Source organism: Heteronotia binoei, chromosome 21 (assembly GCF_032191835.1).
Source record: "Heteronotia binoei isolate CCM8104 ecotype False Entrance Well chromosome 21, APGP_CSIRO_Hbin_v1, whole genome shotgun sequence".
In the NCBI taxonomy this organism is placed as follows: domain Eukaryota; kingdom Metazoa; phylum Chordata; class Lepidosauria; order Squamata; family Gekkonidae; genus Heteronotia; species Heteronotia binoei.
In genome coordinates this window covers 52,759,531-52,831,619 of record NC_083243.1, presented here as the reverse complement: position 1 = coordinate 52,831,619, position 72,089 = coordinate 52,759,531, and the positions used below count along the sequence as shown (strand labels likewise).

General features: G+C 44.2%; 1 protein-coding gene and 1 long non-coding RNA gene across 2 annotated transcripts; one reads left to right on the top strand and one right to left on the bottom strand.

Moving 5' to 3' along the window:
• Positions 1-42,726: 42,726 nt before the first annotated feature.
• LOC132589479 (uncharacterized) lies at positions 42,727-45,253 on the bottom strand. The gene is made up of 2 exons (XR_009556619.1): positions 45,097-45,253; positions 42,727-43,413 (listed from the first exon to the last, which is right to left on the bottom strand). It is a non-coding gene; the product is annotated as an uncharacterized LOC132589479 (long non-coding RNA).
• An 8,396-nt stretch (positions 45,254-53,649) lies between these two features.
• On the top strand, positions 53,650-70,949 carry JDP2 (Jun dimerization protein 2). The gene is made up of 4 exons (XM_060262214.1): positions 53,650-54,146; positions 64,887-65,110; positions 68,865-68,969; positions 69,824-70,949. Exons 2-4 carry the CDS (start codon positions 64,910-64,912, stop codon positions 70,007-70,009), a joined length of 492 nt encoding a protein of 163 aa, XP_060118197.1. The 5' UTR covers positions 53,650-54,146; positions 64,887-64,909; the 3' UTR covers positions 70,010-70,949.
• The last annotated feature ends 1,140 nt before the right edge of the window (positions 70,950-72,089 follow it).

Below are 72,089 nucleotides of genomic sequence, written 5' to 3'. Positions count from 1 at the left end.
TGCTGTAGCATTTTGATCAATTTCCATTATACTGATGTATTTTTCTGATTACTGGAAATACAACTTCCTAACACTGTAAAGGCCCTCAAAATTGTGCAGTGATTAATGTTGGCCAGTAGATGGTGCAATGGCTCAAACGAGTTTATAAAAAGTCAGGGAGCCTTGATAAATGTCTCTATATAAAGGTTGCAAAGTATTTGGTTAGGGGGAAGTGGTCCTGCCAAAATTGGGTTCTAATGAGCCTGAAGTTTTGCATATTTCAGCTGTATCTTACACAATCTTGTTAGTGCCAGGCCTGATGTTTTCAGTAACAAGGATTGACTATGGAACAGTACAATTCCTCCTAGCAGCTCTCTCTCTCTCAATTTATTGGCCACCCTTCTATAAGAAAATAGGGCTCAGAGCAGCTTACATCATATGCCTTTTGAAGGGCCATCTGCTTGGAGCTTAACAGGTGCAAGTTTGGAGATGGTTCCTGTGGAGAAGGAAATCTGGGGAAGGATTTTGTCACAAATCTGTATACCATAGTTTGATCTCTAAAGCTGCCATTTTCTCCAACTGAACTGAACTGATCTGTGTAATGTGGGGTTGCAGTTCTGGGAAAACTTCAGGCTCCACTTGGAGGTTGGCAACTTTGGCTCCAAACTGGGGGACGTTGTAGGCCTTGTAATAATCTATCCTTAATGGAAAAGAGGTGAGGAATTCTAATTCTTGTGGATCTTCTGACAAAAATATGTAATCTTTCATTGAAATCAGCCTCCGTTCCTGAGGACTGGAAGGTAGCGAATGTCACCCCCATCTTTAAAAAGGGTTCCAGAGGAGATCTGGGAAACTACAGACCAGTCAGTCTGACTTCAATACCGGGAAAGTTGGTAGAAACAATTATCAAGGACAGAATGAGTAGGCACTTTGATGAACATGAGTTATTGAGGAAGACTCAGCATGGGTTGTGTAAGGGAAGATCTTGCCTCACTAACCTGTTACATTTCTTTGAGGGGTGAACAAACATGTGGACAAAGGAGACCCAATACATATTGTTTACCTTGACTTGCAGAAAGCTTTTGATAAAGTTCCTCATCAAAGGCTCCTTAGTAAGCTCGAGAGTCATGGAGTAAAAGGACAGGTCCTCTTGTGGATCAAAAACTGGCTAATTAATAGGAAGCAGAGAGTGAGTATAAATGGGCGGTCTTCACAGTGGAGGACAGTAAGCAGTGGAGTGCCGCAGGGCTCAGTACTGGGTCCCATGCTCTTTAACTTGTTCATAAATGATTTGGAGTTGAGAGTAAGCAGTGAGGTGGCCAAGTTTGCAGATTACACTAAATTGTTCAGAGTGGTGAGAACCAGAGAGGATTGTGAGGAACTCCAAAGGGATCTGTTGAGGCTGGGTGAGTGGGCGTCAACGTGGCAGATGAGGTTCAGTGTGGCCAAGTGCAAAGTAATGCACACTGGGGCCAAGAATCCCAGCTACAAATACAAGTTGATGGGGTGTGAACTGGCAGAGACTGACCAAGAGAGGGATCTTGGGGTCGTGGTAGATAACTCACTGAAAATGTCAAGACAGTGTGCGATTGCAATAAAAAAAGGTCAGTGCCATGCTGGAAATTATTAGGAAGGGTATTGAAAACAAATCAGCCAGTATCATAATGCCCCTGTATAAATCGATGGTGCAGTCTCATTTGGAATACTGTGTGCAAGTCTGGTCACCGCACCTCAAGAAGGATATTATAGCATTGGAAAAAGTGCAGAAAAGGGCAACTAGAATGATTAAAGGTTTGGAACACTTTCCCTATGAAGAAAGGTTAAAACGTTTGGGGCTCTTCAGCTTGGAGAAACGTCGACTTGCGTGTGACATGATAGACGTTTCAAGATTATATATGGGAAGGAGAAGGTAGAGAAAAGTACTTTTCTCCCTTTCTCACAATACAAGAACTTGTGGGCATTCGATGAAATTGCTGAGTCGGTTTCGAACGGATAAAAGGAGGTACTTCTTCACCCAAAGGGTGATTAACATGTGGAATTCACTGCCACAGTAGGTGGTAGCAGCTACAAGCATAGCCAGCTTCAAGAGGTGGTTAGATAAAAATATGGAGCAGAGGTCAATCAGTGGCTATTAGCCACAGTGTGTGTGTGTGTACATTTTTTTTGGCCACTGTGTGACACAAGAGTGTTGGACTGGATGGGCCATTGGCCTGATCCAACATGGCTTCTCTTATGTTCTTATGTTCTTAACTGTTCAGAGTTTCCACTTCCATAGTACTCCCACAGAGTCCTGATGGGTAAGTTCATTTTTATCCTTCCCTTCCTCTAGTGAGCTCAAGGCAGTGTACATTATTATCCCCACTTCCATTTTATCTTCACATCATTTATATGAGCTAAATTAGAGAAACTGGCCTAAAGTCACCAAGTGAGCTTCCTGAGCCTTGGTCTCCTAGATCTTATTTATTTATTTATTTCTCAGATTTATATCATGCCCTCCATGCTGAAGCAGGCTCTTTAGTCCAACACTAACAACTACACCACACTGATGAAGGGCTTTGGAAGAGTGTAGCCATTACCTTTGTATCTAGTAGCCAAGAAGTCTTGAATTTCTTGGGCACCCCTTTTTTCCCTTGAGAACCAGCAAGAGATTCCATATCAGGGAGGTTCTTTATTATTGAACTGCCATTGACATTAACATACTTCATTTATTTATGATAATTTTTAATCCTGCTTTTCAGCCAAAAATTGGCTCCCAAATCTAATTCCAATGACAGGTGAAGCTGGAACAAATTGTTCCAGAAGTATTCAGGCTGTGTTTCTGCTTCTTGCCCTCTCTTCATGAAATATTATGAACATTAATAATCTTTACATTAAATGAAACATATACCCAGCTCCTTCTTCTGTTTTCCTTCTGATTTTGCTGTCTAAACTTGTTTGATTTTTTGTTGTTGTTTGCTGATAGTCTTTTCAAAATATGTTGTGCAGACTACACACAGTTTAGCTAAAAATGAAATCTTCGGTCAAAAAGAATGGGACTGCTGATTCCTTAAGTGACACTACAGGATCCAGTGCTGATGCTGAGGGACAATACTGTCTGTTTGTATCACATCACCGCATTCTTGGCACATGCTCCTTTTAGCCTTTCTGCATGTGTGTTCAACTGCATTTTAGCTATTCCATAACCCTTACACCTTTTTTTTAGCAGTAATAGCGTGACAGCCTGTCTATGATCTCTGTGTCTAAGCACAGTTTTTGTGTGGTGGTGGGAGATAGTTTCACTTCTGGAAAATACATTTATAGTCCTGCCTCTGTGTTTGATAAGAAGAGCTCTGCTGGATCAGACCACTAATCCATTTAGTCCAGCACCCTGTTTCTCAAAGCAGTCAACCATTTCACAAACCAGCCAAAAAACAGGGCACGGAGGCCTTCTTCCCCTGATGTTGCCAACTGGCATCAGTATTCAGAGGTTTGCTGCCTCTGGATATGGAGGTATATGGACCACAAAACATGACAACAGTGTCAAAGATGGAAACTATATTTAAAAAACTGAGCGATGTATGGGGAGTGAATAATCTCAGAACAATGGTCTAAATAAAGTTTATGAAATGACACAGCATATTTGGCATCTATTGAATGTGGCTAAGAGTCAGTTTCCCCCTATTCTTGAAATTACATAATGAACTATGCCTGGTAAAGCTTCCTGTGACACTCTAACAACAATTCATGTTGCACTTACAAAGATTACACAGGTATTTATTTGTTTTATTTGATTCAACTTATATCCTGCAATTCCCACAAAACAGGCTCAGTATCATCTGGGAAATATACTGATTTTTGCAGGTTAAAAAAATTGTGCCTGGCTGCTTAGAAAATGTGCTGTGCATATAACAGAAATGCAATGTAGCAATGCATTTACACCACACATGGAAAAAAATAAACACTTTTAGTTGGCAAAAATGATCATGTGGAAAAGCTCTTTGCTTAATCAGTTATTTCCTTAGATGGCTCAACTCATCCATGTAACAATTCCGATTGCTCCATAGTTTTCTGTCCTTAATATGACCTCTGTCATTTTAGGAAATATGCTTGGGCAGGTTATTGTGTGTGGATGCATGCAAACACATGGGCCATATTTTTTCACCTATTGAAGGAAAGAGGCAGGTCTTCTTAGTACAGGATGTAGGCTTAATGGACCACTGGAATGATGGTCCAGCAGGGCTCTTTTATGTTCTTATGCAAATGTTGTTTGTTCAAGCTTTTTGCTGTTGTTGTTTTGCCTCTCTGTGCATTTGAGGCAGCATGCAGCAAAACAAGAATAACATTCTAATTAAACTATATAACATTTGGTACAAAAATTAGTACCAGCATCAGTCATCAGTCATTATGGTATGAGCTGGGAGCCCATGAGGAGTAACTGAAAGTAAAATGTATAATTTGAAATATGCTACACACACACACAAATCTCCCTGCACCCCAATCCGAGTTCTAAAAACTCTGTCCCCCATCTCAGCCTCTTTTGTCCCCGTCCATTTAACCGTCAGTTGTTCTTAGTGTACATCGAGCCCCGTGCACAGAGTGGTAAAGCTACAGTACTGCAATTGGAACGCTCTGCTCACGACCTGAGTTCGATTTCAGTGGAAGCTGGTTCAGGTAACTGGCTCCAGGTTGACTCAGCCTTCCATCCTTCTGAGGTCAGTAAAATGAGTACCCAGCTTGCTGAGGGGAAAGTGTAATGACCGGGGAAGGCAATGGCAAACCACCCTGTAAAAGGTCTGCCGTGAAAACATTGTGAAAGCAGCATCACCCCAGAGTTGAAAATGACTGGTGCTTGCACAAGGGGACCTTTCCTTTCCTTTCCTTTCCTTTCCTTTCCTTTCCTTTCCTTTCCTTTCCTTTCCTTTCCTTTCCTTTCCTTTCCTTTCCTTTCCTTTCCTTTGTTCTTAGTGTTTTATACTTCCTGGGATCTGCTCAGTCTTCATCAGACCATTTCTTTGGGATGATTTCCTTTTGGTTAATGTATAAAGTTTTTTTTTTTTGCATCCTTGGGGAATCCCTCAAGTACAAAGAAATCTCTGAAGGTGACCTGGTTGTGCTGCTTTCAGGAAGGCAGAAGCAAACTGTGATTAAATATTCACACCACCCAACCATTAATCAAATGCCCTGAAGAAAAAGTAAAGCTGACATTCTTACTGAAAAGAACAAAAGCTGAGTAGAACCTTAAAGACTAACAAAATTTATGGGTTTCACTTATTTATATACAGATATATTTTAGCTCGGGTGTCAAACATATGGCCTGCAGACCGGATCCAGCCCATTCAGGGCTCAGATCCATCCCACAAGCAACTTCCTTCTCCTGCTTCCTTTTCTGGGGCTGCTGTTGCAGTCTCACTGTAGCTTGCTTTTTCCTGAGGCTTTTTTGTAGCAGGAACGTATTAGGCCACACACCCCTGATGTAGCCAATCCTCCAAGAGCTTACAGCACTTTTACAGGGCCTACTGTAAGCTCCAGGAGGATTGGCTACATCAGGGGGTGTGGCATAATATGCAAAGGAGTTCCTGCTACAAAAAAAGCCCTGCAGTTTTCCCCTAGTTCCCTCAGTGGCTCTTTGCTTCCTGCCTCTTGCTTCCCTTCTTCCCCTCACACAGAGACAGAGCTCTGTGACTGCTTGCTGCTTCATGTGGGAGAGATACAAAGACAAATCTCTCTCTCTCTCTCTCTCTCACTCACACACACACACACACAAACAGCTCCTGCTTTCTTCTCCAGGGCTGTTCCTCCTCTTTTGGGGAGGAAGGGGGAGGGGGAGAGAGAGAGAACAACGTTGGAGTCCAATGGCAGCTTTTAAGACCAACAATGTTGTACTCTAGGTATAAGCTTTTGTGTGCAAGCTCAGTAAGCATACTTGTCATTCCTTATGGTTCCTGCATCCCCTTGTCATTCCTCATCGTTCCTGATTATCCAAGAACAACATTTCGTGGACACCAATGAGCTGCACGGGAGGAAAGTTCTGTTCTGCTAATGGAAAATTTAGTCTGGATCAAAGCCTATTTATGTAAGTCATTAATATACCCTTATGTCAATGCATTTATCTGTTTTGAAAAAAATAATCAAAATAAAGGAAATAAAAAAGGAAATTCTCTACACCAAAATTTTGAAGAACTGTTAGGAAAAAAAGTCATCTAAACAGTGGGAATCTTCTAGAACAACAGCCATATTCTTTATGAGAATTTCTCTGGCATGCTGAGAAGATAGAGAGGAAGATGTGGGACCAAATGGGACATTATCTTATAACATCCAACTTGTCAGTAAAACTGACCTGCTTGCCAGATGATTGGAAATTAGCAAACATAATGCTGTTTTTAAAAAAGAGATTTGGATGTTGCGGGGAGAGAGAGATTCAAGAAATTATAAGCCAATCTATACATTATTGGTGGATTGAAAGGATGTTATTGGGAAGCCAGTTCTCTAAAGCAGCTTCCATGTGCAACAGCATCCATGAGGTTTCATATTCTAACAGCTGCCCTATGTTGCTGGTGCGCCATGTCAACTAGATCATCAATAGCTCCCTAATGTGAAAATGATGTGAATAAGTCACCCCCTGAGGAATTTTTTCCACTTCAGGGTAAAAGGATAAATCAGTCTTCAGTTATAAATACAGATTACAAATAGATTTATCTGATAACCCCACCCCCCAAAGAAAAATAATAAATGCCAAACCTCCAATAGACCTTCTTGATTGGTCAAAACGTGAGTATTGGGTTGGAGTGGTTGTTAAATATATATATATTTTAGCTAGCAAAGTAAGGTCCAGAAAGGATATTGCTCTGCTCCAACCCAAATGAATAAACCTTGTATAAACAAAAATGAAACTAATTAGTTTGAGAGTACCCAAAGTGAATGAAGCTGAAAGAATGCGTAACATGAGCAAGGGAAAGATAATTGGGTTTATCGTTTATACAAGATCTTTGAGCTTTGATCATGTAGAGTGCTGCAGTTACAAAACGAAGTCTTGTCCTGACTCCTTTAACCTAGCGCTGTCACATGGACCTGATTTTTCTAAAGAACAGAAGCTATGAGCCATGCTCATGTGACATATACGTTGATTTTGTGCAAGCAGTTATGGAAACATTTGGTAAAAAGCAGTAACTAGCACACAGCTTTTGACTTTTGCTATTGGAAAGCAACTGGTGGGATTAAAGATTTTTAAAGAAATGCTGCAAACATTCCTCTTAGTTCTGATACTTCCATTTCTAGAAATACCATATCAGTAAAGTGAGCATTTCATACACATTACACCTCTACACAGTGCTGAGAAGAAAATTCAAGGTGTGTTCCAGCCACTGCTGAATTCCCAGCATCATTGTAAATTGTTACCAACAATGCTTGCAACATGTCAAGGAGGGTAACAGTGTAGCCAGGAATAATGGCAAGTTCCTGATGCTGGATGGTAGCTACTACAAAGTATTGTGACGGCAGAGCAATAAGGAGTATTGATGAAGGGAAAGAATACATTGGAACCCCAGGATCAATAGACTATAGGAACATGTATCAGCTCGCTTTATAGCTTGCTTTACTGAAGGAGATTAGATTAGAAAACTAAGAAGCTTGTTACAGGAAAAGAGGAACCAGAAGAAACAGGTGCAAGGAGAAGCAGAGTAAAAGCTGAGGTAGAAAAGTTGCGGTTAAGGTTGCCCAGGGTTGCCTAGCGACCCAAGGGGGCATTGAAGGGAGGTGAAGTAGATATGTGTAGAACGGAAGCAAGAATCAGCAGACATGTGCAAGAATTAGCGAATGTACAAAAAAGGTGATTGGTTCAAGGATTGTGCAAAAGGGTATATAAGACCTGTGTGCCTCTGTGATTTTGCTCAGACTCTTGGGTCTGAAGCCCATGTACAGGGCCCATGTGCACGTTAAATAAAGAAAGCTGTCTTCCTGACTTCGCCTCATGCTGCCTCTGTTATTGATCCGGCTGAAATTGGTAATGTATGAGCTTTTTCCCGCTACAGTATAGTTGTGGTAACCTGATTTTCAAATAAAGAGAGCAGTGGGTCTGAAGACAGATCCATTGACTCGGTGGTCCTCATAGAACCCCTCCAGGAATATGCAGAGCCATGGCTGAGCTTGTGGTTGGGAGACACCAGGTGTACAAGCACATCCATGCTACAGCTGTTTACAAGGCTACCTTGATTTATACAATCATGGCAGGCAAATCACAGCAGCTATGTGGGCAGCACCAGTGTGGAGGTGATACACATGGCACTGAAGTAGGGTTGCCAAGTCCAATTCCAGAAATATCTGGGGACTTTGGGGGTGGAGCCAGGAGACTTTGGGGGTGGAGCCAGGAGACACTGGGGTGGAGCTAGGAACAAGGGTGTGACAAGCCTAATTGAACTCCAAAGGGAGTTCTGGCCATTACATCTAAAGGGAGGGCACACCTTTTTAAATGTCTTCATTCCCTCCACCAGGCGCTCTCCTGGGCCTCAAAAGCGGCGGCCTTGGCATGGTGGGGGTGGTGGCCGAGCTGCTGCAGGCTGGGCTGGCGGAGGCGCGTCGGCGGCAGCTGGGGGTGGCGGGAGGCGGCCAGCTGCTTATGAACATATGATGCTGCCTTATACTGAATCAGACCCTTGGTCCGAGACCGCACTCTGCACATGCCCCAGAGCCTCCTCCCGCTCCCCAGCTGCCAAGCGCGAGCCCTTCCCCGGCTCACAGGCCGCCCTGTTCCGCCCGCCCTTGCAGCCCCCCGCCCTCCACGGCAGGCCACCCACTCCTGCACCCCTGAGCGCGGCACTGCACACCGCCCCCCCCGCTTTCGCTCCGCCGACCCCCCCTGCAGCTAGGCACAGCCCCCATCGCCCACCTGGCAGAAAGCAACGCCCGGCCGCCTCCCGGGCCAGCTCTCCGGTCCCTGGGCAGCCAGGGAGGGCTCAACGGCCGGCAGCCCGTGAGGGGCTCACACTCCCGTCCCCGGCCGGCATGCTCCTGTGGGCGGGCGGGGGCGCTGAAGACGGGCTCGCCGGCTGTAGAGGGGGTGCTGCGGCTGGTGCAGGCTTGCCACGCTCCTGGCCTGCCTCCACCCTTCCCTTCTCTGAGCGGGCAACGCTGCTGAGGGCGAGACAGAGCGGGCGACGCCGCTGCGCTGCCGCCTCTTCTTCGGTTCCCAAGCAGAGAAGAGGCGGCAGCCGCGCAGCGGCGTCGCCGGCTCCTAGATGGGGCGGCTCGCCACGCTTTTTGGCGCACTTCCCCCCTCCCCCCACCCCCCGCTTCCATTTTTGGGGGGAGCAGGGGAAGAGGCTGGAAACCCTGGTTTCCCCCGCCAGGGCGGGAGGGTTGGGAAGCCTACACTGAAGGTCCTCAAGCCCATCATATGAACACATACAAAGCTGCCTTATATCAAGTCAGAGACCACTGGTCTCTCAAGGTTAGTCTCATCTATTCTGAGTGGCAGAAGCTCTCTAAGGTCTCAGAGGTCTTTTACATCATCAGAGGTTTCTCTAATCCTTTTAACTGGAGATGCCAGGGACTGAACCCTGGATCTCCTGCATGCAAAGCGGAAGCCATTCTACTGAGCCACAGCTCCTCCTGAACAGAGGACTTTCTAGCTGCTGGAGGGAACTATGTAGAATCTATTGGATACATGAACCCAACCGTTCAAGACACTCCCTGTGGCAGTGCTGGTTCAGTCTGGCATACATGATCACGCATCTCCATTTTACATGTTAATTCCCTTGAACTTCATCCCATGTTTCTAAAATCACCCATGGCGTTATTTTTCTGGTTTTCATATTGCATTATAGAATAATGCCAAGCATGTGAATGGCCACTTATCCAATGCCAAGCATCTATTATGTTGTATTATAGAAACTCTGAAATCACAGAGTCTTTCTATTTTGCTTTTCACCTTCAATTTCTCAGCTGTTTCATGCTTTCCCCCCTTCTGGCTGGGACTCCTGTTGTCTTGGGGAACTAAAAGAGGGAAGAGTGGAATTGGAGCCAACAGCTCAGCTCTGGAATCTGTTTTCAGTGACAGGGCTTCAGAAGACTTGAAGCAGCAATAAAAACAGCTTGTGCCTCTGAGTATGTGCAGAGTAAGACACACTTCTCTCACATAAAGGGAAAAGGCTGGATCACTTCGAACAAACCACCAAAGGACTAGGAGAGAGCACTGGATAACTTATTGGCTTTAAAACCATTGGAGCAGCCAAAGTCTATTTTAAGACAACTGTTTTTGAAGGCAGCTGTGCTGGTGCAGGTACCGTATCCAGAGACAAGGTCATGTTAGGTTCATGGTTTCCTAGACATTAAATGAAGGTTTAGTGAGTCCAGCCATGGGAGTTCCTTCATACTCATGGAGTATGGAGAAGGAGGGATAGAGAGCACAGGGTGTAGTTGGTGGTATCTGCAGCAGCCAAGACCTGGTGTTGTAATGTCTGAGTCTGAACTTGGAAAAGACCCCAATGATATCACCCTACAGAACTGCTAAGAGGCAGAAAGTGGGAAAGGAAATGGAGGAAAGTTCTTTCCAAGTTCTGAAAAGGAGAAAGATTAAAACAACTTCCATCCACCTCCTGATTCAACCTGAAGAGTTAGAGGCTCCAAAAAGGAATTCTTTGCCCTTCTTTTTCATCCTCTGCCTCTGTTTTCAAGTTGTCCATTATTTTATGGACCACTCCTCATTTTCATTCATTTGTCATATAGATAAGAAAGGCTGGGGATGAGCAGGAGGTCACTGGGGAGTGACTGGTCATTCTCCAAGCAGTTACAGATAGCTCTCTGTCCCTTGGCCAGCACTGCTGAAATCACTTTCTTAGCCTTTCCTTTAAAGCGACCTCAGCAGCTTTTTGTGAAGGGGGAGGAGGCGGAGTTGCATGCACGTACAAATCTTTGCTTTGGACGGGAAAACAGCAGCACCAGCACCCTTTACGATCTACCTCTCCTCTTCTTTCACTTGTGCATATGCATAAGCACATGAAGCTGCCTTATACTGAATCATACCCTTGGTCCATCAAAGTCCATATTGTCTGTTAAGACTGGCAGCCACTCTGCAGAGTATCAGATAAAAAGGTCTGTCTCATCACCTGCTACCTGATCAACAGGAGTGAAGAACTGAATCTAGGACCTGCATGCCAAGTGGATGCTCTACAACTTAGCCATCCCCTGCCTCAACACACACCCATGCTCTGGATAGGAGTGTGCTGTTGACTCTTTCCACCTGCGTCAAAGTTGTTATTTGCCTTCTTCAGAGAAAACAAAGAGGTGAGTGTACATTTCTCCCCTGCAAATTGTGGTGGTGATTTGCTTTGGGAATTGCAGAGGAAAGGTTTCCCCACTTGAACACTGCAGTCCTTCTCTGAAACAATATAATTTTTGTACAAGCCACCATTTTGCCACTGGTTCCATCGACCAAGCCATCATTTTGTGATTAGTTGTTTCCAAGGTTCTTATAAACAATGAAGATGCTCCCAGAAAGCTAATGTCTGTCCTCCCCTGAAAAAGGTTAAATAACATAAAAGTTGGAACTGCTATTTTGGTAGTGTCAGTAAAGCTATTGGCAACTGCTTCTCTATGGATGATATGACAATGCACCCTGAACATAACTGCATGGTGTAGTGGTTAGTGCTGACTAGGATCTGGGTTCGAATCCCTGCTCTGCCATGAAGGTTGTCTTGGTGAACTTGGGCCTGTCTTGCCCTCTCAACCAAACCTACCTTATAGGATTGTTGTGAGGATCTAGTGGAGGTGGGGAAGAATGATATGATAATCTGCTTTGGGTCCTCATTGGAGAGAAAAGTGGAGTATAAATTTAACATAATTAGCCACTATGTTGATACATCGAAGGGTTGTGTGAATGAAATCAAGCCTTTTATTCTTCATAACTCAAATTAGCTATTTTTAAATTGAATGGCGAGATGCCATATCTGACAACAATAAATTTTCTTCCTAGTAAGACTGCCTGGAGATTTTTTTCGGGGGGGGTGTATGTGAGAAGAGCTGAGTGTGTATGTTAGGTCTTCCAGTTTATCTGTCATTCATATGTAACCAGTCTGGCTTTGGCAAGCTGCACTCTGAATTATATAAACTGGTCTATATGAGAGTAATACACGGATAGTATTGGTGTGGTTTTTTTTTAAGGGAGTGGTGCTTTGAATTTCATGGCAGTTTTCCATCTATGATGCTATAGATGAGTGGTGGACAATCTTTTAACTACTAAGTGAAAAAGTCAAGAGCAGGGTATGATGGTAGCATTTTACATGGGTACTAAAGTACATATGTAGCTCGCAGCTAGTGAGTGGGTCTAGTTTTGCCTCTGGCCTACAGAGCCAGGCAGTGATACAGCACAGGGGAAGCAAGCGGCAGGACAGAAGAGTTAACTCTGTGCTGTAGCAAAGCCCTTGTGCTCCACTCCAGGAGGGACACAAACTCATATTGTTTGAGCCACTTGCTATTTGTGTGCTGTTATTACTTGGTGTACATATCTACTCCTGAACAGTTTGATCCTGAGAATAAATTGGATCACTCTCCTCCCCATTTCTGGTATCTCTGCCTGCTAAAAAAGCACAATCATTTCCTTTCTGAATAGCAGAGCAATGTAGAACTCTGGGGCACATCCCATAGCTTCACTGAACATCTTCCTCCTTTCTTGTAGAGAAACAGTGAGGAATGTACAAGACTGTAATCTGGTTTACTGCTCAGTCCCTCAAATGCAGCTAGAGCTTTTGTATTGATAGTTACAGAATAACTTGCACCGGGGGGGAGGCCTTTCTGTCCGCAGCACTGCTTAACTTCTAAACTCAAATGCACTGGGAAAGAATTTTGCCTGGCATTCCCACCCTCTGCCCTCAATAGATTTATAATCTTTAATCTCAGATGTTTAGGGGTTACTCAGGCATTTTTCATGTTTGAGTTAAATGGGAAGTGCTGTTTGTCTGGTTATAGTTCAAGCAGTTAAAAGGTACTTTGTTCATGTTCTGAGAAGCCCATACTTTGTGCTTTCTAAAGCCAAATCCTAGACCAAAAATACCTATTACTACATTGTTATCCCAGTCTTCTTTCAAGAATCTCAAGACAGTAAACATAATTCTCAGTTAGAGTTACCAACTCCAGGCTAGGAAATTCCTAGAGCTGTGGTGATGGAGCCTGGGGAGGAGGATCAGTGGAATATTATGCCACAGAGTCCACTCTCCAAGGCAGCATTTTTTTTCCCAGAGGGATGCATCTCTGGAGATCAGCTATAATTCCAGATCTTCAGGTCCCGCCTGGATGTCAGTGACTCTGTTCTCTGTTCCTCAGTTTAATTCACACAACTGTGAGGGATATTCATCTGTGAGTGAGGCAATGTGCCTTCTTGAAAAACTCAATATTACTACAGCTGTGTTCCCTTTATAAAAATGTCCTCTTCATAGTGATGATTATGGATGATTTACGAGCAAAATGAACAAGTGTGGGGGTGGGGAAGTGCATGTGCTAATAATGTTCTCTTGAAAAATTACTTAAAATTGTACTGCCCAAACTATTATTTGAAATGTTACCTATACATATAGAAGAAAGAATTTAGAAAGAGTTGCAAAAGACAGATAAATTTATTTGGAACAGCAAGAAACCAAGAATAAGCTTTAAAATATTACAAGATGAGAAAAAGAGAGGAGGGCTAGCAGTTCCAAATATAAAATTATAATACCATGCGGCAGGCCTGGTTTGGATTAAAAACCCAAAACAAATAATAGTAAAACTTGAATCAGCAGACCTAGATGAAGATTTACACAATTATTTATGGATTAAGAAATCAATTAAAATGTTCATAATTGTTGTGTATATGGTATAGTAATACAAGAAAGGACTTTTGAGAATATGGTTTACATACCAGAATGCATTGAGCCCTCCAAATTCTCTGCTCATGTCCCCAGTAGAAGCTGATCATGATAAGAATATGCGAAATAAAAGTGTTTTTAAATGTATGTGACAATATGGTAAATACTCAGGGGAATATCAAATCCTGGTGACAAGATATTAGAGATAAAGAAATCTACATTCAGTGGTTGCTATATTATCAATCAGCTTCAAGACTAAAGAAGATTATCAACATGGAAGGTGGAACTTTAAAAGTCTGAACAGCTGATTATTAAAAAAAAACATTCACTACGATGGATATATGTTATTACTTCAGTAAGAAATAGAAGAACAAGCGAAAAAAATTATGATTAACAGATGGAGAATTTTAGAGAGCAGATGCCTATGCATCAATGGGAATAGTTATGGGGAAACAAAATTAAGTTTACAGCCAGCCAGGCATTAAAAGAAAACTGGTGCAATATTTTTAAAGATGGTATATAACTCCAAAGGATATTGAGAAAGCAGATGAAAACTACAAAGGGAAATGTTGGAAATGTTCAGAACCTTTTACCACATGTAGTGGACTTGTCAGAAAGCAAAAAGATATTGGAAGAAAATATATGGAAAAATTCAGAACATATTAAAACTTAAATTCCCTGTGGAAGCTAAGAATATGCTATTAGGTATATTGCCTAATAAAATAGCAAAAAAATTGGAAGAGGTATTCAAATATATGGTGACAGTGGCTAGAATGATTTACGCAGCAAAATGGAGATTAGACGTCTGTCCAAGCTTAGAAGAATAGGAAAATAAACTTGTCCATTATGTAGTAATGTCTAAATTAACAACCTATTTGAGAAACAGATCAATTATGAAATTTGAGAGAGTTGGAGTGTGTATTATGCAAGCAGGAGACAACATTTGGAATGAGAAAAGGTTTAAATGATATATAAATGTATAAATGTATTGCAATGCAGAAGCAGAATGAGGACAAGTTTTGACTATAAATGTATAAAAAAGTGGATTTTGAGCAGAAACATCTTTGTCTTCCTAATGTGATCATTTTATGACTGCTTAATTGAAGCCCCATAACTACAGCAGGGCCACTGGGGGCCTGGCCCCCAGCTTCTTCCAAAGACCCCTTCCCCAAACTTTCCATCCAACCCAAGACCCCCAGGCATTACCTGGTGGCATCTGGGCCACGGAAGGTGCAGAAGATGCTACCATTGCCAGCTGCGCACCGACTCTCCTCTCTTGGTGCTAGCATTTGCAGCATGATCATGGCTGGATGTTGCCTCTGCTTGGCCCTGCTGGTAGTGGTGCCATTGCTGCAGGGCTGCCTTGGTGGCCTCCGCTTCAGGGAAGGGCAGAGCTGCTATAAGCCGCTACCATGAACAGTTCTGGCCCTAGACTGTCAGGCACCCTAGGCAAGGCTAACTTCTGGTGGCCACCCCCCTGCACTGATAATGTCACCAAGTCACATTGGGTGTCCAATTTGGTACCCCCAGAAGGCCAGTGCCCTAGGCAATTGGCTGGTTTGCCTAATGACAGGGCTAGCCCTGGCCATGCAGGAACCCCAGAGTCAGCCTGAGGTGAGGTGCCCTGGGTGTGAGCCTGATTCTCCTGGTGGGCTCCACACTCTGCTCACCAGCAGTTCTCTCAGGAGCAGTCTTATGTTGGAAACTCTCAGTGGAGCAGCAGCAGAGAGAGAGAGAGGCCAGCTGCTGATCTCTCTGCCTTGGGGCTCTGGCCAGCACACTTGCTTTTGCGCATTCATTCTGTTGGTGGTGAAGGGTGAGCAGAGCTGGCGTGTGGGAGTAGGTGGGGTAGGCAGTTGCCTAGGGCACCACCCTGCCTGGGGGGGCCCCCTCCCTCCCCTGATGAGCCGGGCCCAGGGCTTGCATTCCACACTCTTTGCAAGGAGCACGGTATGCAAGCATCGGCTCTCCCTGCCCCCAATCAGGCTTCCTGCAATGCAAGAAGTCTGAGCGGGGCTGGGGCTTGCGTAACGCACTCCTCGCACCAGTGTTCTCCCCTGCCCCTGATCAGGCTTCCTGCAATGCTAGAAGCCTGAGTGAGGCTGGTCTGCTTGATGATGTCATTTTTGTGATGTCATCATATTGTGTGTGTGTGATTTCCTATTTCAAAGGAGCTGTGGGGGACGCAGCACAGGGGTCTGCCTTTAGCAGCAGAACCCCTAGCGCCAGCCCTGAGGGTGAGAGGACGCACCCACTATGGCTGGGGCGGCTGCAGCCTTGTTCCCAAACTGGTCAGCCTGCAAAGTGGGCTGGGTGGGTGATCTCGGGCAAGTCACGTACCCTCTTCCTCCCTAGCTGTCAGGAGAAGAAAATCTGGAGCTGGCTGGAGGAAGAGCTGCAGAGAAACATGGCAATTTGCACAGAATCCCATTCTTTGTATTTCCTTGCTCTTCCTTTGCATCTTTTTTCTAGAAGCAGGCAAAGGGGGGAGAGGAGGAAGAGGGGGGGTTTCTATGAAAATGGACATTCTGGTAGCTGGTCTGGGGAGGGACAGGGGCTCTTATCCAGTTCAACTAAGTCAGAACCAGGAGAAGCTGCCATTAATTAAATTAAATGTAGTTTAATTAACTTTAATCAAACTTGATTGAGTTAAGTGTCCCCTAACAAATTTAAATGCCCCTGACAAAAAAAATTACTGTCTACAGGACTGGATACACTTTATTTGGAATTGTAAGATAAAAGCAGTTCTGATGATCAACTTGAAACGGGAATGGAGCTTTCTTCAGTTTATCTGAAAGAGGAGTTGGGAACTGGATTTGTTACTGCCTTACTCATCTTATTTGAAAGAGGAGTTGTGGATTTGTTCCTGCCTTAGGGTTCTCTCCCACTGGAAGAAATATGTGGAATTGCTACCCTTGATGTGTCATTATTGAGGAGGGAAACCTTTAAATATTGATGAACTGAAATATATGTGTATTATTGTTTCTCTTACAATAGTGATTTATATGTATTAATAAATTCCTGTTATTATGCTGAATTAGTACCCTATAGCCACGTACTTTGTACTTTGAATATAAAAGTGCCCCAACAGAAGAAAGGACCATTGTATTTTATAGATAATGCCTTAAAAATTATAATGAAGGGAATTTTCAGGATAAATATTTTCTGTTTTGTACACTCTGTAATATATAATTATATCTGAAATATACAATTACGTTATATAATCCTTCTTTTCCTTTTTGTATCCCCTCCACACTAGTACTTTGTGTGTATCACTTTAAATTGAGCTTTTAAAAGTAATTTCCTCTTATTTCCATCCACATCATTGCTCATCCTGAGTCCTGCTTCTTGCTCATTTACTTGGCCTCAGTCATCCCAGTCTATAAGCTAAACCCTGTTAAGTACTAAAATAGGTATGTCTGTTCATAGTCACCAGTGTATCAGAACAGCTCAGTCATGTTCTGCTGCTTTGTGATTTGCTTTTATGGAAATGGGAAGTGAGGGCAGCTCTTTTCTGATTCCTCTGCCGACATGGTAAAAGGGGGGGGGGGGGGAGAAATTAACCTGTTCACATGAGATTAACATGCTAAATGTAAAAGGGACAGGGCTTTTTTTTTAATAGCAGGAACACACAGGAATGCAGTTCCAGCTGGCTTGGTGTCAGGGGTGTGGCCTAATATACAAATGAGTTCCTGCTGGGCTTTTTCTACTAAAAAGCCCTGTGTGAAACAATGGTGACATCATGGGGTGTGAGCTAAAATGCAAATGAGTTCATGCTGGACTTCTACTACAAAAAAAGCCCTGAAAGGGGATAGAATGTGCCAACAGTATTGTAAAAAGAGTAGCTCACATTTAACTATACAATGATTACCTTGAGGCTTTCTAACGAGTGTGCTGAGAACAGGGTAAATCTGTTATTTTATTGACAATAGTGTGGGGAGGAAACATGCATATGTTTGGCCTGCTTGTGAAGTTGAGAAGGATTATTTAACCTGTACAGTTTCCCTTCTTTGTAAGGAGATGAGTAGAAGATACTCTTGTCACCAGAGGCATATGAGTGATGTGCGCACCCATCTCATAATAGGGAGACTTGGAGAGGTGATGGATAGAACATGCACAGGCATCTTGCCTGGATGTCTCCCTGTTCCTAATGATCCCTTTCCTCGAGCTTACCTGGGTTAAATGCCTTATCCTTGCAGCAATCAAACATGCACCCCTGCCACCTTCAGATGGACAGCTGTGTTAATCAGTAGTCATAAAAAAGGACAAGGAGACCTGTGTCATCTTACAGAATAAGCAGCCTCTTGCAGCTTGAGTTTTGTGAACAAGAACCTTCTTCATCAGATGCATGATGTCCATATAACTACCAGTAGTTTCTGTCCTGTATGAACTAATTGATATTTGGGGTGTGGAATGGGTAGATGGTCATGACCTAGGGCAGGGATAGCTAAACTTGCTTAACATAAGAGCCACATAGAAAAAATGTCAGATGTTTGAGAGTCGCCAGACATGAACAAATACTATACATGTATTTATTAAAACTCTTAATACTTTCTTTGCACAGAAAGATAAAATACATATGTATGCACTCTATAACACAACCATGCCGGAAGGATACTTTTTTAAAAACAAAAGTTGAGAACAATAGCCCCCATAAAACCAGCACAGGGAAAAGTTAGGGAATTATTTTTTGGCACCAGTGGGAGAAAGAAACACATGTACCATATAAATCAGTGACCATCATTTGCATCATTATGTATCTCTCTTTGCCTTGACACCAAGGTTAGTAAATACAGCTCCTATGAGGGCTATGAAACAAAGGGGGAACCTTGCACCATACTCTTTAATTCTGCCTCTCCTTCCGGTGGCTCCCTTGGCTCTTGCACTCTTTCACTGCCCTAGGTCTCTGGGCAACCTCTGTGGCAGAGAAGAGCCTGCAAGACTGCCTGTTTCCCCCTGCTTCCCTGCTTCACATACGGCAGAAACAGTCACCTACCTACAGTCAGCGCTCAAAGGCTGACTGAAGTTCCTATGCTAAGCATGTCTACTTAAGAGTAAGCTTGCATTAACTTCCTCCTCGACCTCTGTGAGCAGCACAATATGTGTGAAAGAGCCACATGTGGCTCCCAAGCTGCAGTTTGGCCATCGCTGGCTTACAGCAACATCTGTACTATGACAGCTTTTACTTTAACACCATTATTAAGAACAAAACAAAAACTAGTGTCATCACCATAAAACCTCTTCCTATTTTTCTCCTCCTAATTAAATTAAGAGCTATCAGATATTAATCTTCACTGCATTCTCATAGAAACATTAGGGCGATATCAGAGAGGCTGATAAACACCAAATGCAAGAATAGTGAGGAAAAATTCCATATCAAGAAAAATTATCTTCTGGGGATTGCCTGTTAGGAAAAGTAAACTCTTGAATGTGGCTATATTAGCTCAACACTTCAAGGGGTAGGTAGCTACCAGTGCCTAGGGTGTTACTGTCAATATCTCATACATTTTCTTCAAACTGATATTAAAATTATGGCAACTACTAGGTTAAAAGAAACGTGGGAGAGATAAAGAGAAATAGGTATGCTTCCCAGCAATGGGGAATTTGAGAAAGCGGTTCATCTGAATGTCGAACACTGGAGGAATCTCTGAGGCATGGCCTGGCTGATGAGTAGAGACTAAGGCCCCTCTCATCAGGACTGGAAAATGAACTCTGGCATGAAAGGAGTGTGTCACTGACACAGTAGACTAGGAAGTGAAACCTGATGCCCATCTTCCTTCTCTCTCGACCCAAAGAGGCACCAGCCTGGATTCACCTCAGGATTGCTCAGCACTGAAAACAGGAACTTCCATAGATATGTGTTGGAGGCCTTCCGAAGGTCTTACTGCCTGAGGAGATTTTATTTGGGTGAACTGATCTAGTTAGTCCAGTACGCACTAGTTAGCAGAGTGTTTTTAATACAGCTACAAATGCAGCAGCCTTTCTTCACGAGGTTCCTCAGCTTACAGAGCTACACATAGCCACATTGCAAGGTTAAAAGAGAAATACTTCTCTCTTTATTTTAGAACCACACTTTAGATAGAAAGGAGGAGAGATAGGATAGAGTACTAACTTACTAAGGATGGAAGCAGATGGCAAGAGGAATGGAAGCATACTGTAATGGTGCAGAAAGAGATGCCCTGTGGGTCATGTGAGAGCATGACAGGAGCAGATGGCAAGAAGGATAATCAGGGCAAATGTCTTAGGGTTGCCAATCCCCAGTTGGGGGCAGGGGATCCTCTGGTTTTGAGGCCCTCCCCCACTTCAGGGTTATCAGAAATCAGCAGGGGGAGGGGAGGGAAATGTCTGCTGGGCACTCCATTATTCCCCATGATATCCATAGAGTGTAATGGAGAATCAATCTGTGGGTATTTGGGGCTCTGGGGGCTGTTTTTTAAAGTTAGAAGCAACAAATTTTCAGCACAGCATATGGTGCCTCTCCTTTAAAAAACTCCCAAATTTCAAAAAGATTGGACCAGGGGGTCCAATTCTATGAGCCCCTAAAGAAGGTACTTTAATAATCCTCCATTATTTCCAATGGAAGGAAGGCGTTTAAAAGGAAGTCCCTTTAAATGTGATGGCCAGAACTCCCTTCAGAATTCAGTCATGCTTGTCACAACCTTGCTTCTGGCTCCACCCCCAAAGTCCCCAGATATGTCCTGAGTCAGACCTGGCAACCCTAAAATGTCTTGAGAGTTGCCTACTCTGGGCTGAGAAATACCTGCAGATTTTGGAGCTGGAGCCTGAGGAGGATGGGTTTGGGGAGCAGAGAGACCTCAGCAGGGTATAATGCTATAGAGGTTACCCTCCAAGGGAGCCATTTTCTCCAGGGCAACTGACCTTGGCTGTCTGGAGATAAACTGTAATAGTGGGATATCTCCAGGTGCCTGGAGGCTGGCAACCCTAGCCAAGGTTAAAGGTCTCCTTGGGAGAAAATGCCAACTCAGGAGTAAGAACAGGGCAGCAGGAACTGGGTAGATCCAGGAGAAGGTAGATCAAAAGGGTCCAGCTGAAGAAATTGCGAGGAGAGTGCCTGGGACTTGTTAAGAACAGGGAAGGAAAGTGGCCAACTAGACCTGAGTTCTCTGAAAGAGTCAGTTTGGTGCAGTGGTTAAGTGCACGCATGGCCAGCATGTGGGAGTAGGCCATGTAGGTGGCTGCCTAGGGTGCCTCATGGCTTACAGAATGCCCTTAGGCACCCCCTCCCCACATGCCGCCTGGTGCCTCGCTGCCCCTTCTGCCCATCCAAGACCCAGGTGGATGAAAGAGGCAGCATGACCTCACTCTGAGGATGTGTCTCGTGTGTTGAAAGGCAGCCTCAGAGCAAGGCAGAGGTGCTGCACTGCCTCTTTCACCTGCTGGAAAGCGGGCGGATAAAAGAGACAGCGTGTGGTGACCCCCTTTCCACCATTTAAATACCCCGTCAATAAGCTAATAGGTGGGGGTCTTTAAATAGGATGGGGAGGCAGATCAGCTGCTTCTGCTGCTTCTCTGCCTAGTGGGGAGGCGGTAGAAGCAGCCCCACCTCCCCCCCTATTTAAACCCCCCATGTGGGGGCAGGGACAGGGGTGTGGGTGGGGCAAGCGGCCTGGGGCAGCAAAACCCCAGCACTGCCCCTGAGTGTATGGATTCTTATCTGGGAGAACCAGGTTTGATTCCTCACTCCTCCATATGCACCTGCTGATGTGACCTTGGGTCAGCCACAAGTTTTCAGAGCTGTTCTGCTCAAGAACCTCACAGGGTATCTGTTGTGAGGAGAGGAAAGGAGTTTGTAAGCTGCTCTGAGACTCTTTCGGGTAGTGAAGTGTGGGTATAAATCCAATCTCTCCTCTCTACAAAGGGTAGAGACACAGTACTCCCCTGGATGGGGAAAGTGGAATTCCTGGGCTGGAGGCCACAAGTACTATTGGACCACACCTAGTTATCCTAGCTACTGCCAGTATTAATCCTACAGGAAGATGAGGTGGCCAGAGCTAGCAACTATGAAGCTACCAAGGACTTCAGCAGGAGCAGCAGGCCAAAGAACCTGTGTGAAAGCAGGTAAAGTTAATAAGGGGCAAGCAAGCCAGGCTGCAGGGTATTTGTTAACCTTGGAACTCCTAATTGGAACCAGGTTAATGAATAAAAGGGGCAACCTCTGCATCTCTTGAGTGGTGACTAGGGATGGGCACGAACAACAACAACAACAAAAACCGCAGTTTGAGCATGAACAGGGTTGGTTCATGGTTCGTTTCAATTTGGTTTGTTTGGCTGTATCATTCATGGACCCAAAAACAAATCACATTTTTTCCATGGAGGTTTTGGTGGTTGTTTTTTGCAGTTTTTTCTTCAGACAGCCTGGAGCCAATTCAATCAATCCCTAGGCAACATTAGGGGTGGACTTGTGGAGAGCCCTAGAAACACCCAAAGCAGTTGTCCATAGCTTGATTGGCAGTTCTGGGAGTCAACCACAGAGCTCTCATTCTGCTCTATGGGAACACATTACATAGCAATATAATACCACACCCTGACACAGCTTTCACTTTGCAACATGACGAGAGAAGAGTTAGTTGTCTTCAGAACAGAAGAATTGTTTGCTGTGTGGCTGATGAAGAGGAGGCTTTGAGGGACTTCTCCCCCCACCCACACACATAGTGGGACAATTTTTTAAACACCTCTCCCAGCTGGGTTTCAGGGACTGACCCTGAAGCTAGAGCTGAGATTTAAGCACATAAGAACATATGAGAAGCCATGTTGAATCAGGCCAATGGCCCATCCAGTCCAACACTCTGTGTCAAACAGTGGCCAAAAAAACCCCCCATGTGCCATCAAGGGGTTCACAAGTGGGGCTAGAAGCCCTTCCACTTTGCCCCCCCTCCCCAGCACCAAGAATACAGAGCATCACTGCCCCAGACAGTTCCAATAATATAATGTGGCTAACAGCCACTGATGGACCTCTGCTCCATATTTTTATCCAAACCCCTCTTGAAGCTGGCTATGCTTGTAGCCACCACCACGTCCTGTGGCAGTGAATTCCACATGTTAATCACCCTTTGGGTGAAGAAGTACCTCCTTTTATTCGTTCTAACCCGACTGCTCAGCAATTTCATTGAATGCCCACGAGTTCTTGAATTATGAGAAAGAGAGAAAAGTACTTCTTTCTCTACTTCCTCCATCCCATGCATAATCTTGTAAACCTCTATCATGTCACCCTGCAGTCGACATTTCTCCAAGCTAAACAGCCCCAAGTGTTTTAACCTTTCTTCATAGGGAAAGTGTTCCAAACCCTTAATCCTTTTCTGGACTTTTTCCAATGCTATAATATCCTTTTTGAGGTGGGTGACCAGAATTGCACACAGTATTCCAAATGAGACTGCACCATCGATTTAAACAGGGGCATTATGATACTGGCTGATTTGTTTTCAATTCCCCTCCTAATAATTCCCAGCATGGCGTTGGCCTTTTTTATTGCAATCACACACTGTCTTGACATTTTCAGTGAGTTATCTACCACGACCCCGAGATCTCTCTCTTGGTCAGTCTCTGCCAGTTCACACCCCATCAACTTGCATTTGTAGCTGGGATTTTTGGCTCCAATGTGCATTACTTTGCACTTGTCCACATTGAACCTCATCTGCCACGTTGACACCCACTCACCTTTCCTGGGGGCACCTGTTTGGGGGATCTATACCTTGCACATCCCAAATCCAATCTTTGCTAGACTTGGAGGGTAGGTGGAGTAGAGCCTGCTGAAGACTCCCTGTGAGTTTGGTGTCTCTAAGTGAGGAAGCTGTTTTGCCACCTCCCAAACCTAATGAACCACAACTCAGTTTGGGGAAATGGTGTTCATGTAAGTTTGTGGTTTGTGTAATTAAACAAATCACAAACCAACATGAACCACCATTTTCCTGGTTTGTGCCTATCCCTTGTGGTGACTCATCTTTGACTACATGGATACAATATGGTCTCTACCTGGATGGATGGGGGCCCTGGCTAGGAAGACTTTTGATAAGATTATCACAATCATATAGTAATTAGTGTGGCTAGCTTTTAAACTCATCTTCCTAACTGTCCTTCGCAGCTTGATTTGAGAACAATTGTTAGTGAATATTATCTAGTTCCATGACATGAAAAGATTCAACTGTCCATTTCTGCTTATTAAACCTCTATTATAATTCCTAGTTGGGACCATTAACAGTAAATTCAACATATAACCAAACTCAATATATAGCCAATATAAAATGTGCAAAATTATATTTTTAAAAAGCAAGAGAACATTTAAATTAGCATGCAGGCAATAAAATAAAAACCACAACCTTCGAGTTTCTGACATCTATAAAAATAACATAATAGAAACCTAAATTTCAAGCAGACTAAAGATGAGTGAGCAGTGGGATGAAGAAAGATAGGAAGGAAAGAAGTCTTTAAGCACTACACTTTTAAGTTCTGGCATCAGCTTTTTTGATATTTTTTTTGTGTGTGTGTGACTGTACGTGTGTGTGTGTAAGTCATGGAGACCTCTGGCGACTGACCCTTACTGGGGGCCTGGAAGATATTCAGGGAAGTGGCTGAATAAAACCTGCACCCACCTCCCAACTTCTGGTATTCCATCGGGGTCTATCCAAGTACTTGCCAGAGTTGACCCTGCTTAGCTTCCGAGAGCTGACAAGATTGGGTTTGCCTGGGCTATCCAGGTCAGGACAGTTTTTATTTTGGGGGGAATTTGTCATGGACTAGCATAGCTACTTGCAGTTAATACTTAATAAGGAGCTTGTTTGTTCCACGTTACTTTAGCATATGGGAATCTTGGTAGGAATCACATACTGAAAAACTTCCTAAGTTAGTGATGGAGATCAACATTCAGAGTTTTTATTGTTTTGTGAGGCACACTGTTTTGTGCTACTTGGGTTGGGTTAAACTGGGATAAAGTTAACATGAAGAGGATGTCCTGGACAATTTATTTCTCCAGTGAGGCTTTGTGTCTGTTATTCTTTTTTCTGTCACTCTAAAAGGGTGTAGAGCTACACCAATATAGGTTGCTGCATTGTGGAAACTATTGGGACACTGATAATTTTTTTTTTTTAAAAAATCATCTAATGGAAAGTTCCAAGAGAAAAAAATAAAAAGAGAAGATGACTTAAAGAACAGAGTGTGTTGTGCTCAATTGTCTGGATGATTCAGAGCCTGTGGATAGAAATTCAGACAGAACAAAGTTGGTGTCCAGTAGCACCTTCAAGACCAACAGAATTTTATTGAGAATGTAAGCTTTCATGTTAAGTGGTGGGAGTATCACCTTTAACACTCACAACATTTTATTGAAAATGTAGGCATTCGTGTGCTAAAAGCTTGATTCAGATTGATGAAGTGTGCTTTTAGCACATGCAAGCCTACATTCAAAAAAACCCGTTAGTCTTAAAGGTGCTACTGGACTCCATCTTTGTTCTGTTACTTCATACCAACGTGGCTGCCCACCTGGATCTATCTACAAGAAATGCAGACAGAGGATAATATCCAGGGCCTCATCCAATACAGCCAAAGCTTATTCATAGCCCCTGTTGTTCTTGTAATAAGAAAATACTATGGAGGATAGACTAATTACAATTAAAATAGTTTCTAAATGAATTGAATTCTTAGAAATTTTTTATGTTCAAGATGTTCTCAGAGAAAATCATCATCACATATTATAAGAATATATGATATAGAAACATGATATAGAAACCTTGGTGTGCACATGCCGATACTTTGAAGAGTGTGTGTTGATCCATGTGCAAGAGTTATATTCTGTGGCTCCATTAGGAATGATTGTGATTTTACGAGGGATCAAGCAGACTAAGGACATTGAAACCATCTTGAAGTTCCAGAAAGGACAAGTTCTCTTTCTCTTTATCCAGTTTTCTCCAGAATATTTGTCAGTCACTATTGCGAACATTGGTCTGTCCATATTGAAACTGGATGCTTTTTTGGAGGAGCTTCACAGCATGTGGATTTAAAGAGACATTCTCTGCACAGAATCCTGGAAACTTGGCTATTGTGATTTATGTGCTACTGTATTTGAAATAATAAGACAAATGTGTACTATTGATATGAAGTATTTGTATTGCCTTACATAGTGAGTATACATTGTATATTTTGTATTGTTTTTCAGTGAATTTTGTTTCCCTTTCCATTTACACCAAAGCCTGTCAGAGTTCGCAGCCATTTTAGAATGGCTGACTAAATCTTGGGAAATTGCAGCAATGTCCACCTTATTGAATTGGCTCAGTTAAAAATAATAGCCAATATAATAAATAATAATAATAAATTTATTTTTATATCCCGCCCTCCCCCGCCGAGGCAGGCTCAGGGCGGCTCACAGGACATGGTATATACCATGATTACAATAAAATACAATAATTACTATAAAAGACAGTTATAGTTATATTACATTCATAAATTAAGTTAAATAAAACAGTTAAAACCATTATAGATTATCAATTAAGGTGCTACAGTTCAATATATCTATAGGATGGCTAGATGTTACTTCCTGGGTTCCATCTTAAAAGCAAGTTGAAAGAGGACGGTTTTGCAAGCCCTGCGAAACTGATTTAGATCTCGCAGGGCTTGCACCGCCTCTGGTAGTTGATTCCACCATTGGGGAGCCATTGTTGAGAAGGCTTGCTCCCTCATTGTTTTCAGTCTGGCCTCCTTTGGTACAGGGATTTTTAAAAGATTTTGAGAACTAGATCTCAGTGCTCTCTGAGGAACATATGGAGAGAGGCGGTCCCTAAGGTAGGCAGGTCCTCGGCCATATAGGGCTTTAAAGGTAATAACCAGCACCTTATAACGAACTCTAGGGGAGGGTGGGGGGGTGGGCTCCCTCTGGGTGTCCTGCCCCCCCCAGGGAAAGTGCATGCGCAATACATCGCCTATCCTTTCTCAGTGTAGTGAACGCTGCGTGGTCACTGTCTGGCTATGCCTGGCAGATGGTCACTGCAATGGCCTCTCCTACATCACTGCATCCGTGGCAACACCTTCTAGCTGGTCCCCCCCGTTTTCACAGAGTTTGCCACGTCATGGTGCGACCGAATGTCCGGTGGTATAACCAGATGGGCAGGTTGGGCTCACCAACCTCGCCAGCCAAGAGAAGGAGAACTCTAACATCAAGCCCGGGCAGACAGAGCTCGTTAATGTAACATCTACCACCTGGAGGACTCGCTGCCGGTGTCCTGGCTTACTGGGCCATGGCAGATGACCCCATGGTGAAAGGGTGGAGCCAGTACTGCGCACACTGCGCTTTACCTAAAAATTTCTCTGCGCAGGCCTGAAAGGTATCCACATCCACAACCCACAACATACCAAGTCCTGCAGCGATGGGCAAGGGGTGAAATGGCAGGTGGAAGATGCCACTGGAAGCCACAGTCCCAATCCTGCATGTAGGCGGTTCAGGGTATTGGTCGCTTGATGCTGACCCGGAGACGAAAGCATTTTTCTGCAGCACCCTGAACGACCAAGCAGCCTTATTTAGGGACAGCACTGCTAGCTCCGTATGGAGAGGGGCCTAGAAAAGGTGGCCTAAACAAAGCTCGTCTCCCCACCCCCAGTTGGCTAGCCGCGGTCAACGGGCATCCTTACTTGCCCGGGCAGACAGAGCTCGTTAATGTAACATCTACCACCTGGAGGACTCGCTGCCGGCGTCCTGGCTTACTGGGCCATGGCAGATGACCCCATGGTGAAAGGGTGGAGCCAGTACTGCGCACACTGCGCTTCACCTAAAAATTTCTCTGTGCAGGCCTGAAGGGTATCCACATCCACAACCCACAACATACCAAGTCCTGCAGCGACGGGCAAGGGGCGAAACGGCAGGTGGAAGATGCCTCTGGAAGCCACAGTCCCAATCCTGCATGTAGGCGGTTCAGGGTATTGGTCACTTGATGCTGACCCAGAGACGAAAGCATTTTTCGGCAGCACCCTGAACGACCAAGCAGCCTTATTTAGGGACAGCACTGCTTGCTCCGTATGGAGAGGGGCCTAGAAAAGGTGGCCTAAACAAAGCTCGTCTCCCCACCCCCAGTTGGCTAGCGGTCAATGGGCATCCTTACTTGCGGTCGAAAAATAACAACAAAGAAAAGGCATGCACCTGCCTCACAAAGTGTGCAAAGACTCAAGCTTGCGTGTTGGAACATCAGAACCATGCTTGACACAGTAGACAGTGGTCACCCTGAACGACGCTCTGCTCTAGTTGCCCATGAACTTCTCAGGTTGAATATTGACATAGCAGCTCTCAGTGAGGTCCATTTCCCTGAGGAAGGTAGTCTTCAAGAACACGGTGCTGGCTATACCCTCTACTGGTCGGGTAAGTCAAAGGCTGAGAGCCGCCTTTCTGGCGTTGGCTTCATGGTCAGGAACTCCATTGCCTCTAAACTCAAAAACCTGCCAACAGGTCACTCAGATCGCATCATGTCTATGCGCCTCCCACTTCAAAACAAGCAGCATGCAACACTCTTCAGTGTGTATGCTCCAACCCTTCAAGCAGATCCTGCAGAAAAGAACAAGTTCTATGCTGAACTACGTAACCTCGTACGGAAGACCCCTACAGAGGACAAGGTGATCATCCTTGGCGACTTCAATGCCAGAGTAGGTAAAGACTCGGAATCCTGGAAAGGAGTATGTCACCGGCTGAGGCCGGGTCAGGCAAAGTCCAGGGGCAGTCCAAGGTCTGTAGCTGGTGAGCAAAGAGGGTCCAAGGCACCAAAACCGAATCGCAGTCCAGGTATCGCAGGTCAGAGGTTCAGAAGCCGAAGTCAGGGGGTCCAGAAGTCAAAGCCAAAGTCAGGGAGTCCAGAAGCCAAAGTCAAAAGCCGAAGTGGATGCTAGAACATCAGGTAAGTGACTAGTTGCTTCCACAAAGCCTCCTCCCAAAGCCCACAGCTATATAGCCCTCTGCTGGCTGTTGCCCATTTGGGCTAATTGCTGGCTCAGAGAGGCAGCCAGGATCCTGCTGAGACTCAAGCATCCTCACTCCAGAAGGGCCAGAATCCTTTCAAAACTCAGGGCTCAGGGAGCGTCTTGCTCGTGAGCGTGCCGCCCTCCTCCGATCCCTGAGGTCCTGACGAAGGCGGTCACGCACACAAGCCACCCGAGAGGGCGAGGCAGGGGGGCTTGGATCTTCTCCAGCAGGAGACAGGGGCACTGGTGCAGGTGGCAGAGGCACAGTTTCTTCTGCAGGCTCAGCTTCTTCTGCAGGGTCCCCAGCACCCATGACAGAGTACTTGGCAAACTCGGCATTGGCAACTGTAATGATAATGGGCGCCTCCTGCTAGAATTCTGCACGGAGCATCAGCTTACCATCACCAACACTATCTTTCAGCAGAAGAACAGTCTGAAGACAACCTGGATGCACCCACGGTCCAAGCATTGGCACCTTATTGACTACATTCTGGTGCGCCAGAGAGACCTTCAAGATGTCTTACACACTCGAGTAATGCCCAGTGCAGAATGTCGTATGGATCATCGTCTTGTACGCTGCAATCTCCGTCTTCACTTTAAATCTACACCCAGGAGAGGCGGTATCCCCCGGAGGAAGTTTCAGGTTGGCAGCCTTCAGTCAGCCGAAGTTAAAGCTGCCTTCCAGGCAAAACTCCAGACAAGAATTGAGGACCCCAGTTGCCCCACAGACCCTTCTCCAGAAGTACTCTGGGAACACCTAAAAACTACCATCCTGTTGACTTCTGAAGAAGTCCTCGGGTTCTCCACAAGGAAGAACAAGGACTGGTTTGACGAGAACAATCAAGAGATCCAAGAACTACTGGCGAAAAAGAGATCTGCCTACCAAGCACATCTTGCTCAGCCCTCCTGTCCCGGGAAAAAAGCAATCTTTCACGCTGCATGTAGCAACCTCCAGTGCAAGCTTCGAGACATTCAGAACGAGTGGTGGACCAAGCTTGCAGAGAGAACCCAGCTGTGTGCAGACACTGGTAATTTAAGAGGGTTTTACGAAGCCCTGAAGGCAGTATATGGTCCATCATATCAGGCTCAGAGTCCCTTGCGTAGTGCAGACGACCAAGTGCTCCTCACAGACAAGGTATCCATACTGAACCGGTGGTCGGAGTATTTTCAGGTTCTCTTCAGTGCCAATCGCGTAGTTCAAGATTCAGCAATCCACCTCACCCCACTTCAACCAGTGAAAACAGAGTTGGATGAGATCCCCACCCTAGAAGAGACTGTTAAAGCCATCAAGCAACTGAAAAGTGGCAAGGCAGCGGGAGTTGATGGAATCCCACCACAGATCTGGAAGCATGGGGGCATAGTACTACATAGCACACTTCACAAAGTACTTGTCACCTGCTGGGAACAAGGAAAACTACCACAGGACTTTCGCGATGCAATCATCATTACTCTACACAAGAACAAAGGGGAAAAGTCAGACTGCTCCAACTACCGGGGAATAACCCTGCTCTCCATCGCAGGCAAAATCCTTGCCAGAATACTCCTGAACAGACTGGTGCCTGCCATTGCAAAAGAACTCCTCCCAGAGAGCCAGTGCGGCTTCAGAGCTAACAGGAGCACCACCAACATGGTATTTGTTCTCAGGCAGCTCCAAGAGAAATGCAGGGAACAGAACAAGGGTCTATATGTGACTTTTGTCGACCTTACCAAAGCTTTCGATACCGTTAGCAGGAAAGGTCTATGGCAAATCTTGGAACGTTTAGGATGTCCCCCAAGGTTCCTCAGCATGATCATCCAGCTACATGAAGACCAGCGAGGCCAAGTCGACACTGCAACGATCTCTCGGAGCCCTTCCCAATAGGCACAGGTGTAAAGCAAGGCTGTGTTCTCGCGCCAACTCTCTTTACGATCTTCTTTAGCATGATGCTTCAAAGAGCCGCAGTAGATCTAGGTGATGACGATGGTGTCTACATCCGCTATCGCACCGATGGCAGCCTGTTCAACCTGAGGCAACTAAAGGCCCACTCCAAGACAATGGAAAAACTTATCCGAGAGCTACTGTTTGCTGATGATGCTGCACTCGTCTCCCACTCGGTATCAGCTCTGCAGCATATGACGTCCTGCTTTGCAGAGGCTGCCAAGCTATTCGGCCTAGAAGTTAGTCTGAAGAAGACGGAAGTTCTCCACCAGCCTGCACCCCAGGAAGATTATCACCCTCCTTGCATCACTATGGGTGAATCAGTTTTGAAGACAGTCCAGCAGTTCAGCTACCTGGGGTGCATCATCTCCTCAGACGCCAAGATCGACAAGGAGATTGACAATAGACTGGCAAAAGCAAACCGTGCATTTGGCCGACTGCATAAAAGAGTGTGGAGCAATAAGCATCTGAAAAAAGGCACAAAGATCAATGTTTATAAAGCGGTTGTGATGACAACCCTCATCTACGGCTCCGAATCGTGTGTTTTATACCGTCATCACCTGCGACTCCTTGAGCGCTTTCATCAGCGCTGCCTTCGCACCATCCTCAACATCCACTGGAGTGACTTTGTGACCAACACTGAAGTCCTCAAGCGGGCGGAGGTTACAAGCATCGAGGCACTGCTGTTGAAGACACAGCTGCGCTGGGCAGGGCATATTTCCAGGATGGAAAACCACCGCCTTCCCAAGATTGCCCTGTATGGTGAACTTTCCACCGGCCATCGAAATAGAGGGGCACCAAAGAAGAGGTACAAGGGCTCCTTGAAGAAATCCCTTGGTACCTGTTGCATCAACCATCACCATTGGTCTGACCTAGCCTCAGATTGCAAAGCATGGAGGCACACCATCCACCAGGCTGTCTTTTCCTTTGAGAACGCACGCATAGCTGGTCTTGAGGACAAAAGGAGATTGAGGAAGAATCGCACTGATACAGCACCAACCCCAAATCAAACTTTTCCCTGCAGCCACTGTGGCCGGATCTGCCTGTCCCGCATTGGTCTTGTCAGCCACCAGTGAGCCTGCAGCAGACGTGGACTACTGCACCTTTCTTAAATCTTCGTTCGCGAAGTCAAGCCGAACTCGGTACACAATTGGCAGCCAGTGCAGTTCCCGCAGCCTAGGCTGTACATGTTCCCACCGAGGTAGTCCCACTAACAGCTTGGCCGCTGCATTCTGCACTAGCTGCAGTTTCCGTGTTCGGTATAAGGGCAGCCCCATGTAGGGGGCATTACAGTAGTCCAGCCTCGAGGTGACAGTTAGATTATGGATCACAGTTGCCAGGTTGCTGTGTTCCAAGAAGGGGGCCAATATAAAGTCATTTTGACAGGATTATTATTCATTTTTAAGTTGCATGAATCTTAGTACTATATGAATATTGATCCTTGCCCATTTTTTAATTTATGTGATGTTTGTAATTGAAGGAATCACTTTAATTAGATTGCCTTCTTTCCTTCCTTCCCTCCCTCCCTCCCATTCCGGTAGTAGAATCCCATTTTCCCCAAGTCCCAGTGTTATAGTTAAATTTTTCTGTGTGTATGCTGGAGCAATGGGGGAAGTTGCGAAGAGAAGACAGGCTACACACAGAGTAGGGATGCCAGGTCTGACTCAGGAAATGTCTGAGGACTTTGGGAGTGGAGCCAGGAGCAAGATTGTGCCAAACACAACTGAAGCTAAAGGGAGTTCTGGCCATCAATTTAAAGGGACTGCTCCTTTTAAATGCCTTCCTTCCATTGGAAATAATAGAGGATAGAGGCACCTTCTTTTGGGGCTCAAAGAATTAGACCCTGTGGTCCAATCTTTTTGAAATTTGGGGTGGGGGGGCTGAGGAGAGGTACCAGATGCTATGCTGAAAATTTGGTGCCTCTGTCTCAAAAAATAGCCCAGTAGAGTTGCCAGGTCTGTGTTGGAAAATACCTGTAGACTTTGGGGGTGGATAGGGTTGCCAATCCCTAGGTGGAGGCAGGGGATTCTCTGGTTTGAAGGCCCTTTCCCTACTTCAGGGTTAGCAGAAAGCGGTGGGGGGGGGATGTCTGCTTGGCACTCCATTATTCCGTATGGAAACTGGTTCCCATAGGATATAATGGAGAATCAGTCTGTGGGTATCTGGGGCAATCAGGGGGCTGTTGTTTGAGGTAGAGGTACCAATTTTTCAGCTTAGCATCTGGTGCCTCTCCTCTAAATACCCTCCAGGGTTCAAGGAGATTGGACCAGAGGGCCCAATCCTATGAGCTCCAAAAGAAGGTGCCCCATCCTTCACTGTTTCCAATGCATTTAAAAGGTGTGGAGTCCCTTTAAATGTGATGGCCAGAACTCCCTTTGAAGTTCAATTGGAGTTCATTTGTGCTTGTCACAACCATGCTCCTGGCTCCACTCCCAATGTCTCCTGGCTTCACTCCGAAGTCCCCTGGCTCCACCTTCAAAGTCCCCAGATATTTCTTGAATTGGACCTGGCAACCTTAGGGGTGGATCCAGGAGAGGGTGGGGTTTGGGGAGGGGAGGGGCTTCAGCATAGTATAATGCCATAGAGTCCCCCCTTCAAAGCAGCCATTTTATCCAGGGGAGCTGATCTCTGCCAGCTGATCAGTTGTAAAAGCAGGAGATCTTCAGGGCCCACCTGGAAGCTGGCAACTCTAAATGGAGTAATGAAAGACTATTAAGTAGCAAAGAATGTGATGCAACAGTAATGTAGGGAAGGTTTTCTGGAAGAAGTGCATGCTCAGGAGAGACTGCTGACTCAGGGAACATAACACCGCAGAGGACACAATGACAATGGAACAGGAAGTAGATGAGAATGGGGCAATGGTAGAAGATGAATTTGCTCAAAGGAAGCCTAGAGATTAATAATGGGAAAGAGACATACAGGGGATTTATTGTTCATATATTTAGATTTAAAATCCTTTCAAAGCTCAGGATTTTAGGATGGGTAAGAGTGTTTAGAAACATAAACATTACTACATAAAAACACAATAGATTAAAAATAAAAATAAAGCCACATTTTTACAACATTCTGTTCAATGAAATACTTATCCCCCATCTATTCTGGGCTTGGAGACAAACCACCAAGAACATTTATCTGTGGCACTTTCCATATGCTCAGTTTATGGCACAATAAATGGACAGTTTGTTGGCTGGGACACATACAGCTTCACTTAAGGTTGCAAGGAGAGGCAATAATGTGTCTGCAGTGATATGAATGTGAAGGGCAGATCCAAACTGGACATTCTCTGGTATACAGCAGCTCTTTTAGGTTTTCTATATATTTTTGCCAGATTGATTTATTTACACAGCACTATGGGCCTACCATTCTTCCCAAAGGACTCCAGGGGGAAGGACTCAGGGTATCAGTGAAGAGGGACCCCTGAATAATTAATGAATACCTCAATAATAATAATAATAATAATAATGGAAAATATGGTTGTGCCTTCAAAAGAGAATGTCTGATGCAACATTTAGGGTGACTGTTAAGAGGCCCCTCAGAGGAGCTTCTGCTAAACTGTTAAAACCAGACAGGCTAAGGGTGTGAATCCAAGATAACAGGGGCCCCGCAGAGAAGGAGCTTCTTGCTGATAAGCAGAGGGACAGAGCAGGGGAAAACTACAAGAAATTACTGGAAGGAAAGTAGGAGGTGGTGCATTTGAATTAGATAAGAGGGGGCTTGTCTGCTTGTTTTGGGGATGAATAAAAATGGTCAGAAGGCTGATGATTGTAACTTAGTCATTTTTGGGCTTATGCCGACAAGTTCACTTTGATGTCAAAGTAAAATACCTCGTTTCAAACCAAGCAAAGTGTGGAGCTTCATTATTTTCCTGCTACATCAGCATACCATGAGGTGGGGCAGCTGCCAAGGCCCTGATCTTCTGGTGGGGCCACTGCTGCTGCCCTCCACCTGCTCAACAGTGTTGCAGCCCATCTACTTGTTGTGAGCCCTCCCACACTCCCAGTTTCTTACGCTGCCCAACATAGTCAGGGAAGGATAGACAAGCACTGAGAGGACTGGAAAATGAGCAATTTGTGAGGAAAGGACAGATAGCTAGGCAGCAGCCAGGAACCAGAATGCAGGCAGGTAGACAGGGAGGTATGGGTGGTGGCAAGCAGAAGAGGCGAAGGGGACCCTGGGCAGTCTCTGCCCAAGGCCAACTGAAACCCGGAACAGGCCCTGCCAGGAGGTTACCATGTTATAAAGACTAGAAGAAAACACAAATGTGCAAAGAGAAACCAGAACACTATTCTTAACTTTAATATCAAAACCAGCATGTTGGAACTCTCTGCCTGGTGACATCCATGCCCTCTGGGACCTGGGACAATTCCGCAGGGCTTACAAACAGAAATGTTCTACCAGGCCTATGGTGAAAGACAGCAACTGTCCACCATCAAGCCTGGCCTCCACCTTTCATTCTCCCCCCACCGCATGGTAGGGCTGCCAAGCTCCTGCCAGGGGTGGGAGATCCCCCAGTTTGGGAGGGCCCAGCCCACTGGCATGGAGCAGGCCACTGGGGGGAATTCCTGCCCCCAAACAGCCCTGTCGCCATGCGATGTGCTGTGTGTGATGACATCACCCAGAAGTGACATCATCGTGCCAAGGACATCATGCTGCAGATGTTCTAGGATTCACAGTGCCATAGAGTTTTATTGCAAATCCTAGAACATTCATGGTGTGATGTGCCCAGGGCGATGGCATCACTTCCGGGTGATGTCATTGCACCATGCGCACTTTGAGCACAATGGACAGGAGTCCCCTGCCTGAGCAGTGGAGGGACTTGGCAACCCTACTCAATGGGGAGGGCATAAATTGACATCACATCGGAGGATTAGTACTGTATGTGGTACTGCATTGTTTAAACTGTTTTATTGAACGTGTTTGTACTGTTTTATTATTGATATGTTGGTACATGTCATACACTGCCCTGCGCCCTTCGGGGGAGGGCGGTTGATAAATTGAGTCAATCAATCAATCAGTTATACAAACAGCAGGTCTTCAACAACTTCACAAAAATGCTGATGTTGCAATGCTTCCAGAGGGTTAATGATGTGAGGGCTTTCTTGATATCCTCAGGCAGGTCACTCTACCATGTAAGAGGCAACAATGAAAAAAAAATTAAAATATACACTTGGGCAACTCTATCTGTGCTAAAAGTGGGTGTCTTCATGGCCTCCCTTCAGGAAAGGGATTGAAAACTTTGGCAGCTGAAAGACAGTAGCACAACAATAGAAAAGGGTAAGAGTGGCCTGCAAACCATTGTTTTGCCAGGCTTGAAATGCTGGGATTAACTGTTATAGTTAAACTAGTTCCCATTAGTTAGCAGAGTGCTTAAATAATACTACAAATGCAGGAGCGTCACTTAACCAGGTTACTCAGTTTACAGAGCTACACAGAGCCATGTTGCAAGTTTAAAAGGAGAAAATACTCCTCTCTTTATTAGAGAAGTACACTTTGGATAGGAAAGAGTAGAGATAGGATAGATTACTAATTTACCAGCTAAGGATGGAAGCAGATAGCAAGAGGGCCATCTGCCTCATGGTGCCAGGAGCAGAGGGTATGTTGTCTCTCCTGATATGTGGAGGGAGAGGGGCATAAGCATTGTGTGAGAGAGGGCAGATGGAAGGAAGTTTCCCTGAGAAAACAATCTACACTTCAAAGGGTAGAGGCAGAAGAGTATATGTGTAGAAAGGAAGAGTCAGTGTGACTATCTAACTATCTACTCTGTTGCCACAACTTCTGGAGGCTGATACAGGGGGACAGCACTTCCAATATGAAAGAAAAATGAAGTCTGCCATTCCAGACACAATTGACAGCTAGTTGTGAGACCCTCCCCCTCAACCCTAATGTATAGACTAGTCAAGGGAAGAGTTCAAATCCTGCTGTGGGACCAATGAGGCCACATTAATGCAGAATATATCATATACATTTGTATCTATTTAGTGGGAATAATGAGGAGTCCCATGGTGCAGAGTGGTGAGCTGCAGTACTGCAGTCCAAGCTCTGCTCACAACTTGAGTTCGATCCTGGTGGAAACTGGGGAGTTGGCTCAAGGTTGACTCAGCCTTCCATCCTTCTGAAGTTGGAAAATGAGTACCCAGCTTGCTGGAGGTAAAGTGTAGATCAATGGTCCTCAACCTTTTTGCACCAGGGACCGGTTCCATGGAAGACAATTTTCCCATGGACTGGGGGGGCGGGCAATGGTTTCGAGATGATACAACTGTGTACTTTATTTCTATTAGTTTGGCGTGGTAGTTAAGTGTGCAGACTCTTATCTGGGAGAACCGGGCTTGATTTCCCACTCCTCCACTTGCACCTGCTGTAATGGCCTTGGGTTATGCATATTTCTCGCAGAACTGTCCTTGAAAGGGCAACTTCTGGGAGAGCTCTCTCAGCCCCACCCACCTCACAGGGTGTCTGTTATGGAGGAGGAAGGTAAAGGAGATTGTGAGCCACTCTGAGATTCTGAAATTCAGAGGAGGGCAGAATATAAATCCAATGTCATTGTCTTATTATTATTACTACATTGCAATATATAATAAAATAATTATACAACTCACAGCCCAGTTGCTAACAGGCCATGGACCGTGACCGGTCCACGGCCTAGGGGTTGGAACCTCTGGTGTAGATGACTGGGGAAGGCAATGGCAAACCACCCTGTAAAAAGTATGCCATGAAAATGTCCTGATGTGACATCACCCCATGGGTTGGTAATGACACGGTGCTTGCACAGGGGACTACCTTTACCTTTACTTTTTAATGGGAATAATAATAAGAGATTGGATTTATACCCCACCCTTCACTACCCAAAGGAGTCTCAGAGCAGTTTATAATCTCCTTTCCCTTCCCCTCCCCACAACAGACACTCTGTGAGGTAGGTGGAGCTGAGAGAGCTCTGAGAGAAACTGCTCTCAAATTTCTGTCAGAACAGCTCTGCAAGAGCTTGTGACTGTCTCAAGTTCATATCAAAGGTGCATGGAGGAGTGGAGAATCAAACCCGGTTCTCCCAGATAAGAGTTTGCTCACTTAACCACTACACCAAACTGGCTCCAAGATAGGGACCACAAGAACAAGGAAGAACAGAAACTTCTGCAGTAACTGAAATGGCCTTCACGGGAAGTGCCTGTTATCACTGGGAAAGAGTGCAGCAATGGGATTCTGGTAAGTGGGCTTAAGTTTCAGTGATTAAAATGAGGATGTTGTCACAGCCATAGGCATCAATGGCTTTAAAAGGGAATTAAGCAGATTGATGGAGGATAGGTCTGTCAGTCACTAGTAGACATGGTAGCAGTAAAGGGAACCTCCACATTCAGAGACAATAAACCTCTAAATCGGGGTGTTGAACTCATTTGTTATGAGGGCCGGATCTGACATAAATGAAACCTTGTCAGGCTGGGCCATATGTGTACCTATTTAAGATTAGCTAGCAGAGAGATGACGTTTTAAAAGGACAGAGACAAACAGGATGCTTAAAACATTAGCACTTGTTGGTCTTAAAGGTGCTTTCATTGTATTTCTCCCATTGGATCCAGGGAACTTGGCAAAGGAAGCTCTGGCTCTTTCCCTCTCTCTCCAGGAGACCAGGAGGGGGAGGAGCTTCAGCCAATGGAGAAAATTGATGTTTTGCTCAGTAGCTCCTGAGCAAGCCTTGCAAAGCAAGCAGAAATGCAAAAGGAAGCAAGAGAAAGGAAGAAGAAAGCAGGCAAGAGCCAGTTGCTCAGGGGCCTGATAGAAGCCCTCTGGGGGCCTGATTCGGCCCCTGGGCTGCATGTTTGACACCCCTGCTCTAAATATCAATGCCAAGAGGCAACATCAGGGGAATGCCTGGGCTCTGTGCCCTGTTTTGGCTCCCCAAAGGAACTGGTTGGCCAGTCTAATACTGGATATTGGATTAGATAGAGCACTGTTCTAATCTAGCAGGGGTTGCTTTATGTTCAGCATTAAGACATAGTGAGGTGATGCTTTCACAGTAAAGCTCATCTGTTGGGTTTCCAGCTGGCAATTGCGTATGATTGGAAGACACATAAAGCAGGAGCCTTGCTGAAACAAAGCAAGTCTCAGTCTGGGTGTGATCCCTGGAAGTTTTACATGCATTGCTTTAAATTTCATGATGGAAGAAAAGTGTGATCTTTATCTTGTCTATATTTATTACATTTATAAACAACACATTCACATGGAAACTATTTTTGCAAACTGTTCCCTTTGTGCAACGTGCCCTGTGGACTTACAGTTAGGGGGCAGAGTGATGGTATTTTACGTGGCCCTTCTTATATGAACTGTGATAAATCTTTTATGCTCTTTGTGGTGTGCTTTGCTTAGCTGCAGTTTACTTGGAATTCTGTGCTTTACCATGGCTCTGGAGATGAGACGGAATTGTTGTTAGCGGACTTTGATTTATCTTGTTGGTTTAATGTAATCCTTTGCAGAGGCAAGTATCGGAGTCTTCCTAATCTCCACTCCTCTTCTACCATGACCCCTCTGCCCACTTTTCTCCCTGGGGTATCTTTACTACACTGGGGTGTCTTTAGATCCACAGCAGCAGGGGGATTACAAGCAACTCAGTCCTCATCCAACTTGTAGAACTATGGGATAGAATCACACTGTTGTATTTTCTTCTGCTGAGCGAAGAAGGGGGGGGGAATTAGTCCAAGTAGCAGTCACTGGTGACCATTCAGGAATGGCCGAACCTATCTGATACCAAGTGAAAAATTCTGCTTGATAATTCTGCCACACCCCCAGGTCAAATGCTATCACCCTCTCCCCAAGCTACTAAGCAGGGGCTCCAGTAATAGTCCCAAGAATATGCAGGTTCTAAGCCTTTGCCTTGGTACCAGATTAGCTGCTCTGTTTCCTTTAATTTAGCAAGGCCCTGCAGAGCTGGACAGCTGCCAGTCAGTCTGTCAAGACGGGAACTATTTTGGGAATTTTTATGATGGAATAATATTTTTTTGGTAAACAAACGGAAAGCTGTTAAACAGGGACCTTCACCTCTCAGCTCCCGGTTCACCTCCCTCACTGCTGCGATGCCACAGTGGTTGCACTGTCCACCTCCAAGAACTCCCCTCACAGCGCTAGCGGGGACAAAATAAACAGCAGCTTTTCACTCTCTTTTCATTAACTCCTCAACACAAAAATGTGAGGAAGAAAGAAAGACTTTCTGGTTCAATGGGTAGAATGAAGCATTTAGCCACCGGATTTAACCCTTCGCCATGCCCAAAGGCACACTGGCATAAAGCCAGCAATTGTGACTTTGCAAATACTCATTCATCACCACCCTGATCATTGCCTAAAATAATGACAGCTCTTCTTCTCCTCTTGTTGCTCTAGCTTTCCCTAGTGAAGCTGGGGGTGAACATAAGGAACAGATGCGAGAGATACATCTTTTTCATTTTTCTTAAAATCAAGAAAGCATTTTTGTTGTTCAGTCGCACAGACTCTTTGCAACCCCATGGACAAAGTCACGCCAGACCCTCCTGTCTTCCACCATCCTCCGAAGTCTGCTCAAATTTGTGTTTGTTACATCAGTAACACTGTCCAGCCATCTCATCTTTTGCCGTCCCCTTCTTCTTTTGCCTTCTGTCTTTCCCAGCATCAGGATCTTCTCCAGGGAGTGCTCCCTTCTCATTTGGTGGCCAAAGTATTCAAGCTTCAGCTTCTGACCTTCCAGGGAACGGTCTGGGTTGATTTCCCTTTGGACTGACTGATTTGATCTTCTTGCAGTCCAAGGGACTCTCAACATTCTTCTCCAGCACCACAATTTGAAAGCATCTATTCTTCTGCGCTCGGCCTTCCTTATGGTCCTGCTTTATCAGCTATACATTACTACTGGGAATACCATCGCTTTGACTATACAAACTTTTGTTGGCAGGGTGATGTCTCTGCTTTTTATTATACTGCCCAGGTTTGCCATAGCTGTCCTCCCAAGGAGCAAACGTCTTTTAATTTCATGGCTACAGTCACCATCTGCAGTAATCTTGGATCCCAGAAATGTGAAGTCTGTCACTACTTCATATATAAGCATTATAGAACTTGGAACATATTATTGTCACACAACATGTCACTGCCTACATACTAAAATATTCAGAATGTATTGATTCACTGTATATAAGCAAAGTGTGAAACCTAGTTTCCCAGCATGACTGGTTTTCCTAATCAAATAGATACAGATTGGCACGCCATTTTTATAAAATATTCAGTACAGCACTGCAACCTCTACATAGTAAGGAAACAAGCACTATAATGGTTAAACACCTACAACTGGTGGTCTTGTCTTTTTTTTAATCTACACTCTTAGTACTGGCTTCTGTATGTCTTTATTCTTGACCTGAAATATTTCCCTTGTGGTATGCTGGGTGACATCATTTTGCCACAGAAATATCTGCACAGTACAGATGTTAATGTCTTGTGTTCTCCTAACCTTCCATGAACCATTATCTCCTGTTTCACAGGTGTCTTCCCGCCACATAGGTTATCTGCACTGAGTTCAGGGCTTTTGGGTTTTCCTGTTTCCCCATAGCATCATGGTGTGTTTGTGCACATCTGGGCATTTCCCAGGCTTTTCTCCAATCTTTTTCATACTTGCTTTGCTCCAAAGTTTTAGGACAGGTTGCAGTAATGGATGCTCTGTGTGTGGGAAAAATTGGATTTTCTGGATCAAATGATAATAATTTTCCTTGATTCTATCCCCACAGCAGCCATTCCCTTCCAGGGATCTTTTAAATATATAAATATATATATATATACACACACACATACATATATATATACACACATCAGCACTAGAATATCATTTTATCAATATACCATGGCAATGATTAGGTGTAGCAGTAAGTAAAGTAAAGTAAAGTAAAATTTTATTTGTATCCCGCCCTCCCCCGCCAAGCAGGCTCAGGGGGGCTAACAACAGGAAAAACAACAACAATACATTAACAAACCATTGCATTAATAAAGCATTGCATTGCATTAATAAAGCATTGCATTGCAGGTTCTATGAATTCTCAGTTTTCATTTTAAAAAGCTTTTAGCCCCTTCCTTTGTGGAGATGTATGCATGGGAAGGGGAGAGGGACCTTAAAAAAAAGACAGCTGGGAATTCAAAGAACCTGCTGCACCTCTTATTACAACCATGCATTGATATAATGGTATTCTAGTGTGGATTTTTCAAAAAAAAAATTGCAAAACCCCTGTTGGCCCAGGGGAGGTGGGGTGATCATTTCTGGGGGGCTGGGGTAGGGAAACTGCGGGGAAAATGACCATGTGGAAGCCCCATCACTGCTGTTAATCTGCAGTCAAACCAGCAATGGAGAAATCACATAATCCTGTCCCTCTGTGGAAAACATCAGTGTAATTTGTTCATGTCATCGGAAAAGGACTGGAGCCATCACGTAATCTTGATGGAGACACCAGTGTAAATGACATGAACAAATTTCTGCCCATCACCTTCTATAAATGTGGCTGGACCCTCCATTTCCTGATACTGCACAAAATTTCCAGACCATTCCAGGACTCCAGGTATCTCTTCCTGCTTTTGTCCATATTTACAATCTCTCTTCTGTCAACTCCCTTTTTGTTTTCATTTTAGCTTAATACAGCTGTGTGTCTTATGGCTGCTGGTATTTCATTAATGCTGTGAAATGCTGAAAGTGACTCATACCTCTTAAGTTTTCTCTGGGTTATCTGGCCCTGTAATATACCCACAGGTTGGATATCTCTAAAGATGTGTAAATTTCTGCATCTACAGGGAAGAGTGACACAGCTGTTTATATACAAGTAACTATTTTGTAAAGAAAATGAACAGGAGTCTTTGTGGTACCTTCAAGATCAACAAGATTTTGTTCCCACGTGTTTTGTGGACTAAAACCCACATCTTCTTGCATCTCACAATGTGGGCTGTAGCCCACAAAAACTCATGCTGGAATAAAATATTGTGACTCTTTAAGGAGCCTCTGAACCTGTTTATTTCTGTTGCAACAGACTAACATGGCTGCCTACCCCTCTGGAATTATCACTTTGTAAGAGTTTTGTAATATATGAAGCTGACCTGTAATGAAGTCAAAACTTTTATTATTGTTCATGTACTACATCCCTTTTAACAGCACCTTTAAAATGTTCTAGGTCCTAATCCTATACCCTAATCTGCACAGATCATGATTGTGTGAACCCACCTGCCAAAGCCAGCATAATAAATTTCAGGATATCACTTGATTGCTGCAATAGTTGATTACATATTGGGAGAGGTTTCTTCCCATCACAGACTTCAGGCTCCAGTGACCTACTGGCCCTGTGTTATTTATGTCTTCATCATCTGTTCCCTTGGAAATAGTGGGTGTAGTATCTCAAACGTGGTTTATGATTTCATTGCAGGATCAGGCAGAAGGCACAGATGGTTTCCTCCCTCCAGGCTCCACCCCAATCTATTATTTCAAACTGGCAGAGTTGCGGGAAGGTAGTCCGGTGTCTCTGAGGAGCCTGTGGGTCAAGCCTGACTTGGGCTGGAAGAAATATCCTTTTTGTTATAGCAATAAGCAGAAAGCAGACTTTGTAGAGGCCGTCATAGGACTCTGACATCAGGCAGTAGGGAGTTAAGTAATCTTGATGGAGTTTGTGTACCAACAAGGAAGCCTGTGCTAACAACTCTGCTTTGTGTCGGTGGGAAGCACAGGCTCCAGTCCTTTTCCGATTTCTCACCTGTCCAGACTGGTTGAGAGAGAAAATGTCTCTTTATTGAGCTCTGAAAAGAAAACCACACCTATGACTGCATATTCCCCTGTGCGGTATTAACCTTTCACTAGCAGGGAGTCTCAACAGGATGGCCGTATCCCAGGACCATAAACATGTCATATATTTGGTCAAGGCAGTATCCTGTGTTTTGCTGAGGTATTAACCTTTCACTTGCCAGCACAATGATTCCTTGGTGGCCTATTGCTTCACTTCACTTGTTGCTGAGGCATGTAAGTATCCCTGTAGTGCTACATGCAGCAGTTGAAATGCTGATCTTGGATATGGAAAACCTAGCCCCAAATCCCAGTTGGCCGTTTTTGGACTAGCAACTATCTTTCAACTTAAACGACATACAGGACTGTTGTGAGAAGGCTGCTCTTTGGAGGAAAGCTAGGACTTTAAAAAATGAATAAATTAAAAATTCTTCATTTCCTATTATTTTTAACTCCTACTACCCTGCTTTAAAGATTTAACAAACAATTCCTTGGTAACCATTTACTGTTTCTGAAAGGATCCCGAGACTGTGTTCATTTGACTAAAAATCCTAAGATAATATTTAACAATTAAGAGCTCTGTTGAGCTCAAAAGCCCATACACAATTTTATGTCATTTAAGTGACTCTCAATAAAAGGTATTAAACATCTTTTGTTTTTGGATCTTTCTTAAAGAGTTGTCTATTTTAATTCCTTGATAACAGGGAGCCAACCAGGCCTGTAGCTAACCAGGGGCCCATGGAGCCTGGCCCCCTTAGAGTTTTGGGGGGTCCCTCACCCCCAGACTGCCCCTCTCCCTCCTGCACAATTTAAATCATATGGCAGGGGCACCCAGGAGCAGCCACTGCCCCTCCCATGTCATCTAAAGGGTACACAAATCAGCTGATTAGTGGAGTCCAAATCATGAGGGAAGGGTGGCAGGAACAGTTACCAGCCTCCTGCATGATTTAAAGGGCCTCTTCCTGCACAACCCCCCATGCCCCCCGCCCTCCATGGCCCCTAACTACAGGGCTGGATCCAACTCATTCTGCTCTCCTATCCAACTACCCAACACATATGTTGAAAACTGAAAGATGCAAAATAAGCAACACGTGTTCTATTGGTCTAATTTAGAATGATGAAACAATTAACAGCCTTTTGACTTTCACTGAACTCTGTAGCAGGCTGCCCAATTAAACTTGCCTACTCCCACATCAAAATAAGAACAAATACATTCCAGCTAGACTTTTTAAGAAAATAACATCAAACATCCTGGTGCAGTTTACAGGTTTCTCAAAGAAGTTCAGTGTACAGACTAGGTCCTGAACAGTGACTTTGTGCAGTAAAACTGCGCATCTCTTGTGTGTTCCTCACTTCTCACGCTGATTTTAGTGTTACAATGCGAAAATCAGCCATAAGGACTATCCGTTCAGAAAAAATACTTTAGCTCTAACAAGGAGATACTTCTTTTTTACCCATTCCTGTGAGGCCAACATGGCAACACCATTCAGCTGTTTGCTCCGCCTAGACATTTTATAATTTAGCAGGCTCCTACTTTTTCTGTACCCCCGCTCCCACCCCGGGCGGCAGTATTTCATTTCCCAGCTTTGAGCTAGCCTGCCAGCCACCCAGCCCACCCTCTCTTTCCCGCTTCACAGCTTGCCCTCTTTCCCTCCTCCCAATTTTCTTCCGATTTCTCGGAAGAAATCCTGACTACTGACCTCCTCGGGCTGGAGTGTTGTGATGCTGTTTTCCTTTCGTCGCTATGGGCGGGGACTTCCAACATGGAAGCAGCGAGAGAAGAAGGGCGGGAGAGAAAGGAAAAGGGGCGGGATCCAGGAACTCTGAGGAGAAGGATGGAAGGGGAGCCGCAGGGGGCACGAGAGGGACGGGTAAAGAAAGATGCGGGAGGGAATGTCTGTTCTCCACCCTATTTTGTGTGCAAGGCTTACTATTTGTAGAACAGCACTATTTGCAGTGGCAGTTGGGAGAGAAATTAGGAGTAATCCTGTCGTTATAGGGGAGGGGGTATGACAAACTGGCATGAAGACTTTTAATAAAATATTCTTTAAAACTAGTTGGCTTATACATTTGTGCTGTCTTTTTAATCCTCGGGGTTTGGCTTGAGACAATATATTTGTGATAACTATGTTTGAAACAAATACAGTGACTTTGAACAGAAATCCAACTGGTGTAGCATTTATTGGTGATGCAAGGGTTCCTTATTTGTTGGATTTCTACAAGTAGTCATTCTGCCTGCCATGGAAACACTTTAGCGTTCTGGCAAAAAGAAGAGGGGGGCGGGATAGTTATAGCCTCCAACAGCCCTGACTTCCAACAGCCCAAATCCTGAGCCTTCTAATAAATGATGTCATAAACCTAGTGTGGCTAAAAATTGTAAGCACAAAAACTATCTGTTCATCTAAGGTGGAAAGGTATTTGTTATGTATTGGAACTGCAGTTTGGCCTTAAGGCCAGCAGAGACTTGGCTGAGCTTGAGACCCTAAAACAATAGCCACCTGGATTGTCAGGAAGGAGGCCCATCAGGGAACCTTAGGCCAGCTATTAACCTATAGTTATGTGTAATAGGATTATGGTAATGGGATTCAGGAAGGAGGCCCATCAGGGATTGTTATGACAGTTGTTAACCTATAGTTGTGTGTAATGGGATGATGGTAATAGGTTTTTGGATGGAGAGGTTTGCATGCATATAAGCAGGGCCATTGTTCCGCCAGATAGTTCTGTTCCTATCTCACTATGCTGAATCATTTAATAAAGAGCTGAACTCACTATCTCTTGGGCGTCCTCATGCTTTGAACCCAGAACATTTTACTGGCGACGAGGATGGGATCCTGGTGAGCGAGGAGCCCTGGCATCAGCATCGCACCGTGCATCGCTGCACTCTGCAATCAGCACCTCACAACACATCGCCACCGCCAGACGACATGGCTGCCGCTCCAGGACACTTCGATGAGTTCAACACCACCACCGAGGACTGGGAATCCTACGCCTCCCACTTCGCTTTCTTCCTGGAGTCTTCGGACATTACGGATGAGGCAAAGAAGTTGGTCACCTTCTTCCGTGTCTGCGGTCGCTCGACATTCAAGATCGCCCATTCCCTGCTGGCTCCAGTCGACTTCAAAGACACGCTGTACCAGACCATCTTGAACTGGCTTCAAGAGCACTTCATGCCTAAACCCTCCATCATAGTGGCCCATGTTCTACGGAAGGAAGTAGGCAGTGGGTGAGTCGATTACGGCTTTCGTTACAGCTCTCTGAAGGGCTGCCCGCCACTGCAATTTCAGCAACCTAGTGTGCGGCCTCAGGAATGAAAGAGTCCAATGGAGGCTCCTTGCCAAGAAGGACTCCAAATTCCAAGTGGCGATGGAAGAGGCCCTCGCCGCAGAGGCAGCAGACCAGTTCACCGCAGAGGTCCGTCTGCCGCCAAGCCCACCAGTTTCCAAGAGGGCCACCACGGCAGCCCACCACATGGAATCGGCTGATGAAGTGGAAGAGGTCCTACAGCTGCCCCGACCTACTTGCCGCGCCTCACGTCCGACCGCAACGCGCCTCATGCTGCAATTTCAACTCCTTGCGCCAGCTGCGGAGAGCTCCATGAGCAGAGGACCTGCCGGTTCCGATATGCCCAATGCTGCAACTGTGGTAAGGTCAGCCACATCGCCCGAGTCTGCGGCTCCAAAGGGACCCGAAGGCGACAAACTGTGCACCAGGAGTCAACAGGGAGCTCCACACCACATCACTCCAACCACTATAGGTACTGCATCTGCCCTTGGACACCCCAGAACTCACTATCTCTTGGGCGTCCTCATGCTTTGAACCCAGTACATTTTAGTATTGTTCCTTATAAGTCTACTGCTATTAAGCAATACTGTCTTGCACCAACAACAGCCCTCGTCTTCACAATGCTATCCAGAATACAGCCATATCACAAGCCAGGAATCAAGAGATAACCTACATTACAGAATAGATATCTCAGTTCTCATGCACCCCCCTCCCCTGAATGCCAAAGTCTGGGACAAACAACTGAGGAATACTATTGCCTTCATGCCCTACTTTTAAACTTCCCCATTGCATTTGGCTGGCCACTACAAACAATGCTAGAACATGTCAGGTTGGCCAACACCACAAACTGAGTACAAGCAGCGTTGCCAGCTACAAATTATAGAAATCAGTTTCCCAGGAGCAAATGCTAGATTTGGATGGATAAGATACACTGAGCTCCCTTCCTTCCACAAACTCTACCAACTCCAGGTGCCTAGGAATTATCCAGGCCAAAGCTGGCAATTTCACAAGGCAGATGTGGGGATTGAGACCATTTCTTCAACTTTGAATTGGCTGTTTAAATTCTGGATTCTAGGGTTTGCACCAAAGACATTTAGGAGGTATGAAAGTAAGGAGCAATTCAGATTTGAAAACAACAGTTTGAGTCTGTGCACATTTACCCAGAAATAATTTATCTCATTTATATCAAAAGTATTTGTTCCTGTATGAATTTAAAGTTACTTGACTTTTTAACATTTACCAAATTTCTTGAGATTATCTGCTTTAAATAATTTTTCAATAAGAGCATTGAATATTAACAGTTTAAAATACAGCAGCTGTGCAGAATCAGTTATGTTAAAATAAAATAAATTTAAGAAATAAATAAATAGCTAAATCCTAGTTAAGAATCTATGATTTTTTTTTTGTTCCAGATGGAAGCATTGTGAGTAGTAAGAGTAGTATTGTATTTTAATTACATCATGAGAAGATTTGACTCATTGGAAAAGGCAATAATGCTAGGAAAAGTTGAAGGCAGTAGGAAAAGAGAAAGACCCAATGCGAGATTGACTCAATAAAGGAAGCCATAGACTTCAGTTTGCAAGACCTGGACAAGGCTGTTGTAATGATAGTCCATTTTAAAGATTTTTAATTTATAGGATCACCATCAGTCAGAAGTGACTTGACAGCATGTAACACACACACAACACACACATATACAATGGGAACTGGACACATGTGCAATTCTCTTTCACACACAAATACGAACAATTTCACCTCAGAATCTGCAAACTCTAAAGTCTGTTCTCACTGTTACATCTTGGAAAATGTGAAATTTAATAATTGGAGATCAAGGCAAGGCCTATTTTCCTTGCTGAAAGCAGACCTTGCATGCACAATCCCATTGGACCCAGAGCTCTGGTATGGTACACCAATCACTTCAGATGCTGGACCTCTCATCATGCACAGAATTCTGTTTACTGCCCTAAGATGTGAATGCAGCCCCCTCCCTCTGAATAGCTGACCTGTGCCTTTCAGTACAATCCTAAGGTCAATATGTAAAGTAGCTTGACACTGGTGTAACACATGGATATGCTAGCACTCTTTGATGCCATGGTGGTATAGGGCCATAAATAAATAGCACTGAGGATATACATGCCTGAGGAGTGGAGCTTGTTTGTTATTATAAAATCCTTTGGTCCACATCCTGCCACCCTAGCACTGGCACAAGATTATGCCAGAGAACATGCTGGCATAAATATGAACTCAATGGGAGTGAAAAAGAAAGTTGCCTTGCCTGTCTTCTGCCGTGCCAATACACCCATGGGGTAGTTTAGGATAAAAAGCAATCCTAAAAAAGTCTACTCAAAATCCTACTGAGATCTGTTCAATGGAGCTTACTCCCAGGAAGGTATTATTAGGATTGGACTGTAAGTCTGTGGCCAAATACATGGCTCCTAAGTACTATATAAAGCCCATAACACACTGGAAAAGGCCTCATGTGGCTATACCTCTGTGGCCTCATGGGGAAGACTTGAATGATGGGAAATCTAGCAAAAGGGAACTTTACACAAAAAAGTTCAGTTAGCTTAGTTTATTTATAGACCACCTTTCAATTGTCAGAAGTCCCAAGTCAGTTGACAGCACAATAAAATTCACTAAAACCCCTACTAAAATACAATAACCATTCTGTTGAAATACAATAAAAATCAGTTCATCAACAGTACCCATCTCCCTGCCACTCCATTTCTCATTGATTTAATTCAAAGGCCCTCTAGAAAAGGCAGATATTCAAACCTAGCTGGAAAGTGAAGCAGCTGTTCTCTGCTCCTGAGGGAGGGTATTCCAAAATTGGGGGGGGGGGAATATATTGAATATATTCCATCCATAATATTTAATATCCATAATACATATACACATTATTATTTTATGTACCGGTTCTCTTTTTTTATGCTCATTGGGGAGAGATTGCTTTTCTTGCTGTTTCTGCTAGAATGGAGATAACTTCCTCCTTTTCCTAACTTCTTTTTTTTTTCATACTGTGACATAAGACAACCTGTGATCCATAAGTACTGCTGCCAGGACTACTGACATCTGATACCAATGTCATAATACACATCAAGAGCATGCAAAAAGATCAATCATATTATAAATCTAGAGTAATTTTAATGCCTGGAGAGAGACAGAGGAATAATGAGGGATGATGGAAAAAGAGTCTAGAAAATTTGGCTGATTTAAGATGATTGGGTAACAGACTGCAGTGGCTGGCTAATGAAGAAAAATGCTGACTGTTCTGGAAGCAAGGAGACAATATAAGGAATCTGAAAGACAGCAACCTTCTCTGATCCCAAATGGATGACCCAGTCTGTGTCATGCAAAACAGAAATGGGAAAACAAACTTCAGGCCAGCAGACAGGAGCAGACTTGGATGTTAAAACAATCCTAGAGCAAGCTAAGCCAAGCCAAGTTGCTTAGTGGGCCACTCAGCTCAGCTTGCTCTGGCTGCCAGTGGTCCTCCAGGGCAATGACCCACCAGGAAATTCCCTGTTAAAAGGCTAATCTATCCTTCCTGGCAGGGTCAATACAAAGGATTCTTGTTTTAATTGTAAGGGAACCAAGACTACCTGCATTCAAGGTCTGTGTTAGTAATCATCAGCAGAAGACCTAGTAATGCATGATGATAATCCAGATTTCCAGATGATGCTGTGAAAATAATTTTACTGGTAGTGAAAAAAGTCCTGCTCCACCAACTGACCTTCCATCAGTAGAGGTTTTCTACAGGATCTAACAGGGTTTAGACATGTGATTATAATCTAAAAGTTCATTAAATCTTTGGCTATCTTTCTTGATTACTTGATACAAAAGGAAAGCTAATTATTTCTAATGGATGCTGTCTGTTTTTATTGCTTCCTCCTTTGCCTCAAAACCACTTTTCTTCAAATAATTTGATGATGGCACATTCCCACTAAGGCTCTTAATACATTCTTTATAATTTTTATTTCCTCAAGATAAAGTTTCAGCTCATGTCAGTGTGCAATTGGCTTTTTGTCATTTTACTCTCAAAATTGCATTCATTAATAACAGCATTGGAGAAGAGAGATTTTAGGTGAAATGTCTTTTTGGTGATAGTTTATGAAGTAGAGCTTTTATTGTTTATCCAGCCTCCTCTGCATGTGTCCTCTGCATGCAATGAATATTCCCAGTTGTTATGACTGTGAGCAAATGGTAATTTTTCTTTGGCAGTCACTATAATGCCACCACTGAATTGTTCAAAGAAATAGTTGGCTTGGCCTCCCAGTTTCCCATTCTTTAATTGTTATTGCCTTTCATTTCTTCTGCTGGTCCAATGTTGCTTGAGTAATGAATCCTTACTACTCTTCCAAACCAAACGGAATTCTGTTGAAAAGCTCAGAAAAGTTCTTCACATCTACATAAATTGAACTGGGTTTTCTCCTGTCCCAGAGACTGCATAATGTTTGCAAGCACTTTGGGTATCAGCCACAGTTAACCAAGTCATGGGCAATATACGCTTGGGTCTGGAGCAAGTTGGGCTCCATTGCAGTGAGATTCCAGACAAGGGATGCAGGTTAGCATGGTTAGGCATGCACCCCTAATTGACCTGTCACATTCTGTGATGGAGATTTTCTATCAGACTCCCACCCTGATCCAGCCACACCACACTTCCATGGTTCACCAGATTAGTGCTACGCGTCAACCACAGAGCACACGGTCATCTTCCCCCCCCCAAAAAAAAAACACCTCCCCCCCCAACTTTGACATTTTTGGAAAACATTTATTGGATGTGCATTGTGCCTATGCTCTACCATTTTAAAAAACAGAACTGCAAAACCGGAACGAAAGGTCCACGCTTCTGAACTAATTTTAGCACGCGCTGAGGGAATTGAGATACCTAGCGTTGCAGGATGAAAGGGGTCTGAATGCACCAGAATTCATCTTCTCCAACATCTTATGACAGGGTGAGTACAGCTGGGGAATGGCTGCCGGATATGAGTGTGAATGAGCCCATTTAATCCATTAGGGTAAAGCAACTATACCAGGCTAAACTGCCCATCTGATTACAGCCAAGGATAAAATGACAACTGGAATGGGGCAGAAGGAATCTAAGACAGTCTGAGTATTTACTGGGAATTCTCCCAGTCTGAGTATTTATTGGGAATATTCCAGAAAGCAGCCCATTTAGATTAGAATTTAAGCAGATGCTTAATAATGACTGTATGTTTTCTCTGAACTGAGGCCTAAATAAACTTAGTGGTCTATTCTGTTAATTCTCCATATGCTGCCTAGACTGTCCTTTCATAGGGCATAATTTATAATTCTGCTAAAACAGAGAATATATTCTGTGTTTCTTATACAAGCAAACAAATGCTGCAGATCACCCACTCTTAGAAAGGCAGAAGATATTTATTTGCATAGCTATAGAAAAGTTATATGCATTGACTCACTTGAAAGGGAATTCAGTACCAGAGATCAGACTCAGAGCTACAGAAGGGAAATGCGCTTACACACGAAAATTTAAAAATAAAATTTTGTTGGCCTTAAAGGTATCACTGGACTCCAACTTTGTTCTGCTGCTTTAGACCAACATGGCTATCCATGTGAATCTAGCCCCTTTATGTGTTTGATTCCCTTTCTATAGTCATATTTTATGTTTCCACTCTTTTTTAGCTACAAGTTTTCTTAGGTGAATATAAATGGTATGTTTTTGAATATGTAAGGCTACAGTCCAAGGCAAACTCCCTTGCAAACAGAATTGGACTTTTCTGAACTGACATATTGAATTATAACAACATGTTATTTAAGAAAAATATATGTTTAAAGATCAACGCTATTGAGGCTAATACCTTCTCCATACAAATTTATTTATCTGCTGATGTAATCCATCTGTTTCTTTGGTACTTTCTGAGACTGGAAGAGAAAGGACAAAGGGGAAAATGGTATGGAGAGAAATGCATGGATGGAAGATAATGTAGGCAGGTCCCATTTATTTAGCATGGTCGCAGTGCTATAAGATCATTTTTAATCAACAGAAAAGGTTTTTTACTCTCATATTCTCTAGGGAACACCTGAGAAGTGGGCCACTTGGATAATCTGAGTTAATGAAGGACATTTGCAAACAAGAATGTTTTTAGATTCCCCCGCCCCCAATAGAAACGAAATATTAATTTACCAAGCTAGTGAATACTATGTTCATTACAATGGGATTTATCAATCATATCTGTGGATGAATCTCCTTGATGGCGTTAAATGACATAGTATGGTCAATTGTCAGAAATTCAGCAATGTAAGGAGGGAAATCCAAAACCGAGATTTATTTATTAAAAGATTTATACGCTGCCTTTCCTCTTGGTTCAAGATTGTTAAAGGAAAAGTTAGGAAAGAAGGTGCTGAAACATTTAATAGATTGGAAGCTCTGTGCTGAACAAAGCAGTGACAGAAGGTGGCTTGAACCAGTCACCAGGACATAAATGGAATCAGAACTCTCCCCCTTTTGCCAGTAAGTACAATGGGCTACCAAACTCTGAAGGGTCCTAAGCAGATCTACAGCCTCTGAATCCCATTCTCATCAATAGACCTAGAAGGATGCAAAGTTGTTTAGGATTGCTCTGTATAACTGATCGATTGGATAATCATCTATAGATTTTTATCTTTTCCTTCTGTGCATGTATTTTGGCGGTGCCAGAGTGGCACCGGAGGTACACCAAACCACCTGCTCAATGCTTCAGTGCTCCCCACCGAACGAAGATGTGTATCAGGGAAAGCTTTCCCTCCTCCAGAGACAATGCTGGGACTAAATTCGGTGTGGAAGTTGCGCCCTCTGACCTGGAAGCCGTATCGCTTTATTGCCTAGATCTGTTACGCAACGAAGACAGGCATTCTGCACGTGCCCAGAGTCCTCCTCTTCTCGAGCGACTTCACTTTATTGCGGAGCTGAGAGTCCCGAGACTGCAAACAAGTTCTGGGGCTGAACCCCCACCCCTTCTCCGGCAGAAGAGACATTGGTGGCGGGAGCTCCGCCGTGAGCTGCCCGGGGAAGTGGTCCCGCCCCCCGACCTGCGCTCTCCTCCCCTGCGGTCCCCTCTTCTCCTCCCACCCTGACGTCTGGAGCTGGCAGCCCTGCCGGTTCCGCATTCCCGACCCCTCCCCGCCAGCCCAAGGGTTGCTATATAACCGGGGCTGATGCAACCCACCCAGCCGCCCGACACAGCCTACGGGAGGGACGGCGAAGGACGGAGCCGCCTTGCAGCGACGGCGGGGGCTGCTGCTGCCCAGGCGTCCCTGCGGTGGCAGCGGCAACGGCGCCTCCTCCCAGGACCGAACTCGGCTCGCTTCGAGTCGGCCCGACAGGCCTGGAGGGAGAGGCCGAGATCCGCTCTCGGAGCAGGACGGCTGCGGTGGAGCTGAGCGTGCAACCCGCTTCCCGCTGCAGCCGGGCCCCGGGGGCACCTTCGCCGCCTGCTCCATCGGCACGGTGGGTGAGACGCCGGATCGCGGAGGGTGGGCGGGCGGCGGGTTCAGCTCCGCGGAGAATCCGCGTGTTCCCGGCCGAGCTGGCTGCCTGCAAAGGCTGTGATCGGACCTGACTTTTTGGCGCCTCCGGCTGGGCCTCTTTAGAGGCGCAGCGCGCATGGAGCATTTGCCTCTGCTGGAGCTCTTAGCCATGGGCCCCTTGCCCGAGGTAGACTCTGCCGCGTCTTTCCTGAACCAGATTGGTTATCCTTTACCAGCCTTGTGTCATACTGACAATGAAGGCGACTGCAGACCCTTCCAGTGCATTGTTATGGATGAACGGGGAAATGTGATGTGATCTGGTGGTATTAAGGATCGTTTGGTGGGAGTCTGCGGAGTAATAGTTGCTCTGGATTAATAAATGCGGAGTACATGGGTGTGATCGTATATACAGGATACCAGAACACTGCAGGAGTGTGCCAGCCTCCTTCTAACGGTGTTCCTAGAGAGTCATCTTCTACCCCCCCCCCTTCATTATTTTAGGATGAAAAATAAACTGATCTGATTTCGCCATGGCATGGAGGCAGGATCCTTCATAGTAAAACCACAGAACAGTAGGCGGAACAGAATTTGCTGCAGCAGGGGAGTGTGGGTTCATGTGCCAGATACAGCAGTCAAAAGTCACCCTATTACTTGTCTACATAGTTCCAATAACTTTGGAGCTGCTAAATTATGAGAACTGCATTTCTATTTTTACAATTTTAACAGTGTGTTTTTAAAAATCACATTATTTATTAACCCTTTCCTGGTTTCTCTTTGCCTCACAGTTGAGTTATCTCTTTGTGCATTACTACTCCTTGACTCCAAACTTGCTTTTTGTTTCTCTCCCCACCCCACATATCTCTGCATCCCCAAATCTCAGCTTTTCTGTTTCTCTGATTTTGCTGTTCCTGCCATTCCAGCTTGTGTTTTATCTCTGCTCTTCCATAGTGGCTTCAGTGGCAGAAGCACAAGCACAAGGCTTTCCCTCTTCCAGCGCTTAAGCTGCAGATGGGCTGTGCAGCATGACTGGAAAAACTCACACTTTCTACAAAGCTCCACTTTTGACAATATTAAATAGGCCTTAGAGAATCCCACAAAGATGTGGAGAAAAGGCCACAGACATGAGAATCTGGAATTCCCCCCAGTGGATTGCAAATAGCCAGAAAAGCGGCTGTAATCTACTCCCATGCTTTATGTTGTGTCCGGCTATGGTACAAAAAAGTACAAGGCAGCAATGTCTTTCCCTCCAGTCTTGTATTCCATGTAGTTCTGGATTTAGTATAATACATTTCCCTGTTGTCCATTGTGTGTGTATTTCCTGGGTTTGTGTATTGCCTTCAGTTTCCATAGCTGGAGGAACTGGAAGGATAGTGGGAACAGGGCATCTCCTTTGTGACTGAGCCATCTTTTCATGCTAGGCATGAAGATGCTCATGATCAGTTATGGGCTTGGAATCATGGACATGCTCCTGTTACTTCACCTGAGTCGACAGTGTTTTTAGGCCTTGCCTTCAGGAGTCAGAAAAGTGATTTCTAAGATTTGCATTGTTCCACACCTTTGGGACGCTTGTTCATTTAGCTACACCTTTTCTGGCATGTCAAGGAGCACGAGCATGTTGGGATAGCATATTTCCAGTGTTACTTTTGTTCTGCCACACAGCATCTGATGGGGCTGCTGATATTAACAGAATTCTCAACTACATTTATCCTTGATAGTTCTTATGCCAGATAAATATAGGCAAAATTCTCTCCTCTGAGGTTTTTTCTTTCTTTTTTTCTTCAATGTTTTCTGCATGCTGCCAAAGTCTGCCTGATGTCATTGTTGCTTAGGCACTATAGAGACAAATGCATAAGCCCTGCAGATCCAGAAATGCAGATTGGGGCAGATTTTTGCCTTCTGCTCTGTACCATGTTTTCTGATTAATGAGGAAGTCACAATCTATTTAGACCAGCAGTAGAGGTCTTTTTTCAGGCAGCTCTCATTGGTCTGCATATACAGTGTGGTAGTGCACACTAATCACTGCATGCCTTGAAAGCCAGCAAATGCCTTGAAAGCCAGCAAAATCTCAGTTCCATTTGAGTGTTTATGCTTTTATTAACTTGGGGATCAATGCTGCACATGTGTGATTCCATGAATGTTCCTTCTTCCAGCTAACCTGAGAAAAAGAAGGTGGCCCCTTGAGATTGCATATGTTTGTTCATGCCTTAAGTCCACTTTAGCAGTCAGGAATAAAGTGGAGTTAAAGTCTTCTGAGCTCATTTTCAGAAGGCAGCTTTCTCTCTCTCTTTGTGTGTGTGTCTTTCTCACCTCCTCTCATGCTCTCCCCCTTCCAACATCCCTTTAGAGAAAGAGGTTGGAGACCAAATTGAGAGGATAGGGAAAAACCAAGAGAGAAAAGAGCAAGCGGGAGTGTTTCCATTTCTCTTTAATGAAGGCCCTGTGGAGGTGTATTTGAAAACACAGGGTCTCCTATGCCCTCAAGGTGGGTGAGAGCACTCGTTTGGCTGGTTCCTGGGCCATATGCAGTGTATGGTGGCCAATGAAATGGGGCCTGGCTCATTCTCTTGCTTGTCTTGGCAGCTTTCTTCATGGCTTGTATTACCAGCTCTGGAACGCAACCACTGCCAAACTCTGTGTGTGTGTGTGTGTGTTGGGGCTTGGAGAGCATAGCTCAGCCGAGAGAAATACTTCACTGAGTCAGGCTAGGAATTTTCAGCTTGATTCTTGAAGCTTGCATGAAAAATTTCAGCAGAGTTTTTTGGGGGGAGGGGAAAAAGATTTCCATTGGGAACCCACAACTTGTTTTTATGTGGGGGTGTATAGGATAACAGTTGTGAGGATGTTAGATTCTTTGTGCTGTTCCTGATAATTTAAACAGGCCAACTTGTGTAGGTGGGTGGAGAGGACATAGGGCTTAAAGTCCAAATTGCAAACAACAAAAAAGAAAAACCACCACAAGGGACAACAGTTTTGGCGGCCTTGGGATTTAGTTTGCTTTGGAGGGTTGTACAGAATTCCTGGAGAAATTCAGTGCAAATGGCTGCCTTTTTTCTTCAACAACTTCTGAGCTTAGTGCTCCCATTTTCTTTAGTAACTACTGAGCTTTGTGTTCATCAAGGCCCCAGGAATAGCCCACCTCTTTTGCAAATTTTAGTGATTTTTGTATTGCAGTTCTGTAAAGTTCTGCATGGCTGTAACCTTTGCTGAAAAAGAGTCAGTGGGAGCACCTGCAGATTGTGCTGCTACAGAGACTATTGTAAAATGGGTGATGTTGCATCCTCCTTGCTTCTCTATCCTATCCAAGCACCTTAGGTGGTGCTCTTATCTTTGCCAGAGATGAAATCATCCTGTCTAGCAATAACATTTTCAGGTTGTTATTTGAATGAGAGACGAAGAAAGACCATCCTGTAGATGCGACATGTGGCTTTGAGGTCTCCTTAGTGCAATGTTGAGCAAGATTGCAGAAGGTCTGAAATTGTCATGCTGTTCTGCTGGAACTCTGGAACGTCTTTTTTGATGTTGCTTTTGGGTTTGCAATCTGTAAACCTTGGAGTGGAAGGCCAGATATAAAACTTGATCCACTAATGGCCCGTTCCTGCCTTAGTGATTGAACACAAACTGCTGTGCCAGCTGAGGGACTAAATGGTTTATTTGGCATGAATTGTGTAGGTGAGAGTGAACTCCATTAGAAACACAAGGGCGTGAGGAGCTGCTAAATGAACATGTGCATTGGATGATGAATGCTGGAGTGGGTGGGAAACTAAGCTCTGGTTCATACACTTGCCTCTGTTCATGGCAGTTTCTTCCTTTTTCAGCAGGCACATAAAAACGACTGGTTTGGAGAGGGGGCATATATATATATATATATATATATATATATATATATATATATATATATATATATATATATATATATATATATATATATATATATATATATATATATATATATATATATATATATAGCACCTCTAAGATTTCCAGAATATAAGCTTTTGATAGTCCAAGCTCCCTTCATCAGATCCAACAAAGGCAGCTTGAACTCTTGCAAGCTTTGACCCTAGAAATTTTGTTTGTCTTTAAAGTGCTACTGGACTTGAATTTACTCTTCAACTGCAAACCAACACAGCTACCCAGGTGAAACTATCTCCCAGTTTATGGAATCACTTCCAAGCTCAGTTTCCCCTTGATTTTAGTGTTGCCTTCAAATATGACAGCTTAAGTGGTGTAATAGTTAGAAGTGTCAGATGAGGATCTGGGAGACCCAGGGCTGAATCCTCAGTCTGTCACAAAATCTTGCTGGGTGATCTTGGGCCAGTCAAACACTTTCAGCATAACCTACCTTACAGGGCTGTTGTGAATTTAAAAGGGAGGAGAAAAGTCTGATGTAAGCTGCTTAGAATCCTCACTGGGGAGAAAAGCAGGGTATAAATTAAGTAAATAAATATGGCTTTTTATCTGTTGGAGTGGGATAATCCTCTTAGGACCAAATTGAACCTGATGGGTGGACTCCTGTGTGTCTATATAAAGTCTACAGGCAATTTACTATAAGGACCAAAGGTGGAGCAAATTAAAGGCTCCTTATGGTAAATGTGTGTGTGTGTGTGTGCTTCTGAATCGTCCCCCACTTGTGCTTTTTTACCCCCTAAAAAGCAGTGAGTGATACGTCTGATCTTGGAGCCTTAATGGAAAAGCTGCAGATTTTAAAAAAGCAGTTTGAGGGGAGAAAAGTGTGGTTGGGAGAAGGTTTCAGTATCTCCACTTGCCTGTGAGTCTTGCTTTATAGCAACTTGGTAGCTAAATCTCTTCTGACACTCTGACACCATCATGCCCGATATAACAGATTTCAGAATTTCTTTTTGAGAGAAAGATTCTGTCACAAACTAGGAAGCACACAAAGTGCTCCCTTGCAAATTGAAGGGGATATGTAGAATGACAGGGGACTACCTTTACTTTTTTAGGTGAGGAAGAGATGTTGAGAAAAGAAACAGGAACTCTGTAGTAAGTAATGGTTTTGTAAAGGATGAGCTTTAGGCTGGTGAAAGTTGTAGGCTTGCTGTAAACATGGGGGAGGGGGGAATCTATTTCAGCAGTAGTGCTATGCAAATAGCAGGGTATCCAGTGCTGGCCTTACCTAAGCATTCTGGCCCATTCAAATTCTTGATTGTCTTCTGTGCGCAGCTCCAGACCTTGCTGCTTTCCAAGGCTATTTCTTCTATCTCCACAGATCCATCAGGTGGCTTCAGGCTGAGGATTCACTGTGGGACTAGTGCAAGGCAGAGGTGGGATCATTTCAGCAGAAAGTGGAGTGAGATTGCACGCTATGTAATCTTAAAACTACCTGCCAATGCAGAAACAGTTTTGCAGAGCGCATACTGATGACCAGATTTTTGACCATTTTCACAGTAGTGAAATTCCTGATATCGATGATTTTAAAATTGCGCATTATGTGAAGTTTTCCACAGTAGATTTTTCCACGCCAGGCTCAAACCAGAAGTTTTTTCCTCCTTGCCCAGTGTTTTTGGAATCCCCAGTTTTAGTGAGTTCTGAAAATGTGGGGTAAGAAGGAGAATACTTCAGGTTTGTGCCTGGTGAGGAAAAATCTATAGCAGAAAATTTTACATAATGTGCAGTTTCAAAAACATCAGTGCGGGGAATTTAACTACTGCAGAAATGGATTTGTATTTGCTGGATTTGTATTTTGGTAAGTTTATTATTCATTCAATGCCAAAGTGGAAGATTGTCTGTGTACTGTGAGACACTTCTTTGAAAATTCCTTCTCTATAGGAAACAAGGTCTGCATTTTAGCTGGGTAGGGAAGAGCCATTCTAGAGAGATTAACTGTATTACTCTGTTGTAGCAAAATAAAACAAAAGAGAAGTAGCATTTTAAAGACTAAGGACATTTATTCCAGCATCAGCTTTTGTGAGTCAGAGCTCACTTCTTCAGATGCTATGAAAAGGAAATCACTTTCCACAAGAAAGAGACAAAGAGAACCCACTCCCAATTTCTGACTAGTTTTTTCAATAAAAGTTTAAAAGGTTAAAAAAAAATCATTAATTGAGAGACTCAATGGTGCAGCCTTAACACATAATTTACATAATTTACATCCTTCTAAGTCTACAGGCTTACAGGATGTAACTCTGTTTAAGTCTGCACAGGCCGGATTCTAGACTTTACCCAGATGCAGTCGATAATAGGGCTGGATTATTCTAAGGCCGGCAGCAATGCACTCCCTCATATTTAGCCTTTTTTTGTGTGAGCATCTTTATAAGAAATGTGAAACAGTAATGAGAGCTCTGAGGAAATATTATGAGGAGAGTCAATTCCCCCCCCCCCCTGTTTTCTAATGGAAAGAGGGTTTTAAAAACTCCATGTTACTTTTATGACAATTTGTAAAAACACTCCTGGTTTAGCTAATGTGTCAGACTCTGTGATGCTGTAGCTGGTGTGATGTGAGAGATTTGTGATTGGGATATTTTGGGTTTTTTTAAATTCTGCATAGCCAGAAAGGTAGGCGCAGGGAACTGGATTGAGGCTGTGGTGCTTACAGAGCAAGTATTAGTTCCATGGGGGAGGGGAGTACCAGCATCGAATGGACACCTGTATGTTTTCCTCTGTGGGACAGACAACATTTTTGAGGTATGCTGACTGAAAAAGCAACACAGGGGAAAGATTTTTAGAACTTCTCTCTTAGGGGCATGGTCCCCTGCTTTGTTCTAAAAAAGAAACCTCAGGAGATCTTGATCACAGACATCCCACATCATATGGCTTGGTTTAAAACATTTCCCAGTGTGAAAGTGTAGAATAGAATCATGTTGAATCTCCAGGAAGCACAGGGCAGAAGGATTCTTCAGAGTGCTGTATCTACTGGGAATTATGTCTTTTGGTTTCCTAGGCTTGATGAAATTGAATTGCATGTTGAGATTAAACATTCTGAAATGGAAGTTAAGGGCCAACATGGATGAGTAGCCATGGGATTTGCAACGAGATCTCTCAATGTTAAAAATAAAAATGCAGATGTGGGGCACTTGAATTGCTTTGGAACTGTAATGCTGAGAGTTAATTCTTGCTGTTTTCTGAAACATGAGGTACCTGCAATGCTGCATTTACAGCAGATTACTATGGGAGATCAGAGTTTATTTATTTAGATATTTATGCCCTGCTTTGCTTCCCAGGAAAGGTTTCCTTGTGCAGAGTCGTTTCTGACTCTGGGGTGACATTGCTTTCACGATATTTTCACGGCAGACGTTTTACAGGGTGGTTTGCCGTTGCCTTCCCCAGTCATCTACACTTTCCCCCCAGCAAGCTGGGTACTCATTTTACCGACCTCGGAAGGATGGAAGGCTGAGTCAACCTTGGGCCAGCTACCTGAATTCAGCTTCTGCCGGAATCGAACTCAGGTCTCTGTTTTAACATCACAAAAGGCACCTTGTAATGTAGGTTAGGCTGAGAAAGAGAGATTGACCCAGGGTCAGTAATTGAGCTTCCAAGGCAAAGAGGGGATTCGAACCTGGTTCTCCCAGATCTTAATCCAAAACTCTAACCACTATACCACACTGGCTATTGGTCTGGATCCTTTGTACACAGTAGTAGGAAACAAAAGTTCTCACATGTTGGGATTCCAGAGGATAATCTGTTTCTTGAGAGCTAATCTCAGCTCTCAGTCCCAGGACACAAAATGTGGGGGCATTAATTTCAAAATCCTCCTAAAGGATGTACAGATAGCGGCTGGTGTGGATCAGGCTACTCTCTAAGTGGCTAAGAACTCTAAATTGTAGATATGTGTAGGAATCTCAAGAAGGTAAACTATGTTGAGTTCTGGACTGTCTTGACAATTGCTGGCCTGGAAAATGTCTCCCAGGCTTGTATAAAAGGCAGTTCTGTTTCCAGGGCTAATAGCAGCAGCTTCCTAAAAACACACCAATCCTGCAGCAATAGTGTGTGTATGAGGTGGAGAGAGCCTGCATTATAAATATGTGTTTAAAGGAATAATACATTTTAAGGCCTAGTTTATGATCTAATCCCTGCCCTGTGTGTGGCAATGTGTGCATGCAGTCCTGGCAGATGCAGAGGAGAGGAACCGGGAGGGAAAAGGGGACTGAACACGTTGGTCAGATGGGAATCCTGTATGCACAGCAGCATTAGGGGAGGGAAAGAAGCCGTGTTGGGAAAACAGCATGACAGAACTGTGTGAAAAGCTGTGGGTTTACTTTGTGTTGTAAGGGGCTGAAGGATACATGCTGTGAAGAAGTCGACTTTTAGGGTGCCAGACATTTTGCAGGCCTTGAGCAGTGTCTTGAGAACATCAGCACTCCTCAGAGCGCTACTTTTTCACATTTCTAAGACTGTCATAGGTTTAGACATCATCGGGTTTTTAGACAGAAGTGTCTTTATAACAATCCACTAAGCAAGGATTGAAGAGAAACAATGCTGCCTTTAGAACAGTCCACTGATCCAGCTTTTTAGGTAGTTTGGAAAAATATTCCTGTAAACTGCTTGAATTATGGATTTTCTGTGTGTAAAGTGCTGTCAAATTGCAACCGACAGATGGTGATCCTAGTAAGGGGCTTTCATAGCAAGTGAGAAATAGAGGTGGTTCACCATTGCTTTCTCTTGCAGAGTCTGATCTCTTTTCCAGGTACTGGCCCTGCTTAGCTTCTGAGAATCAATGAGATCAGGCTATGCCATGCTGCTTTCCCTCCCCATAGATTGTCTATAGCCATCTAAATCTTGAGTTTTCAAAATGAGAACACTGCTCTGGTAGTTAATTGATTTAATTACAGTGATTAGTCCTGTGATTCTTTTTGCTCTTTCAGTCTAAAACAAAGTTATATCCCTTTAAGCCCATTAACTTCAGTGAATTTAGAAGAGTATAACTCTGCTTGGGACTCTGCTTGTAGGTGTGTGAAACTCCTACTGATTTCAGTGGGGCTGATTTCAACCCTTAGCTCCCTTGCTAAGATATAACAAGTGCAATCAACTCAGGTCATGGTTCCTAGTAAACACGAATGTATGTGGCTGTATATATGCTTAGCTTTCTCTTAAATCCAGTCCGTTGCAATGGAATTTATACACTTTGGGCTTGGGGAAACACTGATTCATTTGAAATGTGGTCCTGGAGGAGAATTTTATGGATACCACAGACCGCCAAAAAGACAAAAAAGTGGGGTCTAGATTGAACCAAGCCTGAACTCTCCTTAGAAGCTAAAATGACTAAACTGAGGCTATCGTAGTTTGGTCACATGAGAAGATAGGAGTTGCTGGAAACAACAATAATGCTGGGGAAAGTTGAAGGCAGAGGAAAACCCAATATGAGATGGACTGACTCAATCAAGGAAGCCACGGCCCTCAGTTTAAAAGACCTAAGCAAGGCTATTAAAGGTGAAACATTTTGGAGGACATTAATTCATAAGGTTGCCATAAGTTGGAAGCAACTTGAAAACACTTCACACGCATGCCCATCCAAGTGTTACTGAAATCAAATGGAATTTGTGCGTTTAACTTGCTTTGGATTGTGCCCATAGTTCAAAAATGTTGTGAAAAGAAGTGGCACAGAAATGTCCTAAATAAATAAAACCCCTTTGAAAGTTTTTTTTTAAATATTCCTCTTCTGTGCTATTATGTGTTGCATATTTTTCTAGTTCCCACTAATATGAAACAATATCAATAGTTTTTTATCCAAAATGATTCTAGAAGTAAAGTTTTGTCACATGGAATCTTAATTTCATTTTATTTTTCTTAAAATAGTTGTCATAATCTTTGGTTCCTACCTCACATGTGATATCATTAAACATTTTTGTTTCCTGACTTTTCCTAACCTCTTGGGGAGACAGCAGTTGCAGATTAATGTTTGAATTTAGTGGCAAAGCAGTATCTGTCTCTTCTATTGCACATGAAGCTTATTTTATTGTGCTTCGTGTTCTTACTATGTTGGAGCTGTGGATTTCTATCCTATTCAAAGCAGATTTTGTGAGGTGTCATACTGCTGGTAAGCTAGAAAGTAGGGCATGGGAATGCTCCCCCCCAATCCCCAAGGTGGCCTCCTTATATTGTAACTGTCATTTGAATTGATTATTTGCCTTTAAGATTGCACTTAATATAACACCATCCTTCCTTCCTAGTCTTAAATAACTGGTGCAGTTAGCTTGCTAAATTCCTTTTAAGGATTTTGCCATCCTTCTTGAGGTAAATATACAGAATAATAGGACTCCTATATTAAGCAACCACTACCTTTTTAATGTTTGTTAACGAGATAAAGCCACAAAATTGGTTATATCGCCCTCTAGCATAGAAATTAATAAACCTTTCTTATCTTTCGCTGTCCAAGAACCTATTCGTACTTGACGAGAGAGTGGTGTGGTTTGTGACTGCAACACAAAATACTTCCTGTTTGGTAATCATAGCTTTGATAGGGTTTTATCTTGGCCAACTACCTACCTTGGTGTTACCCCCCCCCCCCAGCATTATGTAATCATTGTATAGTGTTATGGCTAAACAGTATGAACTGGATTTCTTAATAATAGTTTGTGTTCAGCTGGATTTCCTTCAGAGAGTCTGAAAGATGTTTCTTCAATGCACTAAGAGCAAGGCTACCAATTTACTATGGGTTTGTTTTCTTGTGACAAGTTACTTGAGCAGAAACAAACAAATTTTTTCGTGATTGCTGTCACTGCTTAACTTTTTGTAGTAACTAATGGTCTCTGTTTCTTTCCTCTAGACTGTGGGATTGTATCTCTTGCTATGATGCCAGGGCAGATTCCAGACCCATCCCTGACAGCTGGCGCTCTGCCTGGGCTTGGCCCCTTGACGGGACTACCTGGTACCACCTTGACAGCAGAAGAGCTCAAGTATGCTGACATTCGCAACATTGGAGCCATGATCTCACCACTGCATTTCCTGGAAGTGAAACTGGGGAAAAGGCCTCAGCCAGTGAAAAGTGAGGTGAGTTCCAAGAAGATGTTGCCAAGTGCCAGCTGTTTCTGTAGAATGTTGCCTCCAGCAATCCATAAGCTGCAGTGTTTGCAGACTTTTTTCCTACTGACGTATCATTTTAACAATGATCTACCAAGCCAGCTTCCATGAACCATAACTAAGCAGATGAAATTATAGGCACAGTTTTAAACAAACGTGGCTACTGATTTTGAGGGGCTCACCTTGTGATGATGTGGTGCCAAGACTGATGTGCCTCCATTTTGTTGGCATCTCTCCTTACCATTTTGCCAACACTTGGTCAGACTTCCTTTGTCAGCTGCGGAATGCTCTTCCAGGTTTTACAGAAATTTCCAGAGTAGAGGTGGACTGGTGAAAAGAATGTCAATCCATGGTAGGATTGCATCTGAGCTCCCTCTAACAATGGCTGGGTAATCAAGTAAAGAGCTAAGGTATGCAGGACCTTTAGAAGAAGCAAACCCATCACAGCAAGACCAAAGCACCATGGCTATTATTTTGACCTAAGCAAAGCTATAGTCTAAGGAAAGGCTGCCTTCATTCCCTTCATACCAAAGATTCTTTCACAGCTGGTTTTTGTTTGAATGGACCAGTCAAGACCCTTTCACATCTCCTGTCCCTCTCTCCTTCCCTGGTTGGACAGGTGGACATCTGCCTTGCTTTTCTTCCTGGGCCAGTCAAAAGCACTAATTCTAATTTCTTCCTTCCTCCTGGCGAGTCTGCCAAAGTAAACTTTTATTTTGCAATCATGCTCAGTCTTTGTAACTGAGCTCCCTTCCCTAAATTCACACACACTGCCAATTTGCGTGTACACACCACTCTGCATATGTGCCCACTCACTCGCTTGCCTCCTGTCTTCGGGCCCTGGATTTTGACATGCTGATCAGACCCAGACCCATTCTCCATTGCCTGGAATTGTTGCTGATTTTTCTGTTCTCTAATAATTCTGATATGTGATCAGATCTTTTCCATCACATGTAGATTGGCCCTTAGATTAGGAACGACTGAAGCATACCTAATAAGTGACAGTATCAGCTACTATGAGGGTCTTGCCGTCCAAACAACTGAGTAATAATAAGTCCAAAAGACAGTGAAAATTGGACTAAAGCATTTTCTATGGCCTATTGCTAAAGCAGTGGCAGTATTCAAGTATTCTGTCACAGCAATGGCCAGCGTGGTATAATGGTTAAGAGCAATGGACTCTAATCTGGAGAACTGGGTTTGATTCCCAGCTCTTCCACATGAAGCCTGCTGGGTGACCATCGGCCAGTCACAGTTCTCTCAGAACTGTCTCAGCCCCACTTACCTTACAAGGTTGTGGGAAGAGGAAGGGAGATATTCATGAAAAAGGAACCTATTTGAATATGATGCAGTTTAGGAGAAGGCCCAGTAGTGGAGCTGAGGGCCTTTCATTGGAAACAGCCAAGACAACAGGCAGGGACTTGAGTTGAGTGCCAAGTTGTCAGTTTTGTGTGAAAGCCAATTTAAAAATGGTGGTGGTGGAAGAAATTCCTGAAAGGCGTTTGTAAATGTCCTTTGATATCACTTAGCTTTAAATGCCCGGTTGGTTTCAAACTCCTACAAGCATTTCCTCGGGGAATTCTGAAATAGGAGAGTGGGTTTCTTTTCATTCTCCTGACTGGCTAAATGCACCTGAGGGAGAAGGAATATTTCTATAGCTATAAATTTGTATAAATCAGTAGATTAATCAAGTTCATGTTAGTCACTGAGATCTAATGTAGAGGCTAGGCTGGAAGTCTCTGCTTTTCTTCTTCTGTGAACTTACTAGGTAGCCTTAGCCAAGGTGGCATTCCCTCAGACTCAGCTCTGCTCTAGGCATCAAAGTGAGGGGGGGGGGGAGAGAATATTATAGCTGCAGAGATGATGCATGTGAAGCACCCTGAACTCTCAAAAAGAATATCCAAGTGTAATATAAGGTTCCTACTCAAAATCCTCCCCCACCTTTTGGGTTATGTTTTATATTTTGTGTGTGTGTGTGTGTGTGTACGTGCACACACACATGCAAGCCTGGAAATCATGGCAACTTCTGGTGACCCCTACTGGGGTATGGGAGTTGTTCAGAGAAGTGGCTTGATAAAGCCTGCCTCTGTTTTCCAGTCCTGGTATTTCTTGGAGGTCACCCTTCCAAGTATTTGCCAGGGTCGGCCCTGCTTAGCTTCCAAGATTGGGCTTGCCTGGGCTATCCAGGTCAGGGCTTCCCCCAACACACAGACTTTTGATCAGTTAGTAGGGCTGCGATTATTGTGCCATTGTCCAGGCTTGCCTCCTTCCTCACAGGTTGAGAGAAAATATAATGTGGCTTTACTGGAAGCTTTAAAAATATTAATTATTTGTTCTTAAGAGAAATTGTATGTTTCTTTTATTATCCTCCAAAAAGCATACATATTTAACGTTTTGTAAATACACATTTGAATATAAAGGATGAACCTTGATTTTAATCCAATAAAGTAATAACACTTTAAAAAGTTCTTTTGATGGCCTTAGTCCTAAGGGGTCCTTAGCTAAAGGAGGCTTCTTTTGGTCCAGAGAAAACATTTTAAGAATCTAGTATGCTTAGAGTCATAGAATCATAGAGTTGGAAAGGACCTTCAGGGTCATCTAGTCCAGCCCCCTGCACAATGTAGGAAATTCACAAATACCTCCCCCCACACACATACATCCTCGTACATACATACATAACAAGGGATGCATAAGCCTATGATCCGTGGATGCCATTCAGGAAGCCCAGACTGGACTACTGGAGAAGAAAATACATTCTGTGGCATCAAAAGGGAAGGGTCATGGCTCAGTGGTAGAGGATCTGCTTTATATCCAGAAGGTCCCAGGTCCAATCCCTGGGATCTCTGTTAAAAAGGATAAGGTAATAGCTGATGGAGCCCTGGTATGGATGGCCCTGGCTAGCCCTGTCTTGGAAGCTAAGCAGGGTTGGCCTTGGTTAGTACTTGGATGAGAGACCACCAAAAAAGTCCAGGGCTGCTAGGCAGTGGCAGGCAATTGCAAACCACCTCTATTTGTCTTTTGCCTTGAAAACCTTACGGGGTTGCCTATATTGGCTTGATGGCACCTTCCACCACAAAAGATGTGAAAGATATTAACTTGAGACCCTGGAAAGCTGCTGCCAGTCAGAGTAGACAAGACTATCCTTGATAGACCAGAGATCTGAGTCAGTGTAAGGCAGCTTCATTGAATCAACAGATATGCATACTCAAGTTTATGACTTAGAGCAAGAAAGCAGATCAATCTGCATTTCCCTTAATTTTTAATCACAAAACTGATTCCTTCTTCAGAGGTTAAGCATATTTGGTGGTCCTCTCTGCATCTGCACACACCTTAAGCATTGATTTGGGGTACCATGACTATTAAACATAGGGACCTTCTTTTGGAATCATGCAACATTTGGATCAACAACAAAAAAATTGTTTCCTAGTAATCTTGGTGTGTGTTCATAAAAGCATGCTTGTTCTTTATCAGAAAAGTCCAAAGTAGAGTTACACTCTGATATGACCATTGAAGTCCACGGGCTTAGAAAGGTGCAACTATGTTGGGGATTGCAATATTAATGTTTACATTCCAGAAAGCTGAAACCTAATCCAAGCTCAGCAGTCCGTGAGATCTGTGCAGTGAAGCCCTTGCAGAATAGTAAGTACAAAAGGCAGCAAGGGAAGCTGTCGTGTTGGCTTCCTTTCTGTTTTGGTGTAACAGAGTGATTGTTTGTGTCTCTCTTCAGCTAGACGAAGAAGAGGAAAGGAGGAAAAGGCGCCGAGAGAAGAATAAAGTAGCCGCGGCTCGGTGTCGGAATAAAAAGAAGGAGAGGACAGAGTTCCTGCAGCGGGTGAGTGCCTCAGCCTGGGAGCTGTCGTTTCAACATAGTTTTGTGCTCTTGCGCCACACACATTCAGGCTCACCGCATGCAGCTCTCCCCAAAGATTAGATGTGACATGACAGATTCCACAGCTTTAATACAGAGATGTAGCTGAAGAAAATGCCCCATGTGTTCCTGGTGGTGATCTCTTGGGGTGAGTTGTGCTTATGTGACTAGAAATGGACCCCTCAAAGCATCCCCAAGTGAACTTGTCTTGTTAGGGTGTCCTTTGTGTAGCTTCTCAGTTAAAATAAGTCTGGCTTCACTTGAAGTCCCCAGTCTTCCTCTCCTGTGTGTTGTGCAAATGTGTCACCACTTGGCATTAACAAGGGAGCTGGCTCTTTCCCTCACTTTTGTGGGACTGAGTGATGGTATGCAGGGGTGGAATTCTAGCAGGGATTCCTTTGTATATTAGGCCACAACCCCGATGTAGCCAATTCTCCCAAGAGCTTACAAGGCTCTTTTTTGTAAGCTCTTGGAGGATTGGCTACATCAGGGGTGTGTGGCCTAATATGCAAAGGAGCTCCTGCTAGAATTCCACCCCTGATGGTATGACTTCTTTCTGGGCTCTATGGACACTTGAAGCTGCTGCATTCAGAGGTCAGGTTGTTGGGACTCTCTGACTGGCAGCAGCTCTGCAGGGTTTGAGGCAGAGGTCTTTCACATCTCTGCTGTCTGATCTTTTTAGCTGGAGATGCCAGGGGACTGAATTGGGACCTTCTGCATGCCAAGCAGATGCTCTGCCACTGAGCCACAGCCCCTCCCATGGAGTCACTTGTGTGGACCGTGCCACTTACTTTTCCTGTTTCTTTGGTCCTGCTTAGGAATCGGAACGTCTGGAGCTCATGAATGCTGAGCTGAAAGCCCAGATCGAGGAGCTGAAGCAGGAGAGACAGCAGCTGATCTTGATGCTGAACCGCCATCGCCCCACCTGCATTGTGCGGACAGATAGTGTCAAAACACCTGAGAGTGAAGCCAATCCGCTGCTTGAGCAGCTGGAGAAGAAATGAAAGGGGGGCACAGCGGGTCAGAAACCAAAAGACCAAGCAGGATCCTTTTGACGGTCTCTCATCTATGTACTGTATGAAGAACTGTGCACCAAAGATTGGTGCAAACAGAACACAGTGTGCTTCCTTGGGGATGTCACCTACCAACCAAATGGAGGGAATGTAGATGGTGGCCACAGAAATAGTGGGACGGAATCCGTTCTCCTGTTCGAGGCTTCACTCCAGTGGGCACGGCAGCTGCTGCGAGGGCTTTTGCCAGCCTTGGAGAAACTTCAAGACACCCATTGGAGTGCATCCCAAGCCTGGAACCTTTTCGGATGTGAGGAGGCAGCGCTGTGGTTTCCCACTACCCTTCAAAGCTGATGGTTGTTCCCAGAACAACGAGGGGAGGAAGAAGCAGGCAGTAGGCAAAACTGCCCTGGTGTGAGTTCCTGCGTCCTTCCAATTTTAACCCAGGCTGTGTTCTCTGCACTCTCTTCAGAACTAAACTAAACCAGAAACCAAGAATGGCAAACACTTGACGCAAGTCCTGTCTCATCGCTGGGCCTGTCTGTGGCACTGTGGCGCAGGCGCCCCCCACAAGCACACCCTCAGTATAATGTTTACAGCCCAGCTGTCCAGGCCATGCTTTGAAAATGCACATTTTTACACTTTTTTATATTTTTTACAAAGTTTTTTTTTATACAGCAGTCTCTATATGGATTTATATAATCACTAGATGTGATCCCATAGAAATGTATGTTATGATGGTCTCTTTGTTACATATGCATATGCCACAGTTATCTCCATTGTGTTACTTGTTTTGGTGGCATTGGCTCCTTTCCCTTGGCATGCCGGGAAACAGGCCTGGGCCTTCATGTGGGCTCTGCTGCCATGTCCATCCATGTATGTCATTCATAATACTCAGTCCTGTATCTCTCAGTAAATGTTAAACTTTTACTTACCCTTCACTGTCTTGTGCTTTGTTCTGTGGTCCTCTCCTCTGGCTTTATTGTATTGAGGGCCTCGTCCGTCCTTTGGCTGTTGGTGGTGGAATGAGCTGAGTGCAGAGCCAGTCAGATGGCATTACACACGTAGTTGTAAAAACATAAGGGATTGGGGGCCCGCAAACAAAACTGGGTTGGTATTTGCTTTTTTAAACATTTATACCCCTTTTTTTTCTCCCATGAGGACCCAAAGTAGCTTGCAACATCATTTTCTACACCTGTTTTATCCTCACAACAAAAACCTTGTGATAAAGCACAGGCTTGCAGTGACTGGCCCAAGGTTACCCAGCAAGGTTCCATGGCAAAATGGGAACTAGAACTAGGGGTTCCCATATTCCAGTCCAGGGGTGGCCAAACTGTGGCTTGAGAGACACATGTGGCTCTTGAAGCCCCCACCACCCTGTCAGCTGTCTTGGAGAAGGGATTTCTCTCCTTAAATTGCTTCTCCAAGTCAAGCCAACCGGTGACTTGAAGAATGCATTTAAAGTTAAAGTTGCTTTCTTTCCACCTCTTCCTCCCCATCTATTTTCTTTCCTTCCTTCCCCACACTTCTCTCTGATTCTTCCTGTCTGCCGTGACTTGTTTTGATGTTCATCCCTGAAATAACGGAGTAAGGAATGTTGGCTGGAGCTGCACCTGACGGGAAAATTATTTTAGTTTGTTAACATGGCTCTGTGGCATTTCATATCAAGCTCCTGTTAGCCTATGAAAAAGTGGGAAATATTGGTATATTTAAATATAGACTAAGTTATTTTTAATTGTCGCTTGCTATTTGTCCAGGATGAAGTAAAGAAGGATTGGTGTGGCAGGAGGAACAGGGCTTTTTTTGTAGCAAGAACTTTTGCATATTAGGCTACACCCCCTGATGTAGCCAATCCTCCAAGAGCTTACAGTAGTCCCTGTAATAAGAGCTCTGTAAGTTCTTGGAGGACTGGATACATCAGGGGTGTGTGGCCTAATATGCAAAGAAGTTCCTGCTACAAGAAAAGCCCTGAGGAGGAATGTTCATTTCATGCGAAGTATCTGAGGTTGGTTTCATTCCTGAGGATCACCTCCATGTGATATTTTTACTATGTGTAGGGGAAAAATGAAATGCC

What these genes read in the sequence shown, in the direction of transcription:
- JDP2 (XM_060262214.1), top strand. Translation starts at nt 64,910, where the DNA reads ATGATGCCAGGGCAGATTCCAGACCCATCCCTGACAGCTGGCGCTCTG. An exon ending in CTCAGCCAGTGAAAAGTGAG is followed by an intron (nt 65,111 to 68,864) that starts GTGAGTTCCAAG and finishes GTCTCTCTTCAG; the next exon opens with CTAGACGAAGAAGAGGAAAG. An exon ending in GGACAGAGTTCCTGCAGCGG is followed by an intron (nt 68,970 to 69,823) that starts GTGAGTGCCTCA and finishes GGTCCTGCTTAG; the next exon opens with GAATCGGAACGTCTGGAGCT.